Source organism: Cupressus sempervirens, chromosome 7 (assembly GCF_028749045.1).
Source record: "Cupressus sempervirens isolate cs-2001-9-10 chromosome 7, ASM2874904v1, whole genome shotgun sequence".
NCBI lineage: Eukaryota > Viridiplantae > Streptophyta > Pinopsida > Cupressales > Cupressaceae > Cupressus > Cupressus sempervirens.
The window spans coordinates 485,833,698-485,905,786 of record NC_143124.1 but is presented as its reverse complement, the minus strand read 5'-3'; the positions used below and the strand labels follow the sequence as shown (position 1 = coordinate 485,905,786).

The 72,089-nt window shown below is 33.2% G+C and overlaps 1 pseudogene; it reads right to left on the bottom strand.

Annotated features, from left to right (window-relative positions):
- Positions 1 to 45,859: 45,859 nt before the first annotated feature.
- On the bottom strand, positions 45,860 to 68,186 carry LOC149547667 (putative prolyl 4-hydroxylase 7; annotated as a pseudogene).
- Positions 68,187 to 72,089: the final 3,903 nt, after the last annotated feature.

The window sequence follows — 72,089 nt, the reverse complement described above, 5'->3', positions numbered from 1 at the left end:
AAAAAGAATGTGAGAAAGTATGGGTTATGTTGGATATTGTTGTCTAATTCATAAGGTGAATAGACTGAACATGAATGTCTTAACATATGTTATATGTTGATTGATGTTCAAGGATGCATAATTCTGGAGTGTAGGGTTGCCCAATGGATAAGGCACTGATCGTTTGTAGGATCATTAAAGTTTCTGCTGCATACTGAACATGCTGTCTTTCCTCAATAATTAAGTCAATTTTCTCTTTTATGTTGAAAGATATTCAAAGTATAACCCGCACTTAGCTTTCCAATTTCATTAGTCAGGTCTCTATCTATTTCATGCTTGTGATCTCCTGGTTAAGCGTAGAAGAATTAGGGGTTTCATTTGCTTTTATAGATCTTGAATATGGTTATTACACTGGTCACATGGTCAGATCTAAAGAGGTTCACCCGCCTAGGTTTTGCAGAGGCGGAAGAAGAAGAAGGGTCATGCCTTATAGTTGGCCTGGTGTCTAAATGGATGTGTTGATAATGGGAGTTAGCTACCCCTAGATACGTTTTGTTCTCATCAGGGTAATTAGAAATGGGTAACATTTTCAAACACCAACAAAATTGCGACTCTGCTAGGGACATTATGAAGAAATTCATTGTTAGAATTACTGGAATCTCTGGTATCAATAGCAAGGTCATGAAGTATTTTCCATTTCTTTGTTGAAGGTTCATGTTCCCCAGTGTTCTTATTCATTGATAGTAGAAGTTTAATTGAATTGAATAATTTTCCATATCAAAGTCCTTTGAAGTTTTGATAAGTTGCTGTCAAAATTTAGAGTTAATGTCATGTTCTTTTAGTTTGTCAAGAATGTGAAATTCCCTTGTTGTTGAATACAATTTGCAAATACTAGTTGTAAGCTCTAGACCATCTTGTTTTGTTTTGCAAAGTTGGTTAATCTTTTCTCACTAAGTGAGTGGCGACTCTAAGTATATCTCTACACCAGTGCTTCAAAATGTGAAGGTATTCTGAAGGAAACAACAATGGGAAGGCAGATTTGAAGAATTCATTTCAAGTTCTTAACACTCGATAAAAGAATCAAATGAGATGTTATGCAAGGGTTACTAAATCAAGCATGATTTGAATATGTTGTTATTTGCAGCATTGAAGTAGTTGTAGGCATCCATTTTAAAAGGTATTTTCCACTTTCATGTGTTCTCATTTACATGAAAGTAAGATTTCAAAAGTTTCTCCATCAAATGGTTCATAGCATTAAATAGGAGTTTGGTTCAGTATAGTTCAACATGCTTTGTGGAAAGTAGATTCAGCAAAAGTGTTTTATATGTCAAAGTATTTTTGAAGTTTTGAATTAGTAGAAAGAACTCCAGATCCGCTGCAATTATGAATTCTAAAAGTATTTAATGATGAATGAGTCTTGAGTTGAAGAATGTCGAGTTTTATCTCATCTAGTATGCAGCTTGTTAATGAAATTCCTAGATCCATCTCTACCAGGAGGTATATGCCATTGAATTTTAATGGTATCCATGGTTTCCTGAATACTGTTCCTTGTAAGCTTAGACAGTATTTGCCTAAGTTTGGTGGAAACCATAAAAATTCAACCAGTCATCATGTTCAGTTGTTTGGTGACTTGGTTGGTGATTTTGAAATTGCTCATGAAGACATTCAGATGAAATTGTTTGTTCAGACTTTAGAGGATGATGCTAGGGACTGGTTTTCATTTTTACTAGCATGTTCAATTTCATCCTATGATGAATTAATGTCAACCTTCATGATGCAGTTCGGGGAAAGAGTAAGCATCTCTAAATATTTTGATAAGTTTTTGAAAATTGAAATCAGGAATGGTGAGTTAGTTCCTGAATTTAATATCAGATTTGCAAAGATTTTGAGTGAATTTCCTGAAAGTTACAAGCCGGATGATCAAATGTGTTTAGTGGTTTATCTCGATGCATTTGATAGGAAGATGAACTATTTGTTGAGAGATAAAGAACCCAAGACTTTACATTAGGCATTCATAATAGCTATAGAGATTGAGAATAACATAAAATATGGCCTAACTCGGAGTTACTTCTCTCGAAATGTTTGTCGGCAAGATGAGATGCAAAGAACAAATCAATGTCATATAGAATCTTTAATTTCAGGTCAGCAAATAAGCAGTCCTACTGTTATAAATAGTTTTGTTGAAGATTCAGAAATAAAAACATGTGAACATGAAATCTCTCTGTTGCAAAGAAGAAATGATTCCATTGTTGCTGAATTAAATGCATATGTTTGCGGTATTACAACATTAGAACATAAAGATAGTTCACTTTATGAATTGTACATGCGAGAAATAAATTTAGTTGTTTCTCCTCCTATTGATAATATGCCTTTGGTTGAGAATGTTGTAAACTTTGAAGTTGAAGGATATTCATCTCAGTACGAGGAGGAAGAAACCAAAAGTGATATATCAAGTAATAGAGGTGAAATTGCTGATAAAATATATTATCAAGAGATGTCATATGAAGCTGATGCTGAGAGTCATTACTCAAGTCTAGAAGAGGATAGTGCTAGTGTGTGTTCGTCTCCATGTGAATCAGATGCTGATTGGGAAGAAGAAAGTAATGATGAAAATGAGTGCCCGTATGACAGTAAAGGTATTAATTCTTTTCTTAAATCTGAAGGTGAATTTCCATTTTAGAATTGTGTAAATCAGTTTGAGATTAAAAGTTATGAAGAAAGTGTGTCTACATAATATGAAGACAAAGAGGTTATCCATAAAGACATATTACCTAATTTTTTAGAAGAGTGTCTTGAGGATGAGTGCAGTGATGATCGGTACATGATTTATCCTGAGATTAATGTATCATCACCTATTGGTAAGACAAATGATGATTTTCTTGCAAGACATTTGAATCACCTATATGGAGACAATGAAAGTAACTTTGATCTGTATTCTTCTTGCTTCATTGATGGAGTTGATGTTGAGTCTTCATATGATTCTGATCTTTCTTCTTCATATGTTGAAATTGTCCATGATAGTAATCTTAGAAATGGTTTTAAAGTTTTCACTAATCCGTTATATGGTGAGGATTTTGATGTTGATCAGCACATCACTTGTCCTAATGTCTACAAAGGCACTTTGCATGGAATTATCAATCCTCTTTTTGAAGAACACATGGAAAATTTAGATTTAGTTGAGAACGAGTTTGATGATGATACCTTGTCTTACAACTATAAGAAATCAGAATGTTCTTCTTCCGAGTTTGATAGTGAAACTAATAATTATGTAGCATCTGAGGAGGTAAATGACAAGGTGTTTGACGAAGTTGCTTTTGAAAATCAGTATGCACCTTGCAATGAGATTTATGATGAACTCTCTGATGTGAAGACTAATCTATTTGCTGATTGTGAAGAAGTATTTGAAGATTATGGATTATTTCCAGATTCTGATGTGGATGACATATGTGAGTATCAGTCAGATTATTCATTTGACTCCTATCTGGTTATGCAAAGGGATACACATTTTGAAGGTATGAGTGCTCTTTTTCCCCAAGTTGAATATGAAGCTTTCATATTCAAGAATGATAGCATGCATGAGCCATTGAATGAAGAGGGTTTTCAGTTTCAGTTTGATATGTTTAAGCACGCTGATCAAAACTTTCATAATGAGCAAATGGTTGAGGACGAAGTAAGTTTTTATATGCATTATGAAAGTAAGAGTGATGATTTTGTTTTGCCAAGTAACTTGTTATATAATGATAATATGATTGGTGAGATTGATAGGAGAAATTTCAGTCTACCTCACAAAAGTTCAGATGAGAATCATGTTTATGATAGAGGTAAACAATTTTGTCGAAGTTCGGTGACCCGGGGTCATCATTTCTAAATAGTAGTAGTTGTTTCCTTGCTTTCCATAAGCTGTTCGAGAGAAGTTTTGTTGTTTTAGGTATGTGGTATGCTTCTCCTAGAGATCTGGAATCTTACCATGCCCACAAGGGACATGTAAGTTCTGTTGGCCAGTAAGTTCTGTTGGCACTCAAAATTGCATTCCCATCTTGAGCATCCATTTGAAATTTTGAGAAAGTTAATCCCTATGAATGCCCATAATTGAATGTGTACTCGACTGTCCTTTTAAGATCCTTAAGATCCTAAATCTACTTTCTACCCCATTTAATACGCAGAACTCAGTCAAGAACCTATTACAGTATACAAATCCACCACATCCTTCGAAATCCTTTAGCCCTTTCTCATTTTCTTGCTCATAGCATGCCTTTTAAAACCTTAGGCAAACTTGAAAAAATCCAAAAGGTTGTTGTTCAAACTTACCATGCAAGTCTCGATGGTCGTAGATCTTTTTCAGATCGACGGACCATGCATTCCTGCATTTTCAATATGCGAGGAACTTACAAAATCCGGGCAAGCGCATATGCGACGTCTATCCCTTTTGAAGACGCAAAGAGATTTCGTACGAGCAAAGAGGACAAGTTGTGAACACCGTCGATCTATGTGAGATCGACGAATGAGGCATACCCGCATTTTCAAGATGAGATGCAGATAAATATTGCGGGCATGCCACTTTCTAATGCGTGGCATAGTGGGACCCAAGTGCGAAGAAGTAACGATCTCATGGGCGCCGAAGTTTTGAAGTGTCGCGGTCAGTTTTGTCAGAACATGTGAAAATAAAAGATATTTTCTCATTGGTCAGGATCATTGTGATGGGCCGCCTCTTATTGAAATTCTGAATCATCGTCGATCTAAGAAAGCATCAATGGCTAGCATTTGCCCGCATTGTTTTATTTCCGTATGATTTTATAGTGCGGGTGAAAAGATTATGGACCGTATCGCAATTAACCAAGTCATGCCATTTTGAAGTGTCACGTGCTTTGTGATAAAGACACAGTGCAATGGTTGTTCAAGATTTTCTTCATCAACCGTTGATCTTCTTTAGATCAACGGAGGGCGCTAGCCCGCATTTTAAAATGCGAGGAACTTACAAAATGTAGGCAAGCGCATAAGTGACATGTGTGGCGGACTTAAGTCATTGATTCAATTCAAATTTGCAGTTCTCGCGTGAAGCGCCCACTAAAAGTTAAATTGCTCAGTTGGCTAATTTTGGTTGGGTTTTTCTGGACAAGCTTCCCTAGTGGATTTCGAAGCCGTCATGCTCACATGATAAACTAATATGATTTTCAAGATTGATGGTGCATATTTTGCTATTGAAGGTGGTATTATTATGCATATTAATGAGACATGAAAACCTTCACGTGTAAAAGTAAAGAATAGGGTGTAACAAGTGAGATTTTCCCAATATCAACTTGTGTGAGTAGAAAATTTGTGAGTCATCTCTGAACGAAAAATGTTACTGCTGAGATTGAGGTAGATTTGGCACGAGTGTCAAGTAGTTGGCTCAAGGATAAAATGCAGAAGTTACAAAGATAAAAGGAAAGGCTTCAGGTAAAATTGTATACCATAATCTCTGCATTGCTCAGTCCTGTTGTTTGTTCTTCAAAAGATGTTTCTAAAGATTTTACTAAGTCTGAGGGTATGGATAGTTGAAGGATTGTTCGTTGGGAGCAATGGGTCATCAAACACTGATACTTTCACAAATGTTTTATTTATTTTTAGAGGATGGTTCAGAAAAGGAGAACAGTTAGCTTCATATGCATGTGTATGGTTTTTTGATAGAAGAAAGCCAGTAATCAGGTGTCGTAGTCAACACACCAAGGTTGTAAGAAGAAAAAGTAACAGACTTTGTAAGCTAACAACCTTCTCAGCAGAAACATCGTCTTTTAAACAAATTTTCAAAGTATCTTAGTTTCGTGTCAGGGTAGCAGAGATTTTTGGGACCCTGTGCATAGTTTTGGAAGAAGGTGAAGAAGATTTTATACCTTTGGGTATAGTCTTTTTCATTCTTTGTGCTTATTTCCCCTTTTTGTGACAGTGGATGGTAGTTTTGGGCAAGAAGTTGGTTAAGGAAACAGACGTGGCTAGGGATCAGAGCATCCCTATTTTGTTATTTTTTATAACCACATTGTTTTCCAACTTCTGTACTGCATACTAAGCAATGATTCTGTTATTTCTGAAGCCTGGCATGATCAGTAAGGAGTGGGAAGAAAAGATGACTCTCATTCAGTAGTCATCATGAAAAAACCCACGGGCCTAGGTCGGTGCATATTCTTCAAAGTTGATTGTGTCATTAATAGGGCGGTCTTAGCATTGGCGCATACAACAAATCAGTGGTAAAGCCAAATCAGAAAAAGGTGGTGACAGAAAAGGGGCTTACAGGAGAATATTTGATCTACATAATGTTCTATTAATCATTTTTCTTTTTTCGGCCGTTACAAACTTAAGATATCTTTTGTAAGGGACACTTGTCAGTTCTCTATGCTTGAAGCTTGTTGCATCTCACAGTATTTAAGTGAGATCCCAAGGCTAGAGAAAGAAGGGGGAGGGGGGCGGTTATTGGTGGGTTTTCCAAAAAAATTTAACTCTTGGAACTCTACTCAAGGTTGTGAAAACCATGTACCTAGCATGTCTTGTATGAATAGCATATGGATTTCATAAATAGTTCTGATACACTAGTGTGATCTTGTATCTTGTTTTATGCATTCCTAATGTACTTATTTCAAGGAGATAAATACAATGTGCAGAAGTTCTTTTGAATTTCTATATAGTTCTATGTCCTTTCTTATTGAATTTGTAATGTTATATGTTCAAGAACAAAGATCTTGAACCTATTTGCAATTGCCCAGTTGTATGTTTGACGTTTGCCTACTTTTGACTCAAGGAGTCATATAAATGTTTGTGATTTTAGACAAGGTTGAAGATTCAATTAAAAAAGAATGTGAGAAAGTATGGGTTATATTGGATATTGTTGTCTAATTCATAAGGTGAATAGACTGAACATGAATGTCTTAACATATGTTATATGTTGATTGATGTTCAAGGATGCATAATTCTGGAGTGTAGGGTTGCCCAATGGATAAGGCACTGATCGTTTGTAGGATCATTAAAGTTTTTGCTGCATATTCAACATGTTGTCTTTCCTCAATAATTAAGTCAATTTTCTCTTTTATGTTGAAAGATATTCAAAGTATAACCCGCACTTAGCTTTCCAATTTCATTAGTCATGTCTCTAGCTATTTCATGCTTGTGATCTCCTGGTTAAGCGTAGAAGAATTAGGGGTTTCATCTTCTTTTATAGATCTTGAATATGGTTATTACACTGGTCACATGGTCAGATCTAAAGAGGTTCACTCGCCTAGGTTTTGCAGAGTTTGAAGAAGAAGAAGGGTCATGCCTTATAGTTGGCCTGGTGTCTGAATGGATGTGTTGATAGTGGGAGTTAGCTGCCCCTAGATACATTTTGTTCTCATTAGGGTAATTAGAAATGGGTAACATTTTCAAACACCAACAAGTTCCAATTCTGATCATGACCAATGATTTTGGGGATGGAATTGATTACCTCAAGTTGATCACCAACATCTAGATTGAGGTCCTTTGAGAGCATTACTGAGAAGTATTTTATGGCCTCCTCTACAATCAAGTTATCATCTCTAAGATACTCATTCCCCTTTTTAATCTCATTGATTCTATTGGGTATCCAATGTTTCATAGTTGATAAATGGAAAAATCCAAAAAATTTCTCACCTTCCTTCAGCCAAATAGCTCTAGATCTTTGCCTCCAAAACATCTTCTCTTTTCCAACAACATTGTGGAGCTCAATAAGGATTTATTTTTTAGCATTGATAAAGACATCATCATATCCCTAGTTCTAGATGCCTTTTTGAACCTCAACCAAGTACCCCAAGAATCTTATCTTTGTCCTAGAAAATGTTGCCAAAGTCAAACTTGTTCCACTTGCAGATCTCAAATTTAATATATCTGAGTTTCCTAGAAACCTTATACACCATACTCCCATCCACCACAATGTCCCACCACTCTTTAATTATGAAGGATAAGCTTGGGTGTGATGTCCAAATTTTCTCAAATCTGAAAGGAAAAGCCTTCTTTCAATTGATTTTCTCCATAGTTAGAGAGATTGGGGAGTGGTCAGAGGCAAGCCTCACAAGAGCTGAAAGCTTGTGATGAAAGATGCCTAGACAATCCAAAGAAATGTGAGCTCTATCTAATCTAACCTGAATACAATCCGGGCCAATTCTTCTATTGGACTAGGTGAATTTGTAGCCTCCAAGCTCTACATCAAGAAGAGAAAGATCTTGAATCAAATTAGCCAAGTGTTTTCTACTTTTAGCGTTAGGTGGGTGCCCCCCTAACTTATTTGAAGCTAGGAGAGGAGTGCTAAAATCACCCATGGTAATGCATTTGGTATCTCTAAAATTAAAAACCAAATCATGGATTTTAACCTAAAAAGACCTTCTACCCTTCTGAGTGTTGGGAGCATAAAGATTTAACAAAACCCATCTATTTCGATCCATAAGGTTAAAGAAATTCATAAGCAAAATATTACCTTCATTATAAAGAACGGTAGCCTCCAGCAAGTCCTTTCAAATAGTGAGAAGACCTCTTGATGTACCCTCTAAATCTATTGCAATGTTTCTCATTCTTTTACCAAAGTGGATCATCTTAGTGTTATCCTTTTTCATTTTGGTTTCCTGAATTAAAAAAAAATTTGGTCTTTGGTCCCTAACCATATTCCTAACTACCTCCTATTTGTGGATCCCATTGAATCCACTAATATTCCAAGAAATGATCTTCATGCTTTAATTGATGAACATGATTTCTGGATGGTTCTTTATATCCCATCCATGATATTCCTTCTTGTTTCTTACCTTTTAAGTTGGTTCATGTTCTTCCTTCTTGTATTGTTGGATTTGTGTCCAATTTCATCTTTCACCCTGCTCGTAGTGGTTGCTGGAGAGGCAAGTGAAGGTTCACAACTGTTCTTTTTTCTATTCTTGACCACAAACTAGGGAGCCTCATTATCCTCTTTAAAATTATCAAAAAAAGCTTCCAAACTAGACAAATGCCCTAGGGTAGTGGCCAAGAGTCTTTCAAGGATTTGGTTCATAGTCTTGGGTGATACCCTATTGATTGAGTTGGTGTTGGATTCCTATGAGAGAGGAGTATCAAGCATCTTCCTACCAGAACCCTCCAATCAGTTTGGGATAAAAGATAGATCTTGCTCAATCTCCTTAGGGATTAAAGCCTCATTGTGACCCTTCTTCTTAGAAGAGGGGATCCCCCCCCCCTTCCCGACCAGCTCTGGTATGGCATTGACTTCATTGGTGTGGAGGGGGCATGGTTTCTCCAAAGAAATTTCTACCTCGTTGAGCTTATCCCCCTTGTCATATCCTCTTTCACCCTCTAGGAATCTATTCTTAGGGGTAGATACACTTTTATGACTATCTTTTGCCACCGGCTTGTCCATGCTTTCTTTTTTACCTATAGCCCTCATGGTTTTGTTACTAGCATTTCTCTCCATCCAAACATTTTTGGGTGTTTTAGCTATGTCTTTGCCTACTTTGTTTTGGGATTTTCCAAACTTGCCTTTCCCTTTTAATATTGGACATGTGCTTGCCTTATGGCTAGCCTTTTTGCAACGAAAACACATGAAAGGTACACTTTCATAGTTGATCCATTGGACCCTTTGACCCAAAAAAGAGTGGAATTCTATCACCTGAGGCATATCCTATTACTTAATCACCTGAACACATATTATGGCATATGTGAGCCTTTTCTTGGTTTTAGTGATAGGATCAATAGAGAGAAGTTCTCCAAAGGATCTCATAATCCCATCAAAAACATCCTCATGCCAATATTCAAGAGGTAGTTTAGGCATCCTAATCCAGACCAAGGCCTAGGTTAGGAAGTCATTTTTTAGATCTAGGTTAGAAGTCCACTTTTTGAGGACAAGAGTAGACTTAACCAAAGACCAGTTTCCTGTGCATAGGATTCTGGAACAGTCCTTAGAACAAGAAAAATCAAAAGTCATGAAACCCTTAGCCATGGTCATCACCTCAACACTTCCTTTTAGATCCCATTTATTCCTAGCAAAGATCCTTACCAGGTCAATGTTGGGTCTAGGTCCAATAAATTTGCCCACCAAGTTAGATGTCATACTACGAATGTTGTGTTCGATAATTTCACTAGGAACTTCTAGTGCAAAGATACCTTTCTCCTTATCAAATTTATTAATGATTTTAGGAAAGGTTGACTTACCTGTGGGTTTGAGCCCAAACAGATTTGACCAATGGACCTAGGCCCCTGAGGTCCCACCATTTGATGCCCTAGGAGAAGGAAAAGGAGGAGGAATCTTTTCACTTGGATGTGGCTTTAGTTCATGTGGGTCCCCATCTATTGAGGCATCAACATCATTCCTTACCTTTTCCTGCTCTACATTTGCATTATGTTCCCCATTTCCTGTATTCTCCAATTTCCTGCCTAATGATCAATTCCAATTTTTCCTCCTCTCAATTCTGTCCATATGTCAAAGTTAAATTACTTTCATATGTTACTTTCAAAGGATTCAAGGTATACCAAATTGATAACAAATTTGTATTTTTGAATAAAATCTTGGAAGAAGAAGTCTACACTAAACAACCTGAAGAATTTATTGGACCTAGTGAAAAGAACATGGTATGTAATTTGTACAAAGAATTATATGATTTGAAACAAGCTCCTATTCCCTTGTATGAAAGGTTACATTCATATTTAGTGAGAACTAGTTTTTGGATAACTAATCATAATAGAAATCTATACTTGAAAAGTTAATCTAAGGATAGAATATTGTTAGTTGAAATATTTGTTGATGATATCATATTTGCAGGACAATATTTGATGTGAAATGAGATGGAAAATAAATTTGAGATGTCAATGTTGAGACAGATAAGTTTCTTTGCTGGTGTGCATGTCTGTCAAATGAAAGGAGGTATATATCAGACAATCAAAGTATATCAAGGAGATAGTAAAAACTTTTGGAATGAAAGATTCAAGACAAGATGAAACACATATGACTACTAGAGATAGACATTCAAAGAATGGTCATTCTGCTAAAGTAAAATAGACATTATATATGTCAATAATTGCTAAATTGCAATATGTTTTTCATAGAACACCTAGAATTACATTAGCTATTGGAATTGTTGCAAGATTTTTTTCTAATCCTAAGGAGAATAGTTGATGGTTGTGAAAAGGACATTAAGATATTTGAAAGGAAAAAAATACTATAGATTATGGTATAAGAAAAGTAACAAGTTTGAAATTAAATATTACATTGATGTTGATTAGATTGGAAAAGGCTTACAAGTGGAGGAGATTTCTTTCTAGGAAAGATATTGATTTCATGCACAAGTAAGAAAAAAAATTGTATTTCACAATCCACAATAGAAGCTGAACATGTTGCTGAAATAATTAATCACTTAAACATATTGTGGATCTAGTAATTTTTGAAAGGTATGAAGGAAAAGATTACTCCACCTATGGGGTATATACAAGATTATGGTGTGCCAAATAAAGGCGATTTGAAAAATATATAGTCCTAAAATGCCTCAAAGCATTTCAAAATCTATTCCAACTTTGTTCCCACCCATCCTAATACTAAAAAAAGATAACTAATACCTTTATAAGGCCTACTATATCTTTTGATACCAACCCTATATGGTAAACTTTGAAAACATCTTAATAATGTGTCTCTAGCCTGTTCTTGTGTGTTTTTTTACTACAAACATGTAGCTGCCGACTTTTTTTCACCAAACTTTGATGAAATGAAAAGGATTTCTTAAGAATGTTCTTAGCTTTCCATACATGTAAGTTTTTTCAAATTATGTGGTCAATAAGTAATTATTACTTATTCTCTAATAGAGTTACATATAAAGTGTTGATAGACACAGTGCTTGAAAAAAACTATAACTTTCAAATGGTACAACATTTTGAAATCCAAAAGATGCATTAGATTCTATGCTTCTTCTCCTATAAGGAAAAAATAGACAAATTAAATTTTGTAGAGTTTTCAATTAGATAAGCTAGTGAGACATGAGAATTTTTTAATTCCAAAAATACTAAAGTAGAAAATTAATAAATAATTATTTATCTAGAGTAAAAATACAAAAAAATATGTGTCACATCTAGGCATGAGTTTACTTCTTCTATCTAGAATATTATTTTAAAATATTATCATTTGATTTTGATTAAAGTGGTCAGACATACATCTACTTCTTATTTTTGTCCTAAAATTTTTGTACTATTTCATTTAAATTCAATATAGAGATCAATCATTTTATTTTATTTTTTAGAAAATGGCCTAGTAGTATAGAAACTAAAATCATTTTCCTAGAGATTTTTTTCTATCAAATTTTAGATGTAAAGTTTATAAAAAGGTATAAAATTGCACGTCAAGTTGACATAACCCTGATTCACTAATTTTTTATTGGTACTTAATAGCATAGTTTAGTTGACCATTATCTTTCACATACCGTATGGTGATATATCATGATAACACAAGTGCTATAAACATATCCAAGAATCTTAAGATGCACACAAAGATAAATAACTTTGCAATTGAATATCATTACTCAAGGGAATTAGTGCAAGGAAGAGAAGTGTTGTGGTTTCACAATACATGCTCCATTTTGCCTAGAAATTGGGACCCCTAGTATATATTTTTTAACTTTTCAGATCCCTAGTCTGGGGTCTAAGTCCTTTTTATGGTTTTGCTTGGTGTTTTTTCTTAGTCTGATTCTCTACCACAAAACCTACTTTTCTAGGAACTAGAGATTTTAAGGAAAAAATGTGAAATTTTATGAAGAAGGGTGTACTAGTGCACTTAGCACACCTAGTGCACCCCAGAAGATGTGCTAGTGTGCTAAGTCCACTAGTGGGAGCACTTCCCTTTGTAAGTGTATACCTAGGCACATGCACAAGTTTGCATCTCAAAAGGTGTGCTCTATCTGTGGCCTATAAAAGCCTAGGACTCCTTCCTCCTCCTATCTCATTCTTCCTCCTACTTTAACTTGTTGCACACCTCTGCACTCAATAAGGTGTACCAAATCTTCTTGGATCCTACATAAACAAAAAAATAATGTTATAAGGCATGCACCTTGCGCACCTATCTAAGGTGCACAAGGACAAGTGTGCAAGGTGCACAACTTTTTCTTCTTAAGACACAAACCTAAACACTTAACAAAAACTTGAAAACCTAAAGCTAATTTAGTTTTCACCTAAGTGAAAGGTGCAAACATGAACACCTTTCAAAAGCTAAACATCATCACATACAAATTAAGGGTGGGCACATAGTGCACCCCACAAGATGTGCTATGTGCACACCCTTTTTTCTACACTTTACATAAACACTACACTAAATTAGGGTGTGCACCTAGTGCAACCCATAAGGTGCACTAGGTGTGTAACCTTAGGTTTTGAGGATTTTTCTTAGCAATGGAGCACCTAGCATACCCTTAAGGTTTGCAAGGTGCACAAATTTTTTTCTTCTAGAGGTGTTTGAAGGTTTTTTAGGTGTTAGGGTTTTTGGGTCATATTTTTGTGTCAATTAAGGTTTATTAAAATTGATTTTTCATCCTTTTGAACTAATGGATGTTTATTTTTGGAAAATTAAATGGCTTCCTCCTCGTCATCCCTTGCTACAATGATGGCTTTAAAACTAGTGGTCTTCAAATTTCAAGGTGTTCCAACAAAGTCACACTTCTAGGATGCATATTTAAAAATCTGAGATATTGAGCTAGGCTATATTGACTAGAATGCATTCATGGTGCTATGCAAAAAACCACATGAAAAGCCCCCTATGGTATCTTCACTTATCAGATCAAGACTAGCAAACACAATGTCACACCCAGATTTAGTACAATCTTTAGAGTTGATTATGGCATTGCAGAAAACTATATTTTAGAGGAGAGAGTCCTAAAAAGAATAACTAGAGAAATCTTCTTGGATATGAGGCCTAATAACATCAAGAAAGTATTCCATCTTCTGAGAATAGATCAATATATTAGGTTAATATATCATCAAGCAGAAAGGTGGTATAGAGAGCATGGAGAGGAAGCATCAAAAATCATTCAATCCTCATATCTCATCAATAAGACTCCTCTTGGGAAAAGAGTAGGCAACACAAATATAATGTGGGGCTATATGAAAGATAATATCATAAATTCTATAGTGCTCCTAAGTAGATTCATGGGATTACTAACAGTGGGACACTTGAATATATGGATGGTACACTTCATTGAAACCATCAAAACAATGAATATTCCAATTGAATGGGCTTCAATTCTTAGTGAGAATTTAGATGAACAACTAATGGTAGTTAAAAACAACCAAAGGTTCTATATGACATCTTCTTTGGTATACCTATTAGCTACAAGAGTGATAGATTATTTAAGGATGTTCAAAAAGGGCAGCTTGCAAGATGGGTAAAAGCAAAAACCTATGCCACCCTTTTATAAAGGAAAAGGCTAACAAAAGTATAACTATTCATCTTCAATGACATAAAATTGGTAATATTATTTAGAATTTGATTATGAAGTAAACTAATGAAAGGTGTAGAAAAAGGATGAAGATTAGGATTATACTTTTTAATAATTATTTGTAATAAGAATTGATATATTTTTCTAATTTTTAAAGGAAATTTTTTACATGTTGAAAACACTAAAACTTAGGGGTCTAGTACCCACCACATAACTATTTGGAAATAAACTTATTTCCCTTCAATCTTAGATTATGTTATAGATAACATATGTAGGTAGAACAATCAAAAGTAAAATTTGGCTTTAGACCTATGTTTTATCTTTTATAATGATTCAAATTTCAACTCATCTGAGATCGATGGTTTTCATCTCCCACCACATGTTTTAAAACAAATCTATTCTAACCAAAATAAAAATTATACATTCTTGAAGAGGACTCTCTCCTCTAGACGTCATGTAAATTTTAATTTTTTTTATATGATTTAATATTTTTTTCTTTCTCAAATTTGACATCTTCTTGAGTGTTAAAATATGTACTTGTAGAATTTTTTAATTATAATATACTATATCTAATTAAAATAGTATAAACTATATATGAGAATATTCTTGACTCTAAGCTCTATAAAGTGTTGTTTATATGTTATTTGAAAAATATCATAAAAAATAGTAAGAACCATTGAAACATTAGTTTTCTAAAATAATTATATTTATTTAGTAATTGGATAAAAAGTACTATTAAACATGCATTTAGTAGACATTTCCAGTTGGAAAAGTGTGACACCATAAATAACTTAGCTAGAATGAATTTTCCTAGATCATATGTTTGAATAAAATTGATTTTTAGATAGAAATACTCAAATTTAATCGTTTTGATAAGTCAGCTTGAAAGGTGACATAGCATTGTCCTTTTACCTAGATGCTAATGCACAGCCTTATGTGGTATACCCCCAATTGGTGAGGAAAAAGTTTTCAGATCACAACAAGGAATATAAAATAGTGAATTATTCCTTCATTTTCATAATCATCTAGTTCATTGAGGGAGATTATGCAAAAAGGATTTCAAAAGAGGCAGTGGCAAAGATTATAAAAATATGTGCCTATTACATCCAATTCAAGACATTCACATATTTAAGGATAGTAGGTATGACTTTGAATCCAAAGAAGCTCCCTATGTATCCATGTGATAGACTCATATTGCTAGATATTGGATGACAACTCTCATCCACATATGAGAGAGTAAGAAAGAAACATAAGAGAACCTATATATGGCCCACGACTATAGGTTCATTTAGTATTAAATAGAAGAGAGATGTCATGACCTTTGGGTTTGAATGGAATCAATATGCTTTGGAGGATTATAACTCTCCTCATCCCTATTTTGATAACATTGACAAAGTTTAGTACTTGTCGGGAAAATAGTTCCAACATGAAAATTCTATAGAGGATCATTGGATGAATTTAGTGGATGACTATGAGATCTAAATAAGGAATTATTGTAGGATGACTATCTATTTGGTAGGTAGTGCTTTAAAAATGAAGATCCCATTAAAGATCATGTAGCAAGACACTAAAGTGGTCTTAGAAACCTTGTATAAAAAAGATAAGATATTTGATCAGCCTATCATGAATGCAAAGATTGATAGAGAAGAAAATGCACATATCAATCATAGGGAAAGGCATGTTATCCAATTAATTAAGGAATGGATCAAGAGACCATTCAAGCAGGATCCAATTCCAAGATTATAGTTTTCCAAAGCATATCTCACTGATGAAAGATAGAGGAGCCAAGGTGATAGCCAACATTCATAGCTCAGTCTCCAATAAGGCTAGAAATAGTGCATCAACTTGATAGAGAAGTTGGATACTTCAAGGCACAGAAGGGTAAAAAAGAGAGGAAAAGAACTTCCACTCAAAAAGCTGAGCTTGAACAAGAGGAAACTCAAGAATAGAACACCAAGGGGGAAGGAATGTAGAAAGGGAAAAAATTGTAGAAGTTATCCAGACTTAGGATAATCCACTAGTGCCACCATTAGAATTAGTGCAAGGAGCTAAAGTAGAAGCACATGAAGTGTATCTCCCAATGCAAGAGAAAGAAGCCTCCCCATTGGCTCCCAAGAAAAGAAAGATGAAAACTCTGATTAAAAGGACATGGAGAAAAAATTTCATAAGGAAGGTTATTACTTTTCCATTAGTCCCAAAAGTTATTCTGGAGGAAGAAGAAGAGGATAACAAAGATGAAGAAGATAACCTTCCCTTGAGTCAAAGGACTCATCTTGCTAGGGATATAGAGGTAGAGTGGAGAAGAAGCTCCACTATAACACCACCATCCATTCCTACATAGCCCATTTAGGCTACAACTTTGGAGGATGAATTACAACAATGGATTGATGAGAAAAACAATCACAGGGGTAATTTCATTAAGATGTCAGATTTTTATTTCATGCATATAAGCACTGAGTTAGTAGGTGAAAAAATAAGGGATACACTAACAAGTCAACCTCCTCAAGAGGATTGGAGTCAATTATCACCTTAGCCACAAGGACCTTATAATGCCACATCATCACCAAGTCATGGTTTATCTTGCTTGGATAAAGGTTTAGTTACTCCTCTCCCTCTAGGTAATGAAGAATAGGTGTAAGCTGAATAGGAAGAAGAGGCATAACAAATACACACTAATGAAGTATTAGAGGAGGAGAAAATATATGAGGAACCACAACATTATTCTCAAGATATAGAGGTGTAGACTATGGACTTAAAAAATGAACAGATTCCTAATGTGACTCACAAAAGGAGAAGACCCTAGAGAGGAGTGATAAGGGAAAAGGCCTAGTGTTACAAGCTCCCTCTTCATCTAAGGATAAACCTCTGATGGAAGATACTCCAAGATGGTCGAGAAAAGAGATGATGGTTAAACACAAAAGGTAGCTATATTGTATCAAAGAAGAGAGAATGGGAGAATTAATTGAAGCTCTCAAGAAACTTGAGCCACCTATAGATGATGCACAAACATTGGGCTTTGTCATGAGTGATCAAAATCAAGACCTATTCAACCATGTTGCTATACATCCTCTACATATAGATATTAAATATTTGCTCCCAAATGATTATCAAATCAAGGAGGTCTTTCTTGGAAAACCCACTGTGGATACTACCAAATTAATGGTCACCATGGGAATCAAAGAATGTTTAGGCACTTAGAATAGGGTGAGTCTAAATTTTTAAATCTCTAGAAGTAGAATGAAATGCTAAGAGGCTATTTGAATAATCTATTTAGTCCATTGGATCCTAAAAATCTTGAGGAGACTCTAAATGTAGCGATTGATAAGAGAGATGAGGAGACTGTACAATTAGATCCATTTTTGAGGGCTTGTCAGCAATGGCAGGAATGTTTTGAAGAGGAAGGTGTGTAGATCATATAAGGAAATCTTAAATTTCTAAATCACATGTAGGATAATTTAGATAAGCTAGTTTCCATATTGAACTAGGACTTTGGGTTAATGGATGAGGTACATACCTCGGGTAAAGACGTGCAGGCGTTACAATCAATAAAGGGTTAGAGGTATCAGATGTTGATGGATGTATATATAGTAAATGAGTTCGATAATATAGATGATTGGATAGAAAAGATTTTGGATGGTAATAAAGTAATGGAAACATTACATATGGATATTTAGAAGCTCAGTGATCAAACCCAAGAGCAGATTTTGAAGGTAGAGAGACATTATAGTGATGCTTGCTTGGAAATTTTTGAAGATGACTCAAGGAATAAACTTATGACTATACAAGAATTTTTTGAGAAATTTTGGAAGACTTTTGAACAAGCTTCCACTGATGAGGGTATTAGTTAGAAATTTATGACCAAAGAGGCATTGCTAGAAGTGGATGTGAAATTGGGAGATTTTGTAGAGACACACATTGAAGTGGGCAACTAGTGATGAAAGGTAAAGGATAAATATGATGCTTTAGATTTGTTTGATTAAACACAAGTAACCTAGATTATAGACAAATTCAATAGTGAATACCTAGACATAGCTCTAGTATGAAGGAGAACAAAACCTAGAAGCTAGAATTTTAGTTTTGACACTTGGTAAAATTTTGCATATTTTTGGACCTATCTCTCAAGGTGCACTTCTTCAAAGGTGTGAAAGGTGCACCTCTCCAAAGGTGTGCTAGAAGTTTTTGAAGAAGTTAGAGGTGCATTGATAGTTAACTACCAATTCCAAATTTAGAGCTTTCAATGCACTGAAAATGCATTCTGACGATAGTTTAACACCTACAAACATCTAGAAAAGGTTGAGCTTCAATTTTTGGCATCTTCAGAAACTCTTACATCATCTAATGGCTTTCCTCTTATTATTTTTTCATTCTTTCTTTTTTTTAAGATCTTTAAAGGACCATGCATGCATTAAATGATATAAATTAAAATGAAGTCCTACTTAACACTAGTTAGAGAGTCAGTTTGCACATACATAGGTTTATTTTATTAGTTTAGAAGCATATATTTGCATGAAGGAATCTCTCACTCTCAACAAAAATTGAGGAGAAGATTTCTTATAAATTGAGGAATTTAATATATATTTCAGGCCATTATTTTGATGCAATAATATATGCTATTGGTGCTCTCATTCAAAGCATAGTTATTCTTGCCTAAATGTGTTATATTTTGTGAATGTATGTTCATGGAGTGTAATGGAGCCAATTATTTTATTGCATTATTTTGATTGAGAGATCTTTTAATTTTGGTATTTGCTATGTATTTACAAATTTTTCTAACGCATTTAGTTGGAGAAGAGATCTCCTTATTGTTCCTACATAGCATTTTGTCTTGCATCAGCACACTTTTCATGGCCTTATGATCTGATGAAAAGTGAAACATCTTACAGTTACTAAATTCCCATCAATGATTCCATAAGTGGAATTAACAAAGTACTACTCCTATTTTCATTGGTTACCTACCAATCTTTTCAAAAGCTTAACTCACAAACATGTTGTTTTTGTGCTTATGTCCATTAGGGGTTCACTTTACAAGTCATTTGCTTAAACTTCTTGTTACCCTATCTTTGTTATTTTCTTTTACAAACACTTTTTTAATTTAGGAATTCATATAGTTACATTGTTCAATTACATTCATTATAAATAGAAAAATACAAAAATATATTTCTTTTTGTGTAGTTACTTGTTTTTAGATAGAAAACAGATTCAACATCTTATCTAAAATTGGTCAGAACTAGAAAAGGCCTCCTCATGAACACTCGCATTCATCTTCTACTAAGAAGATTCCAATAGGTTGCAATATTGCTCAAAACCTTGGAGTTGATCTAGATTAGTTTTTTAAGAGAGGAGTTTGAAAGGATTCTTGCCATGAAGCATCATGCAAATGATAGCTCTATAGAAGTGGTGCTAGAAGGAGGGCCCCAAGCATTCAAAATATAAAAAAAGCAACTTGCAATATCAAAATTTTGCATTTGTTACAAGTTTATAATTTTTTTGAACTATCAAGGTTTTTCAGGTGTACAAGCTTCCAAGGTGCACTAGGTTCCAAGGTGCACAAGGTTTGAAGGTTTGCCATATTTTTGAGAGAGTGTACTTCTGTAGAGGTGTGCTTTTTCCATAATTGATGCAAACTAGAAGATCTTGATCTATCATCTCCATTTTAGTGAGCTTTAAGATCTTCACCTAGTACACACAACTTCCTTGAACTTACCCACTTTCACAAGCCTCACAGTGACAAAGGATTTTGTTGAATTCTACCACTTTAATTCAACATTTCATCATCTTCCTTAGTTTCACCTCCAAAAAAACCACCCATTATTCGACCAAATCCTCTAATGGCCTTTATCAAAAATGTTATAGACTCACCAATAAACTTGATAGGTGTACTCAATGACCTTCATAGGAATCCTGAGAGGATTCGCCCAAGGTTTATCTATGGAGAGATGAGAATTGTGAAGATCACATCAAGGTATTTAAGGAAATTTGCAACCAAAAGTAGATTTCTAATGAGAATGTGGTTCTTTGCTTATTTCCCTACTCTTTGGGAGAAGTTTCCTTTAATTGGTATGTTATTTTGTTACCTGGATGTATTGGAGACTAGGATACTTTCAAAAAATTGTTCTTGGAATAGTTCAAAACTTTCATCAACCCAGCTATGATACATCAACAATTAATATCAACAAAAAAGAAACCCATCCAAGATGGGTTTCACACTTCAACCATCACTTTCATATGGCATACCCAAAGCTAGAAACACCATACACTATACCAGTTGAAGTTAGAATTTAGATTTATCTGAATGCTATGAACCATCTTACTACTATTTTCCTAAGAATACTTCCTATAGAAAATATCAACACATTAGACAAAGTCTTCTCAGAAGCAATTACCTTTACTAAGTAGGTCAATCCTAATTGAGGAGGATTGATGCTTCCAACTCAAGTTATTGTAATAATGCCAACATATCTTGTTAGAGCACCTATGATGCCTAGCCAATTCATACCAATGAATCCAATTCCATTATAGTAGGCACTTGCTCCACAAACCCTAGCTATAACATAGCTAGGATATAAACCTCCAAAAGTTGCTTTCTTTGAGCAAAAGGTAGCAATTTTTTCTAAAGCAAACAACAATTTTTCCTCCAAGTTTGATCAGATGAAGAAAACCATTTTTCAACTCAATAATGAGCTGATTCACTTGAGGTTATCATAAGGAAAGAATAACAACTTTCAGAGAAATAATATTGCTCCTTACAACAACAAAATTTATGGTCAAAATTACAATAGTAATTTCAGTGGGAACAATAATGTTGGGAACAACAATATAGGAAATAATTTCAATCCTCCTAATCATAACTATGGTTTCCAAAGATAGAATTGACAATGGAACACTCATCTAAGAAATGGAAGCATCCATGTATAGATAATAGTAACAATAATGCTCAGTATGTGGACATTAATTAGTATGACAATGGTCATAATGCACCTAACAATGATCGATCATATTACAAAAGAAATCAAGAATCAAATCAAAATGCACGAGAAAATGATAATGTACCTCATATGTAATTTAATGCTATGCTACTAGAATCCTACAATTCTACACAAAACATAGGAATGGAACAATCAGCCAACAAAGAATTCTATTTTCCATTTAGTTAGGAACTAGATATTCAAGCAGAAGAGATGTTTTCTTTTCAAAATAATAATTGGAATACTTACAATCTATGATGTCAAAAAGAACCTATGACAAATGGTATTCCTCTAGCATTAGAACTAAACCCTCTAGATTTTAGAGCAGGTAACCATCTAGTGCTAATTAGACCCTATATGGAGGAAAACAAAATCAAGATCAAGGAAATGTGTGTACAATCTTGAAAAATCCTACATGGTCTACTAAAAAGTATAGTGCACCGAAAGATTTGAAATGAACAAAGGCCAACATGTCCATGTTTAACATGCTATAGAATTATCCTCATCAACAAGAAGAAATGATGAAAACTCTTGATCATACAAGGGCACCCGATAATACGAGTATTGTTCCTTAAAACATAGTATCTCAACAAGTCAATGCTTTAGTGGCAATTCCAACTACGTTTAAAGAAAAGGTTGAGGTGCCCCCATTTTTTCTTAGCATCAAAAAATATGGGAATAATTTGCATAATTTCCTAATTGATTCATGAGATTTTTGTAATGTTATGCCACTATCAATAGCAAAAAGGTTCAGAGTCACTCCTTAGCCCTCTAATTGAATAGTGATACAATTGGATAAAATGAAAGTAAAATTTATTCGTGTGTTGAAAGATGTTCAGATACAATTGATAGTTGATCCCTAAATTCAAGAAATCATTGATATACATGTGGTTGAGATTCCTAAGATATATGGATTGCTACTAAGTAGAGAATGACAAAGTGCTTAAGGGGATGGTTTTCTACTAATTTTACTTAATAATGGTTACCATGGAAAGGGTTGAATATTCTAATCAAGATAGATGTAGAGCCAAAGTTAAAAATAATGATTACAGAATACAAATGCACCGAATGAGGTTGCATTCTTAAAATCTGATTTGGGCTCTTACAAAGTAATGGCTTTTGATACAACTTCAACTAAGATATTAGTTCATCAAGATGCAAGATCCATGATTCCAATCCCAAAGCAAGATATTATAATACAATTCATAGACAACATGGTGGCCAATTTATAGTGTTTAGGAGAAGAATCTAACCCTAGTATTCTGCTTCTCCTAGGATTTTGTAGATTTCATAAAGTTAGTCATTTAGGGTTCAAATGTTCATTTTTTGAAGGAGTAGTTGCTAAAGTATTAACAAAAATAATGGAAATAAAGAGTGGTAACATTCTAAAGGATGAACCCACTGAAAGTCAAAATTCTACAAACATATTTGAATCTGTGGAAAAAGTTGAAGATGAAATTGAAGATCTAAATGCATCATACAGTGATAACTCTTCAGATGGTGGAGGTTTGTCTTCTCCCCACCAAGAATGATCAAAATTAAAATAATGAGACAATATGTAAAAGGTCAAGGATGGAATTTAGTATTCATTTATCCCAAGCCTAAAGTAGATGAAATTATAGAACTAATTGGGGAAATTCAAGACAAACAAGAAAAACATACAACCTCTGTATCAAGGACTAGCTGAACCCACAATAATGGATTCCACTTTAGTGGGATGAAAAAAAAATTATTTAAACATGTTTGCAATGAACATATTTTACAAAAGTGTTTGTTGCAAACATATTCACCATAAATTAGGAATGTTCATGCGAACATTTGTAATTAATCTATTTGCATGAACATGCCAAATACCGAATTTTGGCTTTAAAATGTTGTCTTTACCATTGTTTTGTGAAAATTATTTAACTCCATATTCACAACTAACATACTTTATATGCTTGCTATGAACACTATGTTTGCATGAACATAGAAAATTACAATTTTTTTGGCCCTGTTTTTGTTTTAAAAAAATTTGGCCCTTTTGACACCCATAATTGTAGATGAATGATCTCCTACTATAAAATAAAAAATACCAAAATGTGCTACTTAGAGCAAGCTTTCCAATGACTACAATTGTAATACATAATTTAGTCATTAAAACTTTCAAATATGAATTTAACTCATCATAGGTTCATTACCAATTAAACATCAACTGACTTTGACACTTCGGGAAAATTAGTAAATTAGGTGTAAAAAATTTTTAAAATATCTAGGAAATAGCTTATTGAGATAGCTTTCTATTAAAAAAAAAAGATTTATGATAAATTTACTTCAAGTTATCTATGTCAAAATGAATGTATGTCTGAATTACGATTGGTGTCACTTCAAAACTTCATTAACTATACAATATTCAACCAAATTGAATCAAACCAAATGCATCCTCTGGATATTGATGTTATAAATCCAACACTAAAAGAATTACCTCATTTTCTTTTCTAGAAAAAATGTTATGTGTGTCAAGCGGACTGTCACTCTTTAAAAATATTGAATTTTATTATGTACCACTTTTTGGAGGAGAAGAAAAAATTGACATAAATAAATAAAAAATTAGATTAAAAAACATGGTTACAAAGTAGGAACAGAGTACTAAAAATCACTAGTTTATGTCATCTTGAAATTATTTATAGTTTTAGAGATATAGTCACTCAAACATGAGGTTTGTTTCAAAAATATTGATTTCAATGTCAAAATTGGTCAAAAAGTGGAACCCATTATTGTGCGATCACTTGACTAACAATGGAAAATCATCAAGTCCATCCCATGAGAGATTATATGTATCCCCAAGAAATAATCCTATCAGGCTTAAATAAAGGTAAAGCTAATGATGAAGAAGCATAAATCTAGGAAGCCCAAAGAAGATTTGATCTAGACACTTTGCTTCGATGGTTCCAAATGCAAATTGGGAGCTGCTGCAGGTATTGCAATATTCAACCCAAATGGTAAGTCTTTCCGTGCAACATATCAATTATAGTTTAGATGCACTAACAAAGTTGTAAAGTACAAAGAATTGATTCGAGGACTTCTTTTCGTACTAGAGAAAGGAATCATAGCTCTCATAATCAAGGGAGATTCTTAGTTGGTTATAAGACAAGTGAAATCAATATACTCTTGTCATGATAGGAGGTTTCTTTCTTATAAGAAAAGAGTATGGGATCTAATGAATGATTTTGAAGCTTCAAACATAAAGTCCATTCCAAGGAGGAAAAATATGATAGTAGATTCCCTCATCATTTTAACTAGTGCATTACAACTAGGCAAGGAAACAAAATTGAAAAAGGTTTTTAGTAGAATTGGTTGTTGCCCCATCTATCTCGGACAATATTACAAACTTCCAAGTTTTTCAAGATGATCAACATATACTCAAATTTATCATGTGCAATGGCCATTTCAGAGGGGAAGAGATTGATGACACTCTGGATGGAAAACCTTAGGATGATGAACTTGAAGATGAAGATGGGATTCTCTATTTAAAAACCAACACTATTCCCTAAGGGGATGGTTGAGTTAGAGCACATTTTTTATCACAATGAATCAACACTTAACAAAAGAACAATCAAAGAAGAGGGGTTCAAGGAATTCAATTAATATAATTTGGGTACCAATGAAGATCCTAAAATGGTATGGGTCAAAAAGGCATGCAATGAAAAGGAAAGGGAATATATGCTCAAATTTCTTTAAAAATATAAGGATGTCATTGCTCAAAGCTATGAAGAGCTCAAAAAATATGATCCTAAAATCATTATGCATGAAATTGCATTGAAACCAAATGTCAAACCCTTCTATCAAAGGAAAAGACTTATTAATCCCATTATTGAACCCTAGATAGTGAAGGAAGTCAAGAAACTACTTGATTCTAAGATTATCTTCCCCATTCGCCATTCTACGTGGGTGGCTAACTTGGTTCCTATGTTAAAAAAGACTGGAGAGATATGTCTTTGTGTAGATTTCTATAATTTGAACCTAGCATCTTAGAAGGATAACTACCCTTTTCCCTTGCTGGATGAACTTCTACAAATTGTTAATGGATCCAAAATAATGTCTTTCTTGGATGGATAATTGAAATATAACTAGATAATGGTTGATGAAGAGGATAGGCTAAAGATGACTTTCATGACCAAATGGGGAACCTTTTCTTATATAAGAATACATTTTGTGATGATTAATGTAGGGGCTATATTTCAATGAGCCATGGATGAAGCTTTTAAGGGATTAATAAACAAGTGTATGGTCATTTACATGGATGACTTAACTATCTTTTCAAAGGATTGAAGCACTCACATTTCTGATCTAAGATAGGTATTTAATAGATGTCATAAATATGGCACATTAATCAATCCCAAGAAGCCTTCATTTGGGGTTACTAAAGGAAAGCTCCTAGGTCACATCATCTTTGATGCTAGAATCTCTATTGATTTTGATAGAATTAAAGCTATTCTAAAGTTGTCACCTCCTCACAGTCAAAAGGAACTTAAGTCTTTCTTTGGGAAGATAAATTTTATATGAAAATTCATAAGCATATTTGTAGAAATAGTTCACCCCCTTAATGATTTACTCAAAAAGGGAGAAAAAATAGAATGGGTTCTAGAGATTAAGAAAATAGTTGAGGATATCAAAGTGCCCATTTCCATAGCCCCAATATTGGTGACTCTAGATTATGTATTACCTTTCAAAATATACTCTTTCATGTGCCAAGATTCTTACACAAAAGAAGGATAAAGAAGATGAACGGCCCATTTCCTTTATGAGATGCCCTATGAAAAATGTTGAGTTAAATTATTGTAACCTTGATAAATAGTCTTTTTCTATAATCAAAGCAATAAAGAAATTTCACCATTACATACTAAGAAGTAAGGTATATGTGATTGTGCCTAATCCTGCAATTAAGACATTACTGATGCAAAATGAATTAGGTGAAAGATGTGGAAAATGGATGGAAATACTCTAAGAATTCGATTTAGCGATTCAACCCATGAAGTTGGTAAGAGGCCAAGGATTATCAAAAATGATAGGTGATAACTAGATCAAGGATGAAAAGAAATTTAGATTTGATGGTGAAATAGAGGTGGAAGATCATAAGAATATTATAGTATGTCAAGTTGATATTGACCAAGGTATAATAATGGATGTTTGGTACCAGGATATTGATTACTATCTTCTACAAAATCAATATCCCAATTTGATGAATAGTTCACAGCATAGGGGACTCATAATGAAGTTTGAATCTTCCATGCTACATGATAGAAAATTATACAAAAGGAACTATGAAGGGATTTACCTAAAATTCCTACGACACAAAGAAGTAAATGAAGTTTTAGAAAAATTTCATGATAAGTATGATAAAAGACGTGGTTTAGCAGAGGCTATGGTGCATAAAGTTTTAAAATTAGGTCATTTCTAGCCTACAATCTTCAAAGATACTTTTGAACATGTGCATACTTGCCACATTTGTCAAACTAGTGCTAATAAAGAAAGACATCCTACAATGCCATTACAACCAGTGTTTGAGGTAAGCCCCTTTGCAAAGTGGGGGCTGGATTTCATTGGTCCAGTAAAACCACCATCATTAACTAGACACACTTTTTTTTCTCATAGCTACTAATTACTATATGCACTAGAAAGAAGATGAGACTTCTAGAAATTGCATAGCAAAGGTGGTTATAGACTTCTTGGAAGAACACATTGTTACCAGATTTGGGATGCCATTCTTTCTAGTGTGATAATGGATAAGCTTTTGCATTGATATTCCTTACTTACTGGGCACTATAAAATCAGGTCATTATCAAGTTCTCTTCAAATTATTATCCATAAGGAAATGGTATGGTTGAATCTACAAATAAGAACTTGATCACAGTCATAAGACATATGTTGAAGGAAAATCCAAAAGATTGGCATACTCAATGCAAGTATGTGCTATGGATAGGCCGAGTCAGAGTCAAGAATGCTTTCGGGACATCTCCATATTTTCTTGCCTACAAACAATATCCAATATTCCCACATAACCTCAGGATTCCTACTTTGAAATTCATGAGTGGGTACATTGAAAATGTTGATAGGGTTCAGATAAAACTAATGAATCGCTTAGAGATGGATGAGAAACAAACAACTTCTTAAGAGCATATGGAAAAACATCAAGTTGTTGTTAAGAGGTGGTTCGATAAGAGGACCATGAAAAAATCTTTCAAAATATCTAACCTTGTTCTTCTCTACGACAAAGCAAAAGAAACCCAGGTAGTCACACTAAGTTTCAATGCTTATGGATTGGTCCTTATCAGATCATAGAAATTTTGGGAGAAAATACTTTTACGCTAAGTTCCTTACAAGGGGAATTGGTTCCTTTATCAGTCAATGGGAAATTCCTGAAACATTACTTTGAGGCCTAAAAGAATTTTTTTTTAAAAATCTGCTAGTGTGTTTACATTCAGTTGTGTGTTTGCTTTCAATTATGTGTTTACTTTCAAAGTTGGGTTAGTCTGGGAGTTAGGTGCATTCAAGATTCTATCTTGATGTACCTTATTTAAACCATAATGGTCTCAATTTTTTGAAAGAGGTATTTCTTTGTCAAAACATTTTAATCATTTTGTTTCTTAGACCAACTAAGGAATGGATGTTACTTGTAGTAATATAGGACTTATAGTCTTGAATTCAACATTGTAGATCAACAAGATTTTTGACACTTTGCAAATTTAAAGATCAATTATCTTAGTTGTTTTTGAAAAAAGGTTGATGGTAGCAAGGGATAGGCAAAACAAAACCAATTCAAACAAAAGACTCTTCTTGAAGGGATTGCTAAGATCATTTTTTGGTGTGAGAGTTCCTATGAAGTGCTTAAAAGAGGAACACAAGGGATGTCAACGAAAGATTGAATCCGAGAAAAAAAACCAATGTCTTGGCCATATAGTCTAAGCATGGTCAGGGTACAAAAAGAATTAAAAAAAAAAAGGAAAATAGTGTTAAGAATGAAAGATTTTGTAAAGTTTGAGAAAGGTGATCTCACTATAGGGATATGCACTCTAAATAAGCTATCTAGTATCAAAACAATCACTTCATTGAAGAATCAAATGGTGAGATGTGAACTATGTGAAGAAAATATTCAGAGGATTACCCAGGACTTCGAATAACAAGTAATAACCCATTAAGAGCCCTCAGGATTGATTCTCTCATTTTGTTAAATAAGGGATTCATAAACAACTTTTGTGAGGATTCCCAATGAATGGACCAGAAGGGTGGAAGATTCTTTCCAAGTTGTTGGAAGATTTTGATAGATTGCATTATGAGATGTTGAAGAAAATGGATACATTGAGCACACACTAAACTTGGAGATTCAAAATTCTAAGGTTTTGACTACAAAGTGACTTGAAATATGCTTGGAGTATTCAAGATTCAGTTGGTTTTTGACACATATTAGAGGAATGTTTGCGAATGAAGAAATGCATTTCTCATTTCTTCCTTTTTTCTCCAAGCTATTTGTTGTGTTTTCACAATGCATGCGCCATTTCACCTAGAAATGGGGACCCTCTATTATATTTTTTTAGCTTTTTAGATCCCTAGTCCAGGGTTTGAGTCTTTTTTAGGGTATTTTCTAGTGTTTTTTCTTAGTCTAACTCTCTATTAGAAAACCCACTTTTCCAAGAATTGGATATTTTAAGAAAAAAGGTAATTTTATGAAGAAGGGTGCACTAGTGCACACTATAAGGCGTGCTCATGCACTAAGTCCACTAGTGGGAGCACTTCCCTTTAGAAGTGCACACATGTGTAGGTTCACAACACTAAAGGTGCACTTTTTCTTGGGCCTATAGAAGCTCGAGATCCCTTCCTCCTCTTATCTCATTCTTCTTCCTAATTGAACTTGTTGCATACCTCTGCACCCCATAAGGTGCGCCAAATCTTCCTAGATCCTACATACATACAAAAATAATGTTAGAAGTTGCGCACTTTGCACACCTATCTAAGGTGTGCAATGTATACACCTTTTTATTCCTAAGACACAAACCTAAACACTTAACAAAAAATTTTAAACCTAAAGCTAAGTTATCTTTCACCTAAGTGAAAGGTGTGCATGTGGGCACCTATCCAATGTGTGCACATGTGCACCTTTCAAAGGCTAAACATCCTCGCATACAAATTAAGTGTGCACCCCACAAGGTACCTTATGTGCACACCCTTTTTCTATACTTTACATAAATGTGACACTATTAGGGTGCCCACCCTTAAGTATTGAGGGGTTTTCTTAGCAATGGCACACCTAGCACACCCTTAATGTGCTCAAGGTGATCCAATTTTTGTCTTCTAGAGGTTTTTTATTCCATTTTTTAGGTGTGAGGGTTTTTGGATCATGTTTTTGTCTTAATTAAGGTTTATTTAAATTGATTTTTACTACCTTTCAAAATAATGGATTTTTTCTTTTGGCAAATTAAATAGTTTCCTCCTCATCCTCCCTTGCTACAAAAATGGCTTTGAAACTACTAGTCTTCAAATTTCAAGGTGTTCCAGCAAAGTCATGCTTCCAAGATGCATTTTAGAGATCTGAGATACTGAGCTAGGCCATATTGACTAGAATGCATTCATGGTGATATGAAACAAGCTAAATGAAAGGACCCCTATGGTATCTACACTTATCAGATCAGGACTAGTAAACACAACATCACCCTTAATCTCAGTACAATCTTTAGAATTGATGATGGAATTGGTAGAAAATTACATTTTAGAGGAGAAAGTTGTAAAAAGCATAATTGGAGAGATCTTTTTGGATCTGAGGCTTAACAACATTGAGAAAGTATTCCATTTTCCAAGAGAATATCTCAATACATTAGGTTAATATATCATCAAGCAGAAAGGTGGTATAGAGAGCATGGAGAGGAAGCATAAGAAATCATTCAATCCTCATATCTCATTAATAAGACTCCTCTTGAGAAAAAAATTAGGCAAAGTAGATATGACGAGGTGCTATATGAAAGATGATATTAGAAATTCTATAGTGCACCTTAATAGAGTCTTGTGAGTACTAGTAGTAGGACACTTGAATATATAGATGGTGCACTTCATTGAACCCATCAAAATAATAAAGATACCAATTGACTGGGCTTCAATTCTCAGTGAGAATTTAGATGAACAATTGTTGGCAGTTTTTAAAAAAAAGGTTCTATATGACATATTATTTGGTGTACCTATTAGCTACAAGAGCAATAGATTTTCCAGGCTTGTTCAAAAAGGATAGCTTACAAGATCCGAATGCATGGCCTTATGTGGTATAAACCCAGTTGGTGAGGAAAAAGCTTTCAGATCACAACAAGAAATATAAAATAGTGAATGATGCCTTCATATTTGCAATCATCCAATTCATTGAGGGAGATTATGTGAAAAGGATGTTAGAAGAGGTAGTATCAAAGATTATAGAAATAGGTGCCTATTACATCCAATTCAAGACATTCACATATTTAAGGGTAGTGGGTATGACTATGAATCCAAAGAAGCTCCCTAGATATCCATCTAAGAGACTCATATTGCTAGAGATTGCACAACAACTCTCATCCACATATGAGAGAGTAAGAAAGCAACATAAGAAGACCTGGGTATGACCTATCACTATAGGTCTATTTAGTGTTAAACAAAAGTAGGATATCATGACCTTTGGGTCTGAATGGGATCAATATCATTTGGAGGATTATAACTCTCCTTGTCCCTATTTTTGTAACATTGGTAGTGTTCAGTACTTGGTAGGAAAAGAATTCCAACATGAAGATGCTATAGAGGAGCATTGGATGAATGTAGTGGATGACTCCAAAATTGGAATAAGGGATTATTGTAGGATGACTCTCTAGTTGGTAAATAGTGTTTTGAAATAAAGGTCCCATTAAAGATCATGCAAAACAAAATTGAAGAGGTCTTAGATCCCTTGTATAATAGAGGTAAGATATCTGATTGACTTATCTTGAATGCAGAGATTGATAGAGAAGAAAACACAGATATCAATCATCAGGCAAGACATGTCATCCAGTTAACTAAGGAATGGATCAAAAGACCATTCAAGCTGTATTTGATTCCACAAACTCTAATTTTCCATGTTACAGCTCCCCCAATGGAAGGTAGAGGAACCAAGGTGACAATGCCAATATTCACTACTCAGTCTTTAGTAAGGCCATAAACACTACATTAGCTTGATAGAGAAGTTGGATACTTCATGGCACAAAAGGGTAAAAACAAAAGGAAAATAACTTCCCCTCAACAAGTTGATCCTAAAGAAGAGGCAACTCAATCACTAGAACACCAAGGGGGAGAGAATGTAGAAAGGGAAAAAAATGTAGAAGTTATCTAGACTTAGGATAATCTGCTAGTGCCACCATCAAAACAAGGGCAAGGAGCTGAAGTATAAGCATAAGAAGTGTCTCTCCATACACAAGAGGAAGATGCCTCCCCATCAGTTCCCAAGAAAAGAAAGATAAAAACTTTGATTAAAAGGACAAGGAGAAAAAAGGTGATAAGGAAGGTTCCATCAATCCTAGAAGTTATTCTAGAGGAAGAAGAAGAGAATGACATTGGGGTAAAAACACAAACCTCTGTCACCCTTTTGTAAAGGAAAGGGCCAACAAAAGTATAACTATTCACCTTCAAAGACATAAAACTGGAAATATTCTTTAGAATTTAAAAATGAAATAAACTAATGAAATGTGTAGAAATGGATGAAGTTTAGGATTATAATTTTTAATAATTATTTGGAATAAGAATTGATATATTTTCTTAATTTTTCTAGATAATTTTTTAGATGCTGAAAAATGTTGAAAATTAAGGGTTTAGTTCCCACCACAAAACTATATGGAGATAAACTTATTTCCATCTGAACTCAAACTATGTTATAAATAAAATATATATCTATTAGAAACAAACAAACAAAATTGCCTTTAGTTCTAAATTTTTTCTTTTATAATGATTCAAATTTCAACACTCTTGAAATCGATAGTTTTCATTTCCCACCACATTTTTCAAAACAAATCTTTTCTAACTAGAAGAAAAATTATACATTCTGGAAGAGGACTCTCTCCTCTAGAACTTAATCTAATATTTAAATTCTTTTTATATGATTTAAATATTTTTCTTTCTCAGAATTGACATTTTTTTGAGTGTTAAAATACATGCTTGTGGAATTTTTTTAATTATAATATACTATATCTAATTAAAACTCTATATGAGAATATTATTGACTTTGAGCTCTATAAAATGGTATTTATATATTAGTAAAATATCATCATAAAAAATAGTAAGACTTATTGAAATGTTAGTTTTTTTAAATAATTTTATTTCATTAGTAATTGGATACAAACTAGCATAAAACATGCATTTAATATACATTTCCAATTAGAAAAGTGAGACCATATATGACATATCTATAATGAATTTATCTAGATCATATGTTTGAATAAAATTGACTATGAGATAGAAATACTCAAATTTAGTCATTCTGATGAGTCAGCCTAAAAGGTGAGACAACTTTTTACTTTTACACAATGAAGATGAAGAAGGTAACCTTCCCTTGAGTCAAAGGACTCATCTTGCTAGGGCTAGAGAGGTAGAATAAAGAAGCTCCACTATAACACCACCATCCATTCCTACACATCCTATTCAAGCTACAACTTCTAAGGATGAATTAGAACAATGGATTGATGAGCAAGAGGATTAAAGGGGTGATATCTTTAAGATGTCAAATTTTAATTTCATGCATGTAGGCACTAAGTTGGTATGTGACAAAATTAGGGATATACCGACAAGTAAACCTCCTCAAGAGGATTGGAAAAAAAAATTTCCTCAACCACAAGGAGCTTTAAGTGCCCCACCATCACTAACTCATGGTTTATCTTACTTGGATAAAGGTTCAATTACTCCTCTCCCTCCAAGTAATGAAGAATAGGTGCAAATTAACTAGGAAGATGAGCCTCAAAAAATACCCACTGATGAAGTATTAGAGGAGGGGAGAAGATATGAGGAAGCTCAATAGACTTCTCAAGATATAGAGGTGAGGATTATGGAATCAAAAAACACAGAGATGCCTAATGTGGATCTCTCACAAAAGGAGAAGACCCAAGAGAGGAGTGATAAGGGAAAAGGCATAGCAATACAAGCTCCCTCTTCATCTAAGGATAAACCTCTGATGGAAGATACTCCAAAATGTTTGAGAAAAGAGGTGATGGTTAGACACAAAAGGTAGATGTAAATTGTACTCAAGAAGAGGGACTAGGAGAATTAATTGAAGCTCTCAAGAAGCCTAAGCAACCTATAGGTGATACAAAAACATTGGCCTTTGTCATGAGTGATCAAAATTAGGACTTGTTTGCCCATGTTGCTATCCCTCCTCTGCATATAGATATTGAGGATTTGATCCCAAAAGATTATTAAGTTAAGGAGGTATTTCTTGGAAAACTCACTGTGGATACTTCCAAATTAATGGTCACCATAGGAATCAAAGAAGTGTTTAGACACTTAGAACAGGATGAGTCTAAATTGTTAAAACTCTGAAAGTAGAATAAAATCCTAAGAGGGTGTTTGAATGAAGTAGTTGGTTTGTTGGATTCTAAAAATCTGAGGAGCCTATAAATGTGGCACTTGATAAGAGGGATAAGGAGACTGTACACAATTATATCCATTTTTGAAGGCTTATCAACAATGAGGGGAAAGTTTTGAAGAGAAAGGTCTGCAGATTATACAAGGAAATCTTATACTACTACACCACATGTAGAATAATGTAGATAAGTTGATTGCTATATTGAACTAGGATTTTGGGTTAATGGATGAAGTACATACCTAGGTAAAGACCTACAAGCGTTACAATCAATAAAGGGTTAGAGGTATCAGATGTTGATGGATGTATATACAAAAGATGAGTTAGATAAGATAGATGAGTGGATAAAAAAAATTGCTAATGGTAATAAAGTAATGGAAACATTACATGAGGATATTCATAAGCTCAAGGATCAAACCCAAGAGTAGATTTTGGAGGTAGAGAGACATTACAACGATGCTTGCTTGGAAATTTTTGAAGATGATTCAAGGGATAAACTTACGACTGTATAAGTAGTTGAGAAATTTTGGAAGACTTGAAGAAGCTTCTACTGATGAGGATATCAGACAGGCATTTAAGACCAAAGAGGCCTTTCGGGAATTGGATGTGAAATTGGGAGATTTTGTAGAGACTCACATTGAATTGGGTAACTACCACAAAAGGGTAAAGGATAAATATGATGCCTTAGATATTTTAGATGCAACCCAAGTGACCATGATTATAGAGAAATTCAAGAGCAAATACCTAGACATAGCTCTGGTATGAAGCAGAACAAAATCTAGAAGATAGAATTTTAGTTTTAACACTTGGTAAAATTTTACATTTTTTTGTACTTGTCTCTCAAGGTACACTTCTCCCAAGGTGTGCATCACCTAAGGTGCACAAGGTTTGCAAGGTGCACTTCTCCAAAGGTGCACTAGAAATTTTTGAAGAAGTTAGAGGTGCCCTGACCATTAACTACCAGTTCCAAATTTAGAGCTTTCCATGCACCATAAACACATTTTGATGGTAGTTTAACTCCTACAAACTTCCAAAGAAGGTTGAGCTTCTATTTTTGGAATCTTTAGAGACTCCTACATCACCTAATGGCTTTCTTCTTCTTATTTTCTCATGCTTTCTTTGTTTTAGGACATGTAAAGGCTCATGCATCCATTAAATGAGATGAATAAGGATGGAGTCCTACTTAGCACCTGTGAGAGAGTAAGCTTGTACAATAATATATTTGTTTTATTAGTTTAGAAGAATATATTTTCATAAAGGGATCTCTCACTCTCAACACAAATTGAGGAGAATATTTCCTATAAATTAAGGAATGTAATATGTATTTTGGGCCATTATTTTGATGCAATAATATATGCTATTGGTGCTCTCATTTGAAGTGTATTTATTCTTACCCAAGTGTGTTATATTTTGTGAATGTATGTTCATGGAGTGTAATGGAGCCAATTATTTTATTTCATTATTTTGATTGAGGATCTTTTAATTTTGTTTTTTTCGCCATGTCTGTACAAATTCCACTAATGTACTTAGTTGGAGAAGAGATCACCCTATTTTTCCTACATAGCATTTTGTCTTGCATGAGAGAAATTTTTATAGCTTTCCAATTTGATGAAAAGTGTAACATCTTATGGTTATTAAATTCCCATCGATGATTACATCAGTGGAGTTAAGAAAGTGTTGCTCCTATTTTCATTGGTTACTTACCGATCTTTTCAAAAGCTTAACTTGTAGACGTGTTGTTTTTGTACCTTATGTCCATTAGGGATTTACTTTTCAATTCATTTGCTTAAAATTCTTGTTACCCTATCTTCATTATTTGATTTTACAAACACTTTTTTAATTTAGGAATTCATATAGTTGCATTTTTAGATTGCATTCATTATAAATAGAAAAATAGAAAAATATATTTCTTTTTCTATGGTTACTTGTTTTGAGGTAGCAAGTAGATTCAACATCTTATCTAAAATTGGTTAGAACTAGCAAAGGCCTCCTCATGAACACTCACATTTATCTTCTACTAAGAGGATCCCAATAGACTACAAGATCACCCAAAACCCTGGAGTTGATCCCGAATTAGCTTTTCAAGAGAGGAGTTTGAAAATATTCCTGGCATTAAGCATCATGCAAAACAACAACTCAACAAGAAGTTGGGATGAATTATGGGAATGCAAATTAGATGACATATTCACTAAGATATTATCTAAGGATTCATTTTTTTATCTAAGAGGTAAGTTAGGGGTTTTTCCCCACTCTAAGGAAAACTACTTGTGTTAGAATATATAGTCCACCAATATAACAAATAGGGGGGTGAATCAGTTATCCAACTATTATCACAATTTTCAACCTTAATAAAACTTAACCATATGAGTAATATAATCATAAATCACAACAAGATACTCATACGCAATGACACTAGATATGTTAAAGAGGGAAACCCTTGATTAGAGGGAAAACCCCAGTGGGGATGGTACCCACAAAATGAATTACTAATATAAATACTCATTGTTAGAGGATGGACCCTATTAGGACTCTATAACAACATTCAGTACATATCAATACCTATTAGGAGACTTTGAATCCCTATCAGGAGATTCCAAACCTATTAGGAGTTGTAGAAGGAAAATGGACCCACAATCCAAATAGTTTTAGGGGAAAGACCAATGAACCCACTATCCAAATGATCTCCATATGACTCCTTGTAGAACTTTCTCTATCCTATCAAGCAAACTTCTACTCCTTTTGATCTTGTAACTAGATCACATACTTCACATCTAATAACCCCTTGGATCACTTACTTGCATTCACCAAACACTCTACTCCTTTTTGTACTTGACATTTGTTCAACCATATTACAATTAAGGAAAACATATTTCCTTTACACCCTATCTTCAAAATAATTCCTTAAGCTAGCCTTGAGGCTTTTCCAATTATTTATACTAAGATAATTAATTAATTTTCAATTACAATATTACTTTTGGCTCATAATCTGTACAAGTTCTCACATGTGTGATACTAGGGCTTGCTCATTTGTTGATGTCACCATGAGAATCTCTTTTATCATTGACTAATTGTGCATCTCTAGATTATACCTATGTTAAAAGATATAATACAATTACCATAAACTACTTAATAATTACTCTATCTCTGTACTACTCTCTATGAATCATGCAGATCTTCTATATATCTTAAATTTATTTAATTCACATTGAACCTTAACATTGGGACAACATTTGGAACATGTCCTTACCAACACATTACTAGAACATTAGACCTCTTTCCATACAACCTTGATCTTTTTCTCCTATGTTGAAATCAATTAAAAACACAATCATGACTGCAACATGTCAATACTACCACATGTTCATCAATGCTTAGGATACTCCCCCAGAGGAATACCATCAGCATTCATGCTAATAATCTCCCCATTTGGAATTGATGGCAACATAGATAAAAAAAAATCAAAATTGCCAGAATATCAAAAATACATTGCTCCTACTATTCTTCTCATCTATTAAAATCATCTTCATCAATCAAATCTAAAATCTTCTAGAACATTGCTCTATCCTACATCTTTTAGATCAACATGATTGAGTTTTTCAATAAACAACTTCTTAGATTCTCCCCTAATCAATGGTACTCTTATCTTCCCTTCGAAATTAATAACTTTTCATGTTGCATATCTCCCCACAGAAATATTCCTTCTCTTTTACATGAATCTTTCTAAATCTCTAGTCTAATAACTATCTCTCCTAAATCATTCTTAGTAGATGTTTTTCATGCACTCTACTCCCCTATTGACATCAATGAAAAAGGCCTCATTGTGTCAATTTACTACTCCAAGTCTTCAACTAGCTCAAGTTTACAAAGACACTATTTAATACCAAATACCAAATACCAAGAGTCCTCAATGACTCTGCTCATCACAAATACTACCCCATATAGGAAGCATCGACATTCAGTCTAGTCAAACAATAGTGCTTGTACCACTAGAGTGGTGCAATATCTGCATCATCTAGTGTAAAATAGGTAGGGCCACAACCTGAAGAATACCTCTTAAATACTCAAATATATCTTTAGGTAAGAGCTTCATAAAGATATCTACAATTTTATTTTTAGTACTCACATGCTCTAATCTAATCTTCTTTTTTGTTGTCTTTGATCTCAAGGCATTATACTTAATAGATATATTCTTACTCTTAGAATGCAATACATGATTCTTCAACATACTGATTGTACTTGTGTTATCATAGTATATGATAAAAGGCTATAAAATTCTATCGCAATATCCTTCAACAAAAGATTCATCCATATAACTTGATTATAGTTATTTGTTACTACTACATACTCTACCTCAATTGTACTTTTTGAAGTAAAACCTTATTTCTTTCTCATCCAAGAAATCAATCTTCCTCCAAGCAAGAATGCTCCACCATTGTTTCTCTTTTTTTCATCCATACTATATACCAATTTGCATCTGTATAAGCATGTAGAGTGGAATCACTTGATCTGTCATACTATATCCCATAATCAAATGTTCCTTTCAAATATATATTCATATCCTTTTTACTACTTCATAATTATATTACTTAGGATCAACTTGAAATATAGCTACAATCCCAATTGCATTTGCTATATCTAGTCTAGTGTGAGTGAGATATTACAATCCTCTTATCATTGATCTATACTTCTTCTTCTTAACTGTAAGTGTCTCATCTTTACTAGATGACTTGTGAGCAGTTATCATTGGTGTACAAATAGGATGAAAACTTTCCAAGAAAAATATTTTTAACAAACCTTCCAAATACTTTTCTTGTGAAATAAAAATGCCATCAATGTTCTGTATAACCTACAAACCTAGAAAAATCTTCATTTCTCCTATCATACTCATTTTGAACTCATTCTTTATTTCTTCAAAAAACTTATCACTTGCTTCATCATTGCCTCCAAATATTATGTCATCAATAGATATTACTATTAACAAAAAACCATTCTCAATTTCCCTTAAATACAAGTTACTATCTATTGTACCTTTAGCAAATCTAAGTTTTCAAAATGCTTGTCCAACCTTTCATACTAGGTTCTAGGTGCTTGCTTTAGACCATAAAGATATTTCTCTAGCCTTCATACCATATCTTTTTCTTTTGTCAGAGGGAAACTTTCAAGCTACTCAATATATACCTCTTCTTCAAGTTATCAATTTAGGAAGGTTGATTTAACATCCATCTAATATACTTTAAATTTCTTATTTGTTGGATAAGCTACAAGCATTCTCGCTACTTCTATTCTAGATACACAAGCATATGCTTGGTCATAATCTATTCCTTCTTGTTGTGAATATCCTTTACACACAAGTTTGACCTTGTTTCTTACAACTTCACCTTGTTCATTCATATTATTTCTAAGTACCCATTTGGTTCCAATAACATTCTTTTCTTTAGCCCTTGGGACTAATTCCCATGTTTCATTCTTCGCAATGTGATCTAATTCTTCCTTCATTTCTTGAATCCAATGATCATCTTTACAAGCTTCATCTGTACTCTTAGGTTCAACTTGAGAAATCAAACATATCTCTTCATTAACTCTATTCCTTTTCATCATTCCTTTGTCTTTTCTTCTTATTATCTTCTCTAGAGGGTGATTCTTTATCAAATTTATATTAGAGGTAGGATTTCCTAACTCAATTCTTACTCCTTCTCTCATTTTAGATCTTTCTCCTCTTTTCTAAAAAACTTGCACATCACCCTAGAGATCATTGTTAACCTCAAAGAAAACTTCTACATTCTATCTAAAAATTCTAATATTATCTTCTTCTTCATTAGAATTATAATCCATCATCTTTTCTTTAATTCCAAACTTTTCATCAATTTTTAGATTTGTGCATTCACCTATTGTCTTTGTTCTATGATTAAAACATTTTTAAGCTTTACTTTTCAATAAATAACTAAGAAACATAGCTCCATCATTTATTGGGTCAAACTTCCCAACATCATCATCTCTCTTTATGTAACATTTTTTTCTAAAGATTCTAAAATATTTTACTGAGGGTGAATGACCAAACCATAGTTCATAAGGGGTCTTATGCATAAATTTTCTAATCTATACTCTATTCATAGTGTACACTATTTTATTGATTACTTCTCTCCAAAATGTCATGGATACATTATTCTCAAACATCATTTCTCTTGCTGCCTTTGATACTAATCTATTTCTTCTTTCTACAATTTCATTCTTCTCAAAGTTCTTGGCTGAAGAAAGTTGCCTGTTGATACCATTCTCTTCACAAAACAACCTAAACTCTCTAGAGGTGAACTCTCCTCATCTATCTGATCTCAAACATTTTTTTATCTTTACACCAGATTCATTTTAAACTCTATTCTTAAATCTCTTAAACTTCTCAAAATCTTCAAATATCTCATTAAGAAATGCTACCCACATCATTCTAGTGAAATCATCAACAAAAACCATTAAGTACCTATCTCCGTAGAATCTTCTTGTTCTAGTAGGGTGACTTAAATCCATGTGAACAATCTCTAGCTTCTCTGTAGTAGTGAACTTCTTGCTAGGAAAGGATACCTTCTTCATCTTAGCCAAAATACATTCTTTACAAATAGTATTAATAGGCTTAATTATCTTAGGTAGATCTCTAAGTAAAAATGTGTTATCAACCTTCACAATGTTATCAAAGTTTATATCACAAAACCTCTTATGTCATAACCAACTATTATCCATCTTTGCAACCAAACATGTCATCTCAATGAGATTCAATTGAAATATATTACCTCTAGACCTTGTTCCTATTCCAATCAAATTACCATTTTTATTTTTGATAATGCATGTCTTTTTTGTGAATTGCAACTGATAACCTTTATCCACCAACTATCCAACACTCAACAAGTTATGCTTCAATCCATCAAGAGTAATAGATCCTATCCCTATAATGTAATAGATTACATTGTTACCAACTCTAACAATACCTCCATTATGATTCCTAAATTTAACAAACTTGATCATATCACAAGTCATGTGTGTGAATATCCACTATCAATTATCCAATCAGATTTATTTTTAGCTTGGGAAACTTGAGAGTTTTCTTCTCTAATTTCCTTGTAAAGATTATCTTCCTTACTGGCTATGAATCGTAGCTCATCACCACTTTAACTCTAAACTTTTCATCAAATTCCCCATCTTTATTTGCATATAAAAAATTTCTAGGTCTTCTAGGCTTAAACTTGCCCTTATATTTTTTTCTCTCTTTAAGGATATTAAGATGCATAATGACCAAATTCCACTAGTAAATTTAGCCTAAATTCCGATGAGAAAAGGTCAAAATTTTGACCAAAATTGGTTAAATAGATGACTAAACCTATCATCGATCTTTTTTAGTCAATTTTTCATCACAATAACTATGTGTCAAAATTTTGACTCAAAAAAGGTCGACTCATCAACATGAGTTTCATTGATTTCCTTAGTCTAGCCTGAACTCTTATTTCCTCATTTGTGTCCATCACCGGTCAAAATTTTGATGTACACCCCTTGACTTTTTTGATGGTAAAGCAAAATGTTCAATGGAAAAAAATACTAACCATCATCGAATTTGTGACCAAGATCCCTTTCAACTTGCATCAAAATTGTGACCAAGACCCCTTAATTTTCTATAGTCGTACCATACAAGTGATGGAAAAGGGAAGACATGTTGGTTGAAATTGAGACCAACACTTGGTAGAAATTTAGATGAGCTTTGCCAATTATTAGAAAAGGTTTTCTCCCATAGGAGCCTTCTAAACTGCATGAAATTGGATTTTAAAGCATAATTGCTCGATGTGAGACTCAGGGTATCGTGCACATTTCTACCTCCATACCATTGTTTCATTCCTATCACATGATTTATTTCATACAAAACAATGGGGAGGAAGAAATGTACATGATATCCTAAGTCTCCACCAAGAATTTGTGCTTTAGAATCAAATTTTGTGCAGTTTAAAAGGCTCCTGTGAGAGCAAAGCCTTTGCAATAATTGGCACATCCCATCTAAATTTTGGTTCTTGAGACACCATTGCTTGTGAAGATTGTAGGGGAAAATAAAATTAGGAAAGAATTATTTATCAAGAATGAAATCCAATGACACTAACTAATCTCTATTTTTCAAACAATTAAACATGACAAAAAAACTTACAGTCCCAATCACATCATCATAAGAGTGCATTTATAACTATAACCCCTTATTTGGCTGCTTGTTGATCAATTCCTTGACAAGAACATCCAGGACATAATATTAAAATGCAATCAATCACTGAGCCTATTTCTAGCAATTGAACTATATTATAGAAACAAAAATTGCATTAAAATTGACATCTCACCAGTTTCTAGTTCATTTGCATCTGTAATGGCTTCACAAAAGTTGAAAGCTTACCATTTTTCAAGAACACAAAAGGCACTCATAGTTTAGTTGCATCAATAAAAGTAAAATTATTTGAATGTTCAAAAAATGTGAATCTTCCACTTAATAGCTAGAAAAGCCATAATTCCTCAGTATACATCATCTTTGATCTGGAATGTTCATAAGTGAATTATTTGCTCTAAAAGTTCAAACTTATGCACAAAGAAGCACCATGCTCTTGAAGATATATATACAGGTTACAAGACTAATATATCGAAAGGAGAATGGTGAGAGCAAGAGACTATCATCAATATTGATTGTGGAGTTGCAGATAAGTAAGTGATAAACATAACAAGGTAGTACAAGACACCATTTTCCATGTTCTAATATGATGAACTACCTTGGAGTTTTTTCTAAACCTTGATTGCTTAATGTTGGATTTGATCCAATGGTACCATTATTTGGAGGAGGTCCCACAACCCACTTTCCTACTGATTTTGAAGGCTCAATGACATAAACTCCTTCGTCAATCATTCCAAGAGTGAACTGATTTGAGTTAGATGGATGTCATGCAATTATTAGAGGATAGACACTGCATGAATAATCAAAGGATACATTTTGAGTTAAATCATAAAATACGAGAAGGCTATCACATGAATATATGACACTTGAAATGGGAGCAGATAGAGAATCATGAGTTGTCCATTGTAGTACAAAAAAATGTGATATTATTTTAAACTCATATAGAGAAGGTAGCTTATATCATTATCACTTAATAAATTTGAATTCTAAATTGTTGACAAAGACTTACATAATGAAAATGGTCAAACTTAGAAGCATGATAAATAGCAAGCTAACTCTCATGAACAACCAACAAGTGAACTTGATGATTATGGAATGGTACACTTGTATGCCCAACCGGTGGTGATGATCTTACTATCTGCACTTGTAAAAAATTTGACTTTCACTTCTCCCATCTATCAATGCTCTAGAAATAGAGCTGGTAGAACATTGGCCAAAAATTTAGTAATTTGAATCTATAAACATGTGAATGTACAAAATGAGATGGAAATGGATATACAAAATGAAGACAAACCTGGGCATTGGCCCCAGAAGATACCAATACATTCAAACTGTGTGAAAATGCCAAGCCTGTAATTTTCTTTTAGTGGCCTTTAATCTTCATTTTTACCTGGTTAGTTTAAACAAGTTTTCAAAAGACACAAGTTAGAATGTCATCATATTGAATGACCCCAAATACTCTTCCTATAAAATAAAAACCAAAACAAAATGAATACAATGAGCACAGTTCACTTTGATTCTGTATAACATTTTTGCATCAACTTTATAGTTCATATTTTAGAATCTATAATCTAGACAGTGAATTAGTGAAAAAGAGAACTGCCATGATGTATCATTTAGTATAGTGAACTTGAAAAGAAACAAAAACTCATGTTAAATCATAAATATAATTTTGGAGATACCCACAATCAAGTTTACAAGCTTTCCAATTTAAGATACAAATTAAGACTTTTTCATATGAGTGTGGTTAGGGTTATAATGGATCAGAGAAGATAATGAGCTAGAAAAGAGAAAAGTTATGATGATAGATAAAGCTATGATTTCTAATTCTAAGTTTACAAAAATACACAATCAACTCAAAAAATGAAAATTGAGAGTGAATAAAGATTCTGTTTATAAGTAGTTTACTTAGTGTACACTATTTTTCTCAGAATTTAATGAATTTCAAAGATTTTGATATGACTTCATAAATCTCTTTTGCATCAATATGTATGAGTTATTAACAAGACATTATGGAAATGGCGCATATCCATTACCTATCATGATCAAGATAGGAAGTTGGAGAACACAAAAGTTGTGATGGTAGATCATAGAACATGATCTAAAATATTGATAGGAAAAAATGACAAAAATAACTTAATCTAAAAACAAATTAGGTAGTCTTACTTTCTTGGTCTATAATAAATATTTTCAAAGAGTTCAAATAACCATCAATATAATGAATTAAAAAATAAAATAAAATCCTAATGATGGATTGTAAGAACATGGATCATACTCTACAATGCATTATTGAAACAATGATCTAGAAAAGACAAGGTGATAATGGATCATAGAAAATGTTGACATGCAAGAAAGGACGAGTGTGATAATGTGTATATCTCCTAAAGAAGTGACTACGACTGTCTCCCCTCATCCAAAAGTCATGCCAAATAAAATAAGCATACATATATGTACATAAGCACAATCTTTTAGTTGGGTTGGCTTAACACCAAATCATATTTATTCATAAGCAATGTGTTCAAGTGTGATATTGAATTAGAACTCTAAACAACATATAAAGCATGATCCAAGGTATTGAATAAATGATATTGAATAAATATGAACCAATGTACACTTTTAATGATGCATTTAAACAACATAGCATGATCAATGTACGATGCAAAATAAGTTCTAAGCATCATAAGAAATCCCAACTAATACATTAAGGATACAGATTCTTCTAACTATTAATAATTTAGTTGATGCATTAATTAAATCAAGACCCTATAGAACCTTTTAGGAACTTGTCAAGTAGATAGATGTCATATAGATTGAAATTCTTAAAGCTAAGCATATAATTAAATACACCTTTACAATTCCCTCATTGATTCAGTCTCACATGTTATTTGTTAAGATAAATCTTATATTCTAAAATGTCCCAAATTACTTATACTAATACAGGGGTATTACAAGTCATTCTACATTTCCTCACATTCTAGTTGACATTAGCATCTCCAATAATCTCCTTTGGGAGCAAGTTCTCATGGTAGGGGATAGGTCATGGGCTCAACTGCTAAATTATGAGGACCTCCCCTTTTGGAGTCATCAATGCTTCTCCATAGGATATTTGGTTATAGATTATATTTTTGCATGTCAAAGAGGCGTTGTCACTTTTTGGAGGGACACAAATGATAATTATTTGACTATTTGTGCATCTAACTCTTCCTCTAATGACTCTCCATAGGGTAATGATGACTCCTCCCAATATTATGGTTCTATTGAACTAGCCTTTTGTGGCCTAATGGACTTGACCCTACCTCTTATTGTTGATGTGGTCCACTCTAGCCACGTGCAACCTTCTCTAAAAGTTGTTGATCCTGATTCACATCAAGGCTTGACTGTTGAGATAAAACATTGTCAATATCTAGAAATTATTGTTATTGATTCTCTCTTGAAATGGGCTCTTCCACATTCCTCTTGTAGTTGGGTCCCTACTAAACTTAAGGGTTGATATTGTCCAAAGGTGGAAAAAAATCAGTATGTAGACTCTCACTCACCTCCCCAAATGGTGGGTGAGTTGTCTACCTATTATTGATGTAGACTAGAAGTTGTGTACTAGTTTGTTTCTAATGATCTTTCTTGACTCTTTTGTACATGTTGGAATATTTAGGAAATGAAAGATGTTGATGCAAGGGGTAAATTTGTATCCAATCAGAAAGTGGAGAGCTAATCATATAGGTGGGGTTATTCATGCATTCCCTATCAGTAGCCACTCAGCACAATCATCATTTACATCAATGCATGCATCAGAAGTGCCAATTTTAATGAAGTCATATGCCTTCACATGTATCCATTTTGTAGCAGGCCATATCGCTCCTTCTATAATAGGACAACTTCCATGCAGATTGTTTTCATCAGCTGTCCCATTTGGCAGAAGATTGAAGAACAAAATAGCATCACCTTTTCTTGGCTTCACTGTATTAAAAAAAAACATGAATTTCATTTTTTACTTGTATTGCAATCATCTCACAGATCATTTTAGTTTTGACTATGAATTAGAAAATAAATTATATTGATAAAAATAAAGAATATAAGCCTCACTTCATCTTTCACCCTTAAGATTATTAAATGTAAACATGAATGCTTAGTCAGTGTTAATTTGGAGAAGAAAAAAAATTCCAAAGCATTTATACTTGAATATCCACCTTTGGCACATTCTGACCAAGAACTATCTTTTAATTGGTCGTCACTTTCTTGACTACCCAAAAAATATAATTGAATAATATTTTTAAGAGCTCACTTACATTTTATGATATGGATTAACCACATAAAGTGGGTGTTTGATGCAAAGAAACTAACCTCATAATAGGGAAAAATAGTCTCACCCCCCTTGATCACATCTGATAAATACATGATCACTGTGGTAGTTCTATGACCACCCACCTCTTTGTTAAACTTATCATGGAAAAAATCAACATGAGGTTCATATTTCTAGCCATTTTCATAATGTAACATCTATATTGCCTAGCCATTCTCTAAAAACACCCATAAAAGAAATATTAATGAAGGAAACTTACAAACAAGATCTTTTATAGTATTGGAAAAATTAGGGCTTACATTTTAATGAGGTCATTTCATGATTGAAATATTGGTTAAATAAAGTGGGAAGGGCCTAACCTAAACCAGTTAAATTACATTCAATGAAACTAGTCAATGAATTTCTTTTTCATAAGAAGTTGTACAAGAATTTTCAATGTTATAAAAATGGAACAGCATTTTTTAATCATCATCAGAATGATACAAGTTCTTTAAAAGAATCTTTACCAATACATCATGAATTAGACTTAGGTTACTATCATTTTTCAAACTTGTGTTATTACCTTTTGGAAGAAAGGTCCAGGCTGCTATTCTATCTTCAATCCTTGCAACAATGTCATCCTAATAAAAATGTACAAGCAATGCCAATAAATAGCCTTTGTAGAGGAGTAAGTGTAAGCCAGGAAAGATCTACTTATTACATGATCTTAATCAATATAATCTATAATATGGATGTTTGGTAAAGCCCAAGTGCCTACTTAAAATTTCATCCAACTTATTTATAATGAATAGTCTCATATCTTTCTACATTTTCAAATCAGGCTTTGATTGATGGATGAGCCCAACATACCTAAGATTTATTTAAGAACATTCTTGAGCTTGTTTGAATCTCACTCATAATACTCATCCCCGATTCATTATCTGCCACCATTGATTTCTCTAACTTGTCTCCTACCTGAAGTTAACATTCCTGACTCTAAGGAAATATCTAATAGTGCAAAGGTCATCCCTTAGCCCCCTTACTATACTACTTAACTAATGAAAATTATAAAATTAACCAAAACAAACCAATGTCACAATAAACAAAAAAAAACACAAAAATAATTAACCAACTCACATATTTTGATTCATACTAAACAAGAGGCTACTTCTAGGTCTTTGGAATTTGGTGGGGTCTCCATTAAGCTAGGGATTCATTCTTTGTTAATGTAGTAGTGCTTAATACTAGAGTTTGTTAGTATATTTATTTTATTTAATCACACTTACAATTTTAATTCTAATTGGTTCTCCATACATGTATGACAATTGTTCATTCAAGTAGTCACCATTTAGGAGTTTTTTTAAGTAGATTTTTTTCATTTCATTTTGATAGCTCATCTTAGGTTCATGGGAGTGGACTCATGACCACTCATTGAGTATTGGGTTTGACTTTTGATTAGATCCAATTACTCTTGTCATATGCACTCTCCTCCTTTAATTCTTTAATTCATGGATGTCTTTTAGGCTCATTTCATTATTGTGCTTCTTATTATCTCTTTACATCTTGTAGGTTTCTATAGATTTGGTGTTCTTTATGATCATGGTTTAGGTCTAATTTTTTTTCCATACTTTGTAAAAGATGGGATCTTTACTTTAGTTTCTTATGTTTCTTATGTTTCAATAATAGATATGAAATATAATCAGAATAAATAAACTTCATACAATTAAATTCAGTAAAAATTTAATCAAAGTGGGTTTAACCATGGACAAAATTCTTTAGTTAAGTGAGTTCTAAGTTGAAGTAGTACCGGGATGAGTGCCCTCGGCCAAAGTCCCAGTGCTTTACTAGATAGATTAGTGCCAATCAGTACTCATGAAACATAGATCAATGAATTTTACTCAAAAACTACACAATTAAATCATAATAGCAATATCACAAAAAAATTAGCCTCTAAATAAAGACCCCCTCTCAATTTCAAACCCCTATAGAAATAAGATGGTCTTAAATATTTATACTATCTTGTTCTACAAGGGTTTTAACAAAACGACCAAAAATTAATTTATAAAGCCAATTGAGCTGAACTAAACCCTTATTCAAAACTCTAAAATTTTCTTTTAAACACATTGACACAACAATGGCATACCCTTTGTAATCTTAGATGATTTAACAAGAGAAATGGCTACTTTCTTTTGCATGAGCATTATGTAGATGAAATTAAATCCCATTAAATTGAGTTAGTGGACATAAAGTGTTATAATGATAGGAAAGTATAATTACTAGTATCTAGAATGACAATCCAACAATAAGGCAACTGATACTCATTCCTCCTACAACAATATGGAGAAAATTTTCTTTATTATTGTTAAAATTAATACACAGTAAATGTCCTTATAATAGTCTATATTTAGGACCTAACGCATACCATTAGAAGTGGTCTCCTACTAGATTTGTCCATCAACAATGCACCTACTACTGTCTTTGGCACCTGCCAAGCACCACTTTCTAATTAATAAGTAAGAAAAATGTGTTTGATCATTGAGAGGAACTAAATAAGATATTCTTATCTGGAATTAACTATTGTTGGCACCTAAACTACAGCAATTGCAATTGAGGTTGTTTGACCTAAAGAATAGCCTACAACAAAGTCTAAATTAATTATATTACATTAAAGTCAAAAAGTCTTATGACCTCTTATGAATTCCTTCTACCTGTAGTTTCGACTTGATATTACTTTTTATGATATTGTTGTTTCTTTATTGTACGAGTTTGAACCCTATCCCACTTTATCTAATCAAAACAATTATATTACATCTAAAACAAAAAAGAACACATTTATATCAGTAGAAATGAAAGAGAAACATCTAATATCCTAACATAGCTTCTCACCAGCAGTCTCAAAGATTGCACTAGCATAAAATATAACACCATTGATTCCACCAATTTGTTGGCATACCACTAGGCCAACACCAACTTGATACAAAAAATGCAATTGTTAAGTTGTAAAGGATGACTGGATAAATAATTAAGATTCAACAAACAAAATTTCATCAAGTATAGTACATATTATGAAGTTGTAAATGATGAATGGATTATTGGAAGGAACTATGGATGAGTAGATAAATTATGGAGAACCAACAAATCGTTGAGTATATTGCTTACAATGATAGTAGGAGCATAGTTTCTATGAAACAAATCAAGTATTTTGGTCTTGGGCAGATTTTCCAACTCCTCTATATATTCCTGTATAATATATTCAATAGATTGATAACCTAATATCAGCAGCAATGAACTATTTTTTTTAATATCTTCATTGGAACTAATTAGCTCCTAAGTTTTACAAAAATTTCAGCTTAAATTAAAATTGGAAGCTGACCTAGTTGATACCAATGAATGAAATATATATATATATATATATATATATATATATATATATATATATATAGAACAGACAAAGATATGAACCAAGATTTTAGTTGCTTCATATGACACATCACATTGGATTCCCTAAGAGCTTGTAATGCTTCTTTAAAATCTTTATCACCACCTGCCTTTGCCCAGAATGCATTGACCAAAAATGTATTAGAAAGAGGACCACATTTCAAACATGTAGGGTATTTTAAATCAGATATTGTGTAGTTCTTAGATGGTCATTTTAAAACAACTCACATTAATATGAAAATTGAGCATGGAACATAAGACAATTTTGACTATTTAATACTTTTAGTTTAGAAAACAAGTCATAAATTATGTTCTTATAGTAAAAGAATACTTTGACTTAAGAAAAAACTACACAAGATTAAAACATGACATCGTGCTTTAAAAACTAAAAAGGTACTTATAATGAAGAACTTCATTTGGACTTGCTAATTGGTTGTCACTATTAACTATAAGCTTATCTTTAAAGTTTGAGCTTCACTTGGTTTTGAGAATAGTTTAATATTCTCTACTAAACAAGGCCAATCATGTGAAGGTGGAAGCTTATTTGGCCCTCCCCCCCCCCACAACATCACTCTAAATTTCCCATTAACATTTAATAACATTCATTCATTCATCCATTTTTGAAATATAACATTCAATCATTATAATCACATGATAACATTCATTAAAACATAAAATTCATTAACACACAACATTCATGAATAATGCATTAACACAATATTCATTAAAACCCAACATTCATGAATAAGTCATTAACATATAAAATTCATGAACACACAACAATCATTTCTTTTTTGCTTTCTTGCTATTTTTTTTTTCATGAAATTTCTAAGAGGAATATCAATTTCCTCATCATCCCCCTCCTCTATTGGTTCTAATGCATGTCTCCTCCTCATTTTTTGAGGAACATCATGAGGCCATTGCACCAAACTGGGGTCCACTACAATAACAAGTACTTCATGAGTTAAATTCACACCATTTTATATTAGTGAATTATGAGTTTTTATTTAAGTAAAAGAACTATAAATCAAAAACTTAATTTAAAAGAACAAAACATAGATTTTCTTTACCTGAATGTGCGACATAAGCTACTTGTTGATCAGTCTGAACATCTTCCAGCACTCGTTCATCAACACGACATGATTGATCTATATCCTCTAAATTATACACAAAATGTTACACCAAGTTCAATTAAAGATGTTAAATTGTATTAATAATTACATAATTAGTTTTAAATAGAAAATGAGCACCTCCATGGATAGTATGAGGCACATCAGGGGCTTCATGATGTGGTGTATGATCTCTGTCACGATTAATAAGCTGCATTGCAATGTCATTTACATTATTATCAAATAGATTGTTGCTCAAGTATTCAATTTCTAATATATTTTTTGGCATATTTACCTGTGCACATGATGCAAGAGACTATTCAGTTGGGGCAATGGAAGCCTGTCACAGGCATTCAGCCATGGCTGCATAGCCTTGCTTGAAGGCAACTCTTTTGTGTTCTTCCGTGGCCTCCAAATTAAAATCAGTGCCTTGCATTTTATTTGCATTTTTTATTATTTAAAAAAATTATTTTCATTTTATAAATATTTTTTCTCTACAATTCATTTATTGCTATTTACAACTTGTGCTTTGATTTTAGAATATCCCCCAGAGCCAAGTTTGTGCTACCCAACCCTTTCCAGACTAGCCTTTGTTGCCTTTGATGTGTCCTACAACCTATGAAAAGTTTGAAATATGTTAGATGATATAGATATAAAGAGCAATACTACTTAGTGCATTATTACATTAATTTACTAGTAGTTAATACTATTGCATACCTTCTCGCACTTGTTGGTGTAGTTTCTCTTCGATCGTCCGCCCCTTTCTCCTTTGCATCCAAAATGAACTCATTCCATTCCCTCACTATAATAAAAGGAGGACGCTTGTACTTCAGGTTTAGGATGAGACTTTTTCTATATGAGTCCCTCACAACCTTAAGATGTTTGCAAGCTTTTTGTAACATTTTCTTATGATCAAAAATATTATTACCAAACTCATGCTCTAAATCTTTGATGAGCTGATCTTTTAATTTTTGATCTTGAAAGTTCCACCTTTTAAGAAAAAACACAAAATTGTTAGATATAGCTAGTAAAAGAAAAGACCCAAATGAAAGGAAAAATGTTGCACCAATTAATGATATGAAAAAAAAAATAGTGGGATAAAATTAGTTTACTTATGATGTTCACCTTGTACATATGGTGAGCCTAAATATTTTTAGTGTGAGGTCATAAAGCTTCCTATAAAATGTATCATTTCCTACAAAAAAAATGTCATGGGATAATCAATCCAAAGCTTCTTATGAATAGGTAAATGCATATTATAATATAAAAAGTAATTATTTAAAGTACCTAGAATATTAGGACATTTTAAAGGCATCTATTCATCATCATCAATCAACAATGACATTTGCATAGCTCCCATGATAGAAACACGGGTAGCTCTAGGAAATGATGGTGAATTATCACCAATACTTGCACTATGATCTGTCTTTGGCATAGCAGACGATACATCTCCTACTACAAAAAAAAAAATCCACTATGTGATGCACCCAAGATAAAAGTACAAATTATCAACTCAAAATTAACACAAAACCAAATATAGAAAAACAAGGATTTACCAGTTGGATGTCCCCTTGTTCCTAACATTGCAATCGGCAATCTTGTATGGACGTTTGTCAACCTCCTAAGAGTCTCTTACACTTGATGACCTGAATAATACATCATTAGCAAAGACATTCTGAAATAATAAAAATAAGAGTTAACTTAAGAAGTTTTTGAATATTTGAAATAAAAAATTCCTTGTAACTTGTCAACTAAAAGATTATTTTACCAGTGGTAGTCAGAGCTCTACTACTATCACCCTCACCGTATTGTCCTTGACCAAGTTCTGTATCAGTTGCTAAAAAATCCTATAACAAGAACACATATTACATATTTTACTTCACAACATAAAAGATTATAAAATATAAATCTTTATTGAACTTTTTTTATAACTAAATATTCATTACTACTTACTTCATAATGAAGAGCTTGGGCTCTCAAATTAGATAGCCTCTTCATCATCTGCTTGGATGGTATATTTTCTTCTTCCAAAGTTCTCATTATTTCTAAATTAATTTTTTTTAAAAAAATTCTTAAATATTATTGTTACATTGGGAGTTTCTGCAATATCATCATCAGAAGGGGTAGCTAGTGGCTCTATAGTTATTGCAAGTGCTTTTCCCTTATCCTAAACATTAGATTGTGGGAGGAATATCTATAAAACCATCATAAAAACTCAAAAACCGTAAATAAAATAATGTAATAATATAACATTTTTCAACTATCTAATTTGTACAATTTCAATAAGGTTTACACTTGCTGAAGAATGGGTGGGAGTAGCATCCTCGTGGCCTCTATCATCTGTCTGATCCATATCATCCTATCACAAAGATTAAACATAAAAACTTTAGCTAACTGAAAGCAATAGACAAAAAAAGAACTTATTGTATATAGTACTTACAACTCTCATGATAGTAACTTTGTTTGTATCTATGCAATTTAAATGGTAATCTATTAGCAGTTCTTCTGCTGCGCTTATTGATTTTATTGCACAAACAAAAACTTCATTCCCCTCATGTGCCTCAAATATGCAATTGGGTTGAGTACTAGTTGAGGAAGGTCATGTCCTATTTATAAAACCTGCAATATTACCTATTGCTTTTGGTCTCCCATTAATGTACATAGAAAATATTTTACTTTGATCATTTTCTTTTTGTTGTATATAACTAGTTGATAGTACATACCTACGCATACATTTTTTACATCAAACAATCTACATCCAATCACTATAATTGTAACATGGACAGACATACTTGAACAATTTGACAACTTTGTTGTAACATACCTTTATCCCATCCATGGAAGATAAACCCAAACCATGTAATGAGGATGGAGTAATGTGATATATCCACTCATTAACACAATATTTTGTGTTAATTGGAGGTAGCTCATTGGGTACCCATTCTTTCTCAATGTATGTGTACCGAAAGGGCACCTTGATGTTGACTTTGGTCTCATCATCATAAGAACGTGAACCCCCATTAGCAAGGAAAAATTGCATGCGTTTATCAAATTTTTTTCTAATCTTTTGACCTCTAGTTGATCTCACTATTTTAGTCGTACTACATGTAGAGCTTTCATCTACCATTTCCTCATTTCCCTTATTTGATGCAGATAGATCTAACAAGTACCTATCTGGTGGCACTTGCAATCCATCAAATGGAAATTTGATAATATTTAAATTATATATATAGAATAATCAAGTCGTGACTCATACGTGTAGTTCTTCCTTGTTTATAAGTGAGAGATATAAAATGTAGTAAGTTGAAAGTGATTATACAATTATATTTCACCTTCATTGTCTATATATACATTATATGATTACATAATATGCCTATTTATAACATACGTGGTCAATGATAAACAAGAAACATACATGGTCAATGATAAACAAGAAGAATATAAGAAAAATATGTCTATTTATTGACTTATACCTACTGATCCATGTCACTGTGCACGATCCAAGCCAAAAGGGTGATGATGTCTATAGTCAATTGATTGTTTGAAAAAAGAATGATAATCAAACATAATATAAACAATGGTAATTATAAATAACATATGTTGTGATCATTAGAATTGAACACAATAAATATGTAATCATATTTTCTGCATATGTTAATCATTTATCTTAAGTTAGCTAAAAATTACATGATACATGTATGCTAAAAATAACTTAGAAGACAACATGAACAATATGAAACATCATAAACATGAACAAATTTACCATATATATGGAATGCAAGATCATCAATAGAAGGGGTGACGATGTTTGTAGTCAATTGACTATTTTCAAAAAGGGTGATAATCAGACACAATATAAACAATGTTAATTATAAATAATGTATGTTGTAATCATTAGAATTGAACACAATAAATATGTAATCATATTTCCTACATATGTTAATTATTTATCTTCAGTTAGCTAAAAATTACATGATACGCGTATGGTAAAAATAACTTAGAAGACAACATGAACAATATGTAACATCGTAAACATGAACAAATTTACCTTATCTATGGAATGCAAGATTGTCAACAGAAGTGGTGATGATGTTTGTAGTCATTGATTATCTTCTTCTTCTTCATCTTCATCATCATCATCATCATCATCATCATCATCACCATCATCATTGCCATCATCACCATCATCATCGCCATCATCATCGCCATCATTACCATCATCATCGCCATCATCACCATCAACATCATCACCACCACCACCATCATCATCATTACCATCATCTTGATCTTCATCATCTTCAATATTTTCTTCTTCCATAAAATTATACTTTATTGGCCTTCCTCTTGGATCATGTCTAACAACAAATGACCAACCCTATTTATGTGGAACCTCTGATTAAAACACTTTCTCACATTGGCATGGAAGAATAGAGGGCTCATCTCCAGCTAGCTCAAATGACCTTTTATTAATCATTGTAAATCCATTATCATGTTGAATAACCATTCTATCTGGATCATTTTCATTTAGTCATAACCTATACCATTTGGTGATGAATAGAACTACTTTGAAGGAGTTAAAGTTGCACTCAATTATATCATCCAAGATGCCATAGTATTGATTTTGAGATTGGTGAGGATGTATCTCATTTCTAGATGATATATTGGTGACCTCAAAAACTATAGTTATCCCAGAATCACAAGTTTTCTTTGTGTCATACAAATTTTTTATGCAAAATTTGTGGCCATGATAGTACATAGCTTTGTGGTGCTTGGCTTGCAATTTTTGAACTGTGTGTAAATTATTTGCATCGTGAGTCGATACGAAACATACGTTGAGTTATGATCATTAATAAATTTCTACATACCTCTCCACCTCTTAAACCCTTTATTAGATCAACTACTATTGGCGTAACATTGGAATCTCCATTACGATGAGCTTCTATAACCAATGAAGCAATGCTTTTCCATGTTAATGAGCAACCATTTTGTTGACATCATTCAATCCATATTGTCATCCAATCAAGATTGTTTGCAATATAAAAATGTATTACATCCCACTCTCAACCACCTCTATCAAAAAAATACACCAATTATAAATAACTTATATTGAAGATTTATAAGAATTAATTAACTACAATAACATCTTAGATTTACCTCACTTTCTTTGATCTACCCTTGCCCATCAAGTACTCCCCTTCAATTTTGTTAATTGAGTTGGGATCCCAAATATGATCTACATGGATCTTTGTTGTAAACTTAGGAAGATATTCACTAATGTACACCATGGTCTGGTATACCATATATCCCTCCACCATAGAACCCTCAGGATGTGCTCTCTATTGAACCAAGCCTTTCAAAAATTTCAAGTGCCTCTCAACCATCCACATTGACCTAGTTGGTATAGATCCACACAATTCAATCTCCTCAACTTGATGTACAAGGTAGTGTTCTTGTGCATTAAAAAACTTGGAGGTAGACACTTTTGCATTTCACACATAAGAAGAGGATTTTTTCTCTTCCAATATTTTATATCTTCTTTATTGATTTCTTTAGATGAAAACCACCTCATGTATTTTTCAAGATCATATATAACTTGTTTGACATTGTTGGCGAAGTGGTGTGGGAGAGATAGAGGTAGAACGTACTACAATATTTGTAAAATGATCTTGTCAATATTTTATAAAAGAATGCAATTAAAACTACATGCAGTATACAAATATATTATAGTGAATACAAAATAAGATGAATTACCTTAATAAATGTATGCCAATCATGTGTTTTAACCCCTGGCCCAAATTCACTTTTCTTTGATATAAGATTGTTTATGTTCGCAGCAAATCCTATGGGAAATTTTTTTTTTTTTATCACTTCTTTTATAGCATTGCTCTGTTGCTCTAACAATAACCAAGTAAGGGCACTTGTATCAATTTGGTTTCCATTGTTATTTGATCAAATGTCATTTTTCATTGCATGGTTGGTGTCATGCCCTAGTTTTACAAGGCAAAGCACAATTAGAATCATTTTTTTTTTGTAAGGGAATGCGGGTTAGGCCTCACATCGATGTTTGAATCAGGAAAGCTATTAGTAGTACGAAGTTGTGCACCAAACCTAGATCTTGGAGTTCCTCTCATGGAGGATACTCTTTTTCTAAACGCAAACTTATGCAAGGTGCAAGAGGGTTAAAGCTCATTTTTTTTAAAATTATATAAGTGGTATTCAATTAGTTTTATTACAACAATGAAGGTTCCCAAGTTGTGACGAGAAGATGTTGTATCAATTCTCTTTAAAATTCTATTTTCTATTTAATATTAGGTCTCTTTCTATTTATTTATTTATTTTAAAATTTTATTTATTTATTTGTTTATTTTTTTAGTTTTTTATTAATTATCATTATTATGTTACTATAATCTAAAAGATGAATATTCCTTAATTTCTAAAATGTTTCCAAATAACTACAATTGAAAAGCAATTAAATTAAAGTCTTTGAAGCCTAAATTTTCCCCTTAATTTCTTTGAACCATTAACTTAGACCCCATTTCAAATTCACATTTAAGATAACTAAACAAGGCCCAAATTTCATCCTTATATATATTATATATATTATTTCTAAGCTTCAAATAAAAGATTATTTATAAACTTCAAATAAAACAATCCTTACCAAACTCTTCATATTTACATTGGATACTTCTAAAGTTTTTGTCATAAATCCCTTGCTGCCACTTGCTTGTTATGTATTTCTAGGCATGAGTGGAAGGAGGGTTTAGCCATTATTAATTTTCCCATGCCTAAGACTAGGCGCCTAGGAGGAAGAAGGACAAGTTTTGGAATAAAGGAAGTGCGTAAAAGTTCTTGTCTTGTTTAAACATTTAACTTTTCACCTACCTTCCTGCATAATTGCCCCATCCTTTTTGTTGCCCATGTGTTTGAGCATTGACTTGGTATTACGTAGAAGGTACTAGCTATGGTGCAACATATTTGCACCGAGCCACTGCCCTTTTGCCCTACCCGTCCCTCGACTGAATGCACTATCCTTCGCTGACATGAAATAAGTTTCGTGCCCATTCTGCAACATGCTCGTACTAATGAGATATGATGAAGACATGTTTTGTTGTCCACCAACCACAGTTAATGAGATTTGCAAGATGGGTGGCACCTATGGTATTAAATACATGTCAGAGTCGTGTTTTGTAAGAGGAAACTTTGTTGCTTCCAAGCATGTCACGTGGATGGAAAGCTTCCTAAGGAGCTTATCAATTAATTATTTTTGTTTCCCTTTTTTTTATTGTGAGGGCCAGCGGGGTAGTTTGATAAATTTGAAAGTGCTTTTGCCCCATTGTCTTTGCAACTTACTACTATGGATTGCTACGAGCTTAGGTGGATTAATGGCTAGGAACAAATGCATATCCTTTTAATTAGGTTAGGTTGATTAGATATTTTAAAGCATTCATATGTGTGTGTGTGTGTGTGTGTGTGTGTGTGTGTGTGTGTGTGTGTGTGTGTGTGTGTGTGTATATAGTAATGTCATTATTATATATAGGGGAGAGGACCCAATAGTTGAGCGGGGTCCAATAGTCAATCACCTTATGGTGAACATAGAGTCCAACCTTCCAACACATTTTTACTATATATTTTAATGAATTGATCTATTTGTAAATATAAAAAAATCCAAATGTTGATAAAAAATATATATACCAATACTTGAACACAGGAAAACTTATAAATGTTATAGAAAAAATAAATAAATGAATTCATTAATGAGTGAAATAAATAACTTTTTGTCTCAAACAAGATATCATAACTATCTAATATATGTGTGTCACTCAAAACATAATATGCTCACTTAAATAAACATTTATATCTTAGTGTACACATAATATTCTTATGTGTACAACTGTTGGGGTAGCAAAGTATATGCATAAAGTAAACCATATCAATAATATGTATCATCACAAATATAAAAGGTGAATACCAATAAATGCCTTGTATTTTCTCATGAAATATGTGAGATTGTCAAAAAAAATTAGTGTTCAACTAATGGTCCTTTTGTGTTGGATATAGGTTGTATTTTATATGATAATGTGTTATTTTTGTAACAACAAATAATTTTTTTGTGTTATATATAAAAGTTATATATAACAAATATTTATGATTCATAATAACTATTTGGTCCATTTAAGTTGCATATATGTTACATTTCATATAGTTATGCAATATTCTATTAACAACAAATGATAATTTTAAATTCAACTAGTAGAGATTTTTAGATTAAGCTTCGGTCGAGTGTTCAAAAAGTCATTTTTTAGACACATTTCACTAGGTGCACTATTTTAATCAATTGCGTGATGAGTCACACTTTCAAACCTTAGTTGTAGATAGTTCAATGTCCATTTTAAATTTCAAAAAAAAATGAAGGTCTTACAACATCCCATGTAGTGGCCACATGTTGAAGAAGTTAGCCCTCACGACTACTGGTTCCTCTCCCCTACCCCACCCTTGGATCAGGTCATATCATTTCAAGACCAAGTCTGTCTTCTAATTAATAAGGTAGATTTTGGAATTGATAAATATACTAGCAATCGTACCTTAGTGTGCAATAGGTACGCCAAAGAGATAACAGTAGTATAAATATGAATTTTGAAATGAACACGGAAGGTGCATTAATAAATATTTGAATGAGAAATATTTAATTTTTTAGGAGTATGTAAAGGTATATATAAGCTAGTATAGATATTGATTATCTAGATCTTATCTATCCATGATTTAAGTGTCATGACTAATATTGTTTGCCAATAAAATTGAAATGATAAAGTAGGCATTGCTGGTGTAGACTCAATAACCTTGTCTAACCTTTTCTTTTACCTCTGTTGACCCTATGATATCTCCTTGTGCAAATGTGATTTTTTTAAAAGTTGTGACAATGGAATTACCTAGTATACCAGCATCAAGTATATTAAATGAAGGTTTACCCTCATTGATCATAGATCTCACTTTTGCATCTATAATTACCTCATCCATTTCCTTTTGTGTTTTCTTCTTATCTTTTCAACTACATCAATCTACTAAACTTCATTAGTCAAACCCATTTCATTATTTCTTTTATTTTTCCATTTCTTATCACATTATCCATTAATGTGTTTTGATCTTATTCTTCTTCCTTAGGACTAGTGTTGAGAGTAACTTGGAATAACAATTACAAAAAAATATGGTTGTCTGACTATTCTATTAAACAACTTAATATGTTTGTCTTCCTCTTTTGGTAGAACCAATTATTCTATAATTGAAATTCCAACTAGTCTGTGAGATTATTCACTAACATGATCTAATCTCATACGATCAAGTTCATCTAAGACTTTTGCAATAGCCTTTTCAATTTACTTAGCAACTTCCTCATAGAGGCTAGTCATTATTTTGACTAACCTTTTCTTTATCCACTTTTTTGGTCCTTCTTTGTCCAATATATTCTTCAACTGATCTATTGTGATCAAGTTGTAGAGCTGGCATAGTGTCTTTTTTGCTAATTCTTTGATTTTCTTCTAATGCAAGTTTTCTCCTCACATTAAGTTCATAGATAGTGTTTGGGATGCTCCCTTTATCTCAAGAATATTTCTTTTGAAGTTTAATAAATACTTAACAAGTAAATTTTCTATTATATCTTGATATTCCTCAACATACCTAATATTTTACTTCTCAATATGGTCTAACTTTTCTTTATTTGCAATTTTTGATGTCATCTTCTTTAAACTAGCTCCCATGTATTCCTTTCTTATTTAATATTATTTTATGTAGCCTTTGGTGTTTCTTTTTTTGCAATTTCAATTTGATCCTCTATTGTTTCTAATTTCTTACCTTAATGAGACTTCATTAGTTGTATGACCCAATCTTTATTAGGGGTAGGGCCATGTTCCTTTTCCTTCTACCTTGTATCTCTTGTAGGTATTACTCTAACTATTTTTTCCATCTTAATAGTAGGTGGGGTCCTTGTTAACCTTCTTGTAGCCTTGTGAAGTTGTGGACTAAGCTCAACTTCTGTTATTTTAATAGTAGTGTATCTAGCACCTCTGCATTCTCTATAGTGTTGTCCTTCATTGGTTTTATGCTAGAACTACCTAACTATTCTTTTGTGGGAACTTGACTCCTCTTTTTCATCACTATCCATTCTTCTTGGTTGATACCATCTTTTTCTATAGTTTTCCCTACAAAATTCTCCACTTTTCTTTTTCTAGAGCCTTTATACAACTCTTCTCTATTTTGACTGAACTCCTACCTGTATGTTCCCCATATTGCAGCATTCTCATCTTTGAGATATGAAAACACAAGCTCAACATATTGTTCAGGTACTTCTTGACTTATTTTATATCCAAGAGGATGAATACTATCTCTCTTGGCTTAGTAGCCTCCATTCATGTGACATTACTTTCAACCATAAAGAACTTTATTTAGAAATTGAATGACTCTTATCAAATCCAATTCCTTCTTCTATTAGAAAATAAACTATAGTAGGTATATTATATAAAGTGTGAAATGACATTTCTTATATGACAACTATGACATGTAAGATTAGATAAGATAATGAGACATGCTTTGATATCGTCGACAACCAATAAGACAACTACAATTACACATATTAAATAACCATGATATAGGACACAAATAAGATAAGATAAAATATCATCAAGTCAGTTAAGGTTTTTTCTATGTACACTTTGCTTCTTATTTTTATAATAATGATCATTTATTAAGTTATCTTATTTCTATTGTTTGAATTAGTAGGGATGTATGAACGAGTCAAGACTTTTTGCACAACTTAGATGTTAATAATGTTTCTAATGACATGTAGTTTTTTTAATGATTTTGATATTTATAAAAAAATTGATGACATGTATTTTGATTTTGTTATATTAGAATGAAAATAAGATTTATCATCATGGTATTGGTGAGAATGATAAAATGGGTTTTAATTGCAATTTTAGATTGAATCAAGGCATTGAAATTTTTTTATGGTTGGATTTATTTAATTTTCACAATGTTATTAGAGTGTCATTTCTATTTAAAATATATTTTAAATTAAGAGTATGACATGTATTTTTATTAGAATCTATTTTTGGTTTAATATTATTAATAGTTTTCTTTTACTATATTCTTCATCATGGTTCAATCATTTGAAATATGAGTTATTTGATTCACATAATTTTACTTTTTCCCAACAATTTGATTAGAATAATTCTAATTTTATTAATGAACAAAAAGAGTAAAGATTATGATGTGTTATAATTATGTTATGTTAATATTTATGTTTAATTTGTGAGATTAAAAGTATTTGTAAAAAAGATTGTATGTTTTTAATCATGCTATTCATTTACATTTAGATCTTTTATAAAGATGATTGAATCAAGAAACAAGATTAATTATTATAGATTTCACTTTATTATTTAACTAAATAATTTTGGAAAAAGTATAATCAATATTTATATATGTGTTATCAAAGGTTTTTGGATTTGATTGTGTGTGTTTTTGCATCATTAAATGTTTCATATCACACTCTTTGATCCATCATCAGAATGAATAACAAGAGATGTATAGCAGAAAATATTTATATAATCTATTTGTTATTTTTTTTAACTAGTCATGAGTCATAATTTGAAACTATATTTCTTTTAATTTTGACTATATCTATATTAGTTTATATATACCTATACATACTCCCAAAATAATCAAATATTTCTTACTCAAATTAATATTTCAAAATTCACATATGTGTTACCTTATTATATCTCTTTGGCATATAGAACAAACTTAGACTCTTAGGTGGGAGCTACCTTCCTTCGCCAAACATCACATACTAATGATTTTTACTTAGCTTAAAAGTGTTAAATAGTAAAAACTAGATTACTTTTATAAAGCTTAAATTTTTCTTCATATGTAATTGTTACCAAATTTTGCGCATGCTGAATTTTACTAAGAAGTAACATCACAGAAAGTAACATTGCAAAAAGAAGCGTACATTTTCTATTCATTACTATTCCATCATTTTTGCAATCATTTATGAAACCATGCGCAAAAGAGATACAATGTTCATTGTATAGATCATCATCTAATATGTACATTTTTTATTTTTAATAAAGTATGAAATGAATTAACATGCTGATTAGAGAAGATCTCACACAAGCCATGAGTCTAATTAGCTAGGTTTCCTTCATAAAGAAACACATAAACAGAAATACAATTCAACAAAAGAAGTAGTGATTGAGATAACCAGTCATTGCCTATTGCTTTGACCGGTTATAAACTAGATATGTGTTCTTGAGATCCTTGCCGCACTCATCTAGCTCCGAGCTCCACGCCCTCTAGCAACTGCAAAAATATAAAGCAACTGGTGTTAGATCCCGAGGGATCTAAGCAATGACTACCTACCTCTACGACTACATATTCTATCTGTCAATGCATTCTGTCATGAAAGAAAACAAGTAGTGATATTGACATTTAGTGCCAAAAGAAATAAAACCATTTGTGAGTCTCACGAGCCCATGTTCGAACCTCATAAGATATGCAACGGAATAGAAAAGATGAACAAACTAACAAATATGTATTATGAAGTTATTTATGAACATGTGCAACAAGCAAATGGGGATCCGAGTTTCAAATTTTAATTCAACAGAAGAAATGTGAAGGGGAGATATCAATCATAACATGGCACTGATATGCAACTTGGCGATGTAACTACAGCTCTAAGTTAGAAGGACAAAAGTGTGGTAAATAATAGGGGTACTGTAACTTGATAAGAGTTCCTAGCATGAATCATTTTTTTAAAAATTCCAAACAGCGTATAAAGCTCCAGCAAGTTTATATCTATGGCTGCATTTAAAAGGCAACAATGATGGCTTCACCTTCAGTAATTGTAAAGGAACTACTCATGCATAGTAACAGGAGTGTTCTTTACAGATATTTCCAGAAGTCACGGTGCTGTTATTTAGAAAATGAATATGCTACAGCAATATAGTAATAAAGATACCAGCAAATATACAGGCAAAGAATAATAACAGATCTGATGTCCGAACAGCATGCCGAGCAGGAAGAAATGAAGATCAATACAAGCCAAAACATAGCACAGCATGAACAAATGCCAAACCAATTGTGATGACGATAGTCATTTTTCAACTTTTTTTTTATCATCTGTGATGCAAAGAGCACAAATAAATGAAAAAGACAATGTGTTGCTCAATATGAACTGAGGAAATGGAGAACTCTTCCAACACAAGTCCACTTTAGTCTAAGGAAAGCCAACTGCATTAAGTAGAGGAGTGCAATTGTCAACAATGAAGATAAAGCCATCAATGTATATTATATTCACCTTTTATTAGATTGTAGTCACTCCTATATGCCCAATCTATTTCAGCCAACAAAATTTCATGGATATGCACTATAGACACAGAGACAACATGTGTACTACCATGAGAAATAATAGGACAGAAAAGGTGGAGTAATTTTGTATAATGATGGGGTAGAGGATTGGCAGAGTGTCCAAAATTTTATCATTATTGTGACGTATATGGTCTGCTAGTGTGGCAAGGGTTTTGAATAACTGGAGATGTTGATGGGCATGGTGTACCTATTTCAAATCCAAATGGGCCACTTAATCATAACCTATTTCTTGAATGTGCAACAGGATACCTTCTATAATCTCATGGCAGGCCGAATGTTTAAATTGTTATGAGTCATGGACGAACACAGTTGACATGAGGGCATAGTATTGATGCCGCTACCTGCTATGTAACCCATATTCAAGAGGAATAGGAAAACAGAAAGCTCAGATATGAGGAGAAATAACAAATCTTTGGTAAAACTTCTAGTTCATATCAACAATGGCGGCATATTACAGCATAAAAGCACCGAGCAAAGGATCACATAGAGCATAATATGCATAGAAAACCCAGAAAATCTCATGGCACTGCACAAAAGAGAGAGTTAGGGAAGAGCCCACGAGCTCAACTAGTGAACAAGTTAACATGGCGGCATCAATAACTTTCAACAGTTAAACCCAATTCGGGTTTTGAAATAAAATCCAAGTAAAACCTTCATATGCTATTTGATTTCCAATAGCATTAAGAATGCATGTGTCTGATCAATATAACACCCTTTTAGTTGCAGGATTGGACATCCCTTACCACCAAAGTACTATGCTGATTTTCATTAAATGTCAGTCCGGGAGCGTGAACTTGAGATGATGTCTGCAAAGTATATGCTCTAGTTTTCACTAAAAGTCACTACTACTTTGAATGCAATAACCATTAAGGAAATCTAGTTTATCGAAAGGAAAGACGAATATCAAATACTTGGAAGGAAATTCTAATTATTTAGCCATACATCTATGCACCTACTGCTGCAGGAACAGTGACTGGTTCTATTTCCAGTGGCTACAAGAACAACAGTTTTAACTTTAACTTAGAAAACTGAGTCTAACTCCTACTTACTAAAGTAAAGCTCCACCTTTCGCGTGGGCCCCCATGAAAGAATGAAGGAAAGACAAGCTCAGATAAAAGTGTAGAAACTCAACAAAGGCATGTATTCATCAAATATGCAATATTACAATAACTTAGGAAATATAGTAAGATGTCTATCAACTCTGTCTGTCTATTCACTACTTAACCTCATAGATACAGACAAGGTCTTATTTATAGGGAAGGACAACAAACTCCTAAAACTATGACTTCCTCATGAAGGAAAGTCAGTTACAACTTTAAGACTGCAAATATGCAATTGGAAAGACATTAATTCTCCCTTAAATTCCCCACAAATATAGAGATCATAGAAAATGCTAGATTTTTTCATTTATATGTCTTCAAATAGCTTTCTAGGAACCTAGGTATCGTGCTTTGCATGTTTAACTGATTGCTTTGATGCTTACTTCCTTGCTCGGCCGCTTTATCAGGTCCTGCTTTGTTATTCATTAAAACAGGTCCCCTCTGACTTTGCCGCCAAGTCTTCTAGCTGCAATGGTTTCATAACGCTTCTCCTTAATGTCATCAATGCCTTAGCGCTATTCCTTCATAGTTTGTTTAACTCCCGCTCAGCTTGTATCCTGCGATCAACATTTAATACAAACAAGACTTCCCGCAAACATTTATTTCATTTATTAATTTATAAAGAAAAGGCATTAATTATTCAACTAACAGTTTTTGCAATCTCTTCAGCTACAGGAAGATCTACCCATATCAAACATTCATGAAGAAAGATTTTTACCACAAAATGAACCCCTTTTTAAATATAATTCTGATTATCATTTTATGCCCTGTGTCCATACTTTATACATCAAAAGTTCAAAATATTTATACTAAAGGATGATAAAGTTTAGTATGTTATAGACAAATGTTCACAAAAAGGGCTAATAAAACTTCTATTTCTTCATGTCATCATTTTTCCCCCCAACCGTCCTGAGGCTGGTCCCTTCAGCATCTATAGGTTTCTGATCCTCATCCGCAGTCTGAGGTGATTGGCTATTTTCTCCCCTAATTCATGAGCTCTATAATTGAAATATCCATGATTTTGTTTCAATCTTTCCCATTTCTATTCTTCAACAGTCATGTTATATTCAGCAAACAAATCATATTTTCTAAGCATAAGATGCAAAAGTATTGGCGGTTGGAAACGAAGAGGTGCCCAATAATTTTTTTGATTTTTGCCCAACGTTAGATACCTGGGCATCTTGCTAATGGCTAATTCTAGATTTTGGGGAGAGTGCAACTCCCTGGTTTTCAGGTCTTCTGGCAATCAAATCCATCTTTGAAGAGAAGCTTGTATAGCATCAGGGGCATTTTCAGAACAATGTTGCTCCCAATCCAGAAATGCTTGTTCACAGACAAGGTGGATTTTGGTAGTAGCACTTCGATTATTGCTAATGGAAAGCCAATCAAAGAATACTCTACAAGTTTTATGTATTTTTGGCCGAATGTACAATGGTTCAAACATTTCCTTTTCCCTGTAAGGAGCAGTCTGGTTCTCTCGACTGACATAATGGCCCTAAACTATATCTCATTCTGCATCCATGACATAATGGCCCTAAACTATACATCTCCCACATATAACAATGAATTCCAATCTATATCATCTGGTACAGCAAGATTATGAACATATAATTCACAGAGGAGATTCTTCAAAGTCATTGGAATTGAATTGAATGTTGCATACAATTCCTGAGGAGTATGTAAAGAAGGGTTCAACCCCCGAGTAATTCGAGATAACTAAAAATTAATCATTTGCTCCTTTAGGAATAGTGTGTAAATTGGAGATAGGGACCTGTAATTTATAAGCTCTAGAATGAGCTCTGTGACCTTTGAGACACGTTGCTATAGGATCTTAATTTCATTATCCTTTTCTTCAATTTGTTGTGCTTGTTCCCTGATAGTTTTGAGCATTTTCTTCTTCTCTGAATCCCAATTTTCTTTCTCCCATTGAAATTGTTGGTACAAATTAAAGTTGGTTGTTAACGGAGTGGAAATGTCTGGTGGTGTATGACGACAGACAATAGGTCTATAATCCTCAAGGCGATGCTCAGGATGATGGTGGTCAAAAGTGTTGTCATCTTGAGAATGTTGTTGTTCAACAAAATTATTATGTTGACAAGCAACAGTGTTATCAACTTTTTCTGAAGGGGCAATGGCTATAGGATGGGGTGCAATAGTCATTTGATCTTAAAATGTTTCAACAATTTCCTGAACCATTTCTTGTGCAACATATGGATATTCCTCTAGTGGTAGATTATCAGTTTCCTCCACTGGGTGTCCAACCTCAGGCACTATTTCTTTTGAGGACTCTATGTCACTATCAACATTAATAGGACTATTCGATTTTGCAAAAAAAAATTCAAGATTATTTTTATGTTCAAGAGTAGGTGTTGTGTGCTCTAGTGATTGTGCAGGTGTAGGTACTAGAGTTTCAATATCAATAGGTGGTATAGGAGGCTCAGCCGGTGGCGCAGGAGGTTCAATTCTTAAATTTACCCCAGACATTCCGGTGACTCACCGTGGAGTAGAAATTGGTTTCTTGCCCTTATCAACAGATTTCCTTTTATTCGAGTTAAGTGCAGGTTCTTGTGATACTGGAGGTACTTCTTCTGAACCTTCCTCTACGGCAACTGTGTGTGATTTTCTCTTCCTAGGAGTTGAGGCTTCTATGGTCAAAATTTTCCTCTTTGCAGTTTTAGGCATAGAAGCAGAAGCCGAAGCTTCTTGAGTCATTCTATATACTACTTTTTTGACTCCTACAGTAGTTTTCTCTCTTGTCCCTACTCCTTGCCCTTTAGGTCCACCCCTTCTAGGTCCTTCTGACCTTAGCTTTACAAAATCATTCCATGTTCCCAAGTGCTTCCTAGTCAACTCCTTTTCAATTATAGCCCTAATCAAGCAACGGTGGGATATCGACTGGGTTTTTCCTTGTTGTACATAGGTAGCTTGCCTTTTGATGATATTATAAAGGACACTTGGAAGATTTATAGGAAAATCCCCATGCTGTAAACCACTCAGAATTTTGAAATGAATAGCATGCAAATAGGAATATCTTCCTTCACAGGTAAAATATCTTATGATAAATTCAGCAGGGTGGATCATGAATTGCAGAGGGAGAGATAATTGTAATGTACCTTGTTTTTTGTTTTCCTCTAGCTGAGGATCTCTTGGTACTGAGAATTGCTCTTTTTCTTGTCATGCATCCATGTCCTCTGTCCAACATTCTCCAATTGTGGGTAACCCAAAAACTTCTGCCACCACTTCTTTGATGAATTCTACCCGAATGCCCTTAACAGTTGCATATCCATCCCTCAATGTATTATGAAATTGGAGCACAATTTCTTGATCAAACTACTTCAAGCTGAGACAATAAGCTAGCCAACCTCGTTGTTGAAACAAACTACATGTTGTTGGGTCTACTAGTAAGACTCTGTGATCTACTGGTTCATGCTGCTGAGGTTCTCCACCCACATTTTTGAAAAAAAAAAATGCCAGTACAAGCAATTTCACTGCAAGTTATTTTGAAAGTATGGGTGGTGATAGCTATAGGGGTTTCAACAAAGGGAAATTGCAATACTTCAATACTTTTCAAACATCACATTCTTCAGTACTTCATGACGGCATTTTAATCACCAAACCATAATGGGAATAAAGATCGTGCTCAAAAACATACGCCATATTAATGATGAGTTATGCAAAATCATGATTTAATATTATTTCACACATTTCAAAAGTACAAAGGGTTTCCATCTCATTACTGAAATGAGCCTTCCCCATACATCCTATATGCTAACTTAAGATTTCTTTGATTTTGCATTCATGATTTCGATTTCCCCTCCCCCCAACCTAGCAGAGACTGGGTCCCACCAGACCGTAAAGATTGCAAATTCTGAAAATTGAAATAAAATGCTTTCCTAAACAAATAATAAATTAAATAAATGCAAAGGGGTCGAGTGTGACTGACCTGAGGTGCGATAGGAAGGATGAACTAAGAAGTTCCTTATTTGAGAAAGAAAGTGAGATGAAATGATGACGGAAAGACAAGAAGATAGGATGGAATGAGGTGGAAAAGGAATGAATTTTTGCATGAGTGCAAAATTTTTTATTATGAAGGCCTTGAAAATAAATTCAAGGGGCTACAGGCGTCTGAGTGGAAGCCTCAGACAAAGTGGCTGCAGGAAGAGATGTTTCTGTTGTTGTGAACTGTTGAAGAAATTCTTCTCTAGTTGTTGGTTTATGATATAACTTCAGGCGATGCCCATTAACTAGGAGTTTGAATTTAACCAAATCAATTGTTGACAGTTGAACTGCTCCATTGTTAAAAATTGTAATGATTTCATAGGGACCAAGCCATTGAGTTTGAAATTTTCCTTGGTGATGATAATATCGTGAATCATATAGGAGTGCCCAATCACCAACAGAGAAATCTCTATCTTTAATGAATTTATCATGCCATTGCTTCCTTTGACTTTGAATTAATTTTGTGTTATGAAGAGCTGATTTTTGCCATTCATCCAACTCATTGAGATATAGAATGCAATCCTGTTGTGCTACAGGAAGGGTAATATCAAGTTCCAAACCTGTCTGCAGAGTTTTATGTTCAAATTCAATAGGCATAATAGCTGTCTTCCCATATAGGAGTTGGAAAGGTGTAAACCCAGTGGTGTATTTCCATGTTGTTTTGTATGCCCATAAGGCTTTAGGAAGTTTAGCTACCCAATTTCTACAATGCAAAGACAATGTTTTAGTGAGAATATGTTCCATCTCTCTATTTGTTACTTCTACCTATCCATTGGCTTGTGGATGATATGGAGATGATTTTCCATGCTGAATTTTATATTCCTCCATGAATGTTGCTATCAGGTTAGATGTGAACTGAGGCCTTTGATCTTATTGTAATTCTTTTGGAACACCAAATCTGGTAAAGATACATTCATACAGAAACTTTGCAACATTATTGTCACGGGGATGCTTCATGGGTTTTGCTTCAGCCCACTTAGTAACATAATTAGTACAAACCAATATGTAACTTTTCCCTTCTGATGGTGGTTCAATAGGGCCAACAAAATCAATTCCCCATTTATCAAATGGTTCTACTACTATCTGTGGCTACACGGGCATTTCACCTATTTTTGTCAGTCTACCCATTCTTTGACATTTATCACATTTTTTTGTATATTGAGTCACATCTTTGTGAAGTGTAGGCCAATAATAACCCGTAGTTAGAATTTTTAATGCAGTCCATTTGTTAGCAAAGTGTCCACCACAGGGCTTGTCATGACAAGCATGAAGAACATCATATGTTTCATCTTCTCTGAGACATCGTCGTGTTACCTGATCTAGTCTAGTATAAAACATGAATCCTGAGATCCATGAGAAATTAAAACTCTTTTCTACCAGCAATCATTTTTATTTTGCAAAAAAATGTGAAGGAGTTTTGCCAGTAGTTAGATAGTTGGCAATGTCAGCATACCAAGGATTTTTGCATTGACAAAAGGAAGAGATGTTCATCAGGAAAGCTGTCTTCTATGGCTGTAGGATCATCAAGTGTTTGAAGACGAGACAAGAAATCAACCACAACATTTTCTTTACCTAGCTTGTCAATAATGGTGATGTCCAATTCTTACATTAGTAACAACCATCGAGCCAATCGTCCAGAGATTGCTGGCTTGTTCATCAGATATTTGATAGCAGAGTGATTTGTATGTACAAATATTTGGTATCCTGTAATGTAATGTCTGAATTTTTTCAGAGCATCAATTACAGCAAGCAGTTCTTTCTCTGTCACCGTGTAGTTATACTAGGCTCCTTGAAGATTTTTGCTGATATAGTAAATTGCATGTTCTACTAAATTTGTCTTTTGGCCAAGTACTGCTCCAATGGCATGATCTGAAGCGTCTATGTGTATATAAAAAGGTAACTCCCAATTTGGTCCTTGAATCACTGGTGTTGTTGAGAGAACTTCCTTAAGCTGCAGGAAAGCTTTTGTACACTTCGAATCCCATACAAACTCTACATCTTTTCAAAGAAATTTGTATAAGGGTGCTGCAATTTGACTGAAATCTTTGATAAAATGTCGATAATATCCCGCATGTCCTAAAAAACTCCTGACTTCTTTCAATTTGGCCGGTACAGCTAATGTATGTATGACTTCTATTTTTTTCGGATCTACTTCAATTCCTTTAGGAGAAATAAAGTGTCCCAAGACCACTCCTTCTTGCATCATTATAAAGCACTTTTCACTATTTAAAGACAAATTGTAGTCTTTGCATCTCTGCAAAACCTTGTCCAAGTTTTCCTTGGCTTCTTCAAATGTTTTCCCGTATGTGATGAAGTCGTCCATATACACTTCCAAACAATCTGTAGATATGTCAGAAAAAATGCTAATAACAGCTCTTTGGAAGGTTACAGATGCATTGCACAAACCAAATGGTAGGACAGAATAAGAAAATGTTCCCCATGGACATGTGGATGTTGTCTTGTCCTGATCTTCTGGTGCTATCTGGATTTGATTGTAACCACTGAACCCGTCTAAGAATGAAAAGTATTTATTTCCTGTAAGATTATCAAGCACTTGATCAACAAAAGGTAATGGAAAATGATCCTTCTTGGTAGCCGAATTAAGTTCTCTATAAT